This window comes from Triturus cristatus, chromosome 10 (assembly GCF_964204655.1).
Source record: "Triturus cristatus chromosome 10, aTriCri1.1, whole genome shotgun sequence".
In the NCBI taxonomy this organism is placed as follows: domain Eukaryota; kingdom Metazoa; phylum Chordata; class Amphibia; order Caudata; family Salamandridae; genus Triturus; species Triturus cristatus.
This window is the reverse complement of record NC_140593.1, coordinates 824,275,571-824,347,659: the sequence shown is the minus strand read 5'-3', so window position 1 is coordinate 824,347,659 and position 72,089 is coordinate 824,275,571.

The window sequence follows — 72,089 nt, the reverse complement described above, 5'->3', positions numbered from 1 at the left end:
AGAGGAAGTTATCCGGTTTGAAACAGTAAGGACATACAGTATGCCAGCTTACATTGCGTAGCAGTCCATGTTATTAAGAAGCAGATAACTGCTGTTAGAAAGCTGTTGGTCTGATTGTAGGAGTTGGCGTGCTTTTAAGAAAGCACGCAAGATTGGGGGCTGTAAGCTGAGAAGCGTTGTGCAGTTGGACATTCTTGCATAGTAGTGAATGACTGCCATTGTGGTCCCACTTTTCACCTGTGAGAGAAACTTTGGTATCCTCTTTAAGACAGCAATATGTAAATGGGTGAAACCACTGCTCGTAAATAAATGTGCTACCTTATATAATCACATACAACATGACAAACAACATGTACACCTAGCAGACACAATGACACTACGCACTGTGGAAACCGTGGCTAGCCATGTACACAAACCAAACATAGCACCTCTGCCACACAATGCATAATGCGGGGAGAGATGGGAGCAAAGTATGTGCGAAGGTGGCAAGTCATTCTTGATTATAAAAGTATACAATGCAAAGTGTTGAAGGGATGTGTTGGAGAGACTTGAGTATGAAGAGCACAGACATGTACATGTGAAGGTACACTGATGGTCTAATGATTGAAGTGGACAGTGGACGCAACCATGATAGTACAGTCAGTAGGGAAGATTACGAAAACATAGTGCATACGTGCCCCCTCCCCCCCAAATCTTTAGCATAGTGGGCTGGCTCGGTGTACGCAAGGCTAGCGTAGGGGTGTGAATAAAAGGCACGTTTCCCTGGGTGTGGTTTTCTTCCGGAATGGTGAACATGTCTGTCAGGTCTGCGCAGCTTACACCGCAACGAGGCTGACGCTGTGAGCGAAGGTGGCTGCGGGAATAATGCTCTCAGCCTGCTGGTACCCAGAAACTGTCCTAGCCGCTGCGACACACATTTGCCCCACAGTTCACCTTTCTACACCGCCGTATGTGAAAGAGGGCCGACCACGTGCCGGTGGAAGCTCCTGGGCTGAGGTCTGCGAGCTGGGAAGGCTCCTGAGATCAACTCTGGCCACCGCGACACAGGCAGACAACGCCCAACCTGAAGCCCAGCACCGTGTAGTGCTCTGTATACTACTAACACAGTAGTCCAACAGGTACCAACAGTGGAACAGTGTCTTGATCCCACAATGGATGATGTTAGAACTGCATCTGAGAGTGCAGATGAAGGTACTCCTTACAACCAGCTGTAACAAACTGTAGGTCCCAACAGTGGAACGGTGTCTTTACCTGCTGCTGGGTTTCCAGAGAACTCCCTCCATTGAGGTGCATCAGACTCTGTGCTTCCGTAGCTAAGTGTTGCAAATGATCATTGGGCTTGGCTGACTGCAGTGGGTGGAGTACACCATGGTACAGCAGGTCTAAACAGTGGAACGGGGTCTTGATCCCAGAATGGACGATGTTAGAATTGCATCTGAGAGTGCAGATGAAGGTACTCCCTTCTACCAGGTGTAACCAACTCTAGGTCCCAACAGTGGAACGGTGTCTTGATCCCACAATGGACGATGTTAGAACTACATCTGAGAGTGGAGATGAAGGTACTCCTTTCGACCAGGTGCAAGCAACTCTAGGTCCCACCAGTGGAACGGTGTCTTGATCCCAGAATGGACGATGTCCGATATTACCTGCTGCTGGGTTTCCAGAGAACTCCCTCCATTGAGGTGCATCAGACTCTGTGCTTCCGTAGCTAAGTGTTGCAAATGATCATTGGGCTTGGCTGACTGCAGTGGGTGGAGTACACCATGGTACAGCAGGTCGAAACAGTGGAACGGGGTCTTGATCCCAGAATGGACGATGTTAGAATTGCATCTGAGAGTGCAGATGAAGGTACTCCCTTCTACCAGGTGTAACCAACTCTAGGTCCCAACAGTGGAACGGTGTCTTGATCCCACAATGGACGATGTTAGAACTACATCTGAGAGTGGAGATGAAGGTACTCCCTTCGACCAGGTGCAAGCAACTCTAGGTCCCACTAGTGGAACGGTGTCTTGATCCCAGAATGGACGATGTCCGATATTACCTGCTGCTGGGTTTCCAGAGAACTCCCTCCATTGAGGTGCATCAGACTCTGTGCTTCCGTAGCTAAGTGCTGCACATGATTATTGGGGTTGACTGACTGCAGTCGGTGGAGTACACCACGGTACAGCAGGTCGGAACAGTGAAATGGGGTCTTGATTCTGTGATTGAGGATGTCAGAAGTTAAAGTTTGTGATGATTTGTATGTACCCCCTCTGATCAGGTGCAACCAACTCCGTGCTTCCGAATCCAATGGCACTTGGTTGTGAGGCGTTAATGACCACTGCCTCTGGCCTACACTGCGGTCAGCAGGGCTCACAATTCAGATCGAATGATGATTGCTTAATTACAGAATCCAGTAGGCAACTAACTACAACATCTATTGAAATATACACAATAGCCTTTTAGTATCCTTGGTTGAAGAAGTTTTTAAAAATGACTTATAGGTCTAGTACTTCTTGGTAGTGGTAAAGAACACTGAATAACAGTGTACACAGTGGACAGCAGAGATCGCAATTCAAATTGTTTTGATTTATTTATTGCAGAGTTTTGTGTAATTTATGTTGTTGTATTTTGTGAAGAGGAAGTGAGAAAAAGTATTCATGGAAGACTATGCTCACTACTGCCTTCAATTTACACTGCAGACAGCAATGTTCACAATTCAGATCGAGTCTCTATTGTAGATGACGCAATCCTGTAGGCAAAAGACATTGCTCCAGTGCACTCTGTCCGCACCACTCATACGCATCATCGCAGGGTCTGCACACGTTTTTTCTTGCTTCGCGTACTGCAAACAGGAAAGCTCAAGTCAATGCCACATGGCTGTGGGCCCTTGCTGCCCGCTCTCTGGCCTACACTGCAGACAGCAGTGTTTACAATTCAGATCGAGTCGCTGTTGTAGATGACGCAGTCCTGTAGGCTAAAGACATTGCTCCAGTGTGCTCTGTCCACGCCATACATACTCATCCTCACAGTGTCCGCACACGGATTTTGTTGCTTCGCGAACGGCAAACAGGACAGCTTAAATCAACGCCACGTGGCTGTGGGCCCTTGCTGACCGCTCTCTGGTCTTCACTGCAGACAGCAGTGTTTACAATTCAGATCGAGTCGCTATTGCAGATGATGTAGTGTTGTAGGCAACAGACATTGCTCCTAGTATGGCCCGCCCGCAGCACGCATTATCGCTGGCTGTGCACATGTGAATGCTTTAGATGTGGCTATCTGAGTGCACTAGACCTGATGGACCCTTTATGATACAATCTTTTGGTGTATTATTTCAGATCTACTGACTGTATCTCACTATATCACAAGTTATGGTTCTTTTGCAATAGAATCTTTTCTGTATTATTTCACATCTACTGTCCTTACCTTACTGCAGCACAAACTATTGACCCTTTTATTATTGAATCTCTGTGTGTGATCCAATGATTACCGTTTTAGTTGATGCTAGCAGCAACCATTCCCTGAGGGCTGGTTTACACTCACCCCACACGCATTCGGCACATACATCACTGGATATGTGACCCTGGTAATAAAAAGGAGTTGAGCGCACGTGCCCGTACCCACTTCCACTATCTATCTGTGTCCGTGTGTTCATTATCTATGCATGATATTACCCCTGGGCCGTACCACATTTCATTGTCTGTGGAGAGCATATGTAACCATGTTACCTCTGACAGTGGGGAAAAGTTCTGTCATGTAGCTTTTGCATGCATGACTATCACAGGTGGAAGGCTACTTTACAGAGCATGAACATTGATGAAGATGATGGTTGCATGTTGTGTGTAGTGTCAGATATGTGTATATAGCAAAAAGTTTTCAAAAAAGCTCTGTATTCAGAAAAGGAGTCTCTTATCAAATGCTGTAGAGAGAATGACTAAAATGGGTGGGGTCCTCCAACTGTTACAATAGGAAATGTTATGAACCAATGAAATGCTTTTCTTTAAGGTCACATGGCAATCACGCACCGAGCGTGTAAGGAGGCCGCACCCGACGCGATTTTGAGAAAATATATTTACCATAATATAAGTTTATTACAGTTAGAAATATATGAATGTTTGAAATATTTTAATTATCGCTTGTTCTCATATACACTTTAAACTTATTTAGATATAGTTTTGAGATGAAAAAAAATGAGGGAATGGCATTCCCGGCGCGACACCATACATCTATGATGTAACACAGGGCCTGGCAGCGTGCAGTTGGCGCATACGCAATGCGCAGCGGGCGTGACCCCATACGTACGTGACGTAAGGCGCGGCTTGGTACTGCGTACCCGTCGCATACCAAAGGAGCAGCTGGCGTGACCACATACGTATATGATGTTACACAGGACACGGTGCCACAAACCCGTTGGATACAAAATGCTTATCCTTTATGAGTTTAGCAATATGGTGGATAGGATTCGCGGGCTGATGGAGCTTGGTACACTACCGGTACGGGACTTCAGTTTTCTCAACAACAAAAAGAACTGATATACATACTTTTTTTTGAAGATATAAAACATTACATATTTTTCAAATAAAAAAAAAGGATATTAGAGTTCCAAAATCTTACAAAAAAAATAGAAAAAATATAGGTTTAAAAATATTAAAATATGAAATTAACATTTAAAAAACCTTTGAAATTCACAAAAAAACCCATAGGTTTTACAGACGTTATAGTTAGGAATTAGCATTTAAAAAAACCTTAGAAATTCACTGAAAAAACCATAGGTTTCAGGGACGTATAGTTAGTTGAACATTTGACTCATATAAAACCAGAGAAATTTGCCCGTTATAGTTAGTTGAGCTAACTATAACTCGAGCACCCGGTATGCACTGGTGATGTTATGTTATATTATGTTATGTTATAACAATTTATATAGCACAACAGCTGCCCCAACAAAGGGGCGTCCCGGCGCTCCTGACAAGGACTAAGCCCTCAAGGCACCTTCCAACACAGATTAGACTTTGGGGAAGAGATGAGTCTTAAGGGCCTTCCTGAAAGGCAGATAATCCCTTAGACCACGAATAAATGCTGGGAGAGAATTCCACAGCCTGGCTGCCTTATACCTAAAAGATCTACCGCCTGCCCTGGTTTTCTTAACCCGTGGCACCTTCAACAGGTTTTGGCTAGAAGATCGAAGTTGGCGCGTAGGCTCATAAGGCTGAATCAAGTCTGTTAATATCTGTGGAGAGGCCAGCTTCCATGCCTTGAAGACCACACAAAGTGCCTTGAACTCTATACGTCTTTCCATAGGCAACCAGTGTAGTCTTCGAATTGCATCCGAGGCAGAGCTAGATCTACGTAGACCCAGCAACATTCTAGCCGCAGCGGTCTGGACTCTCTGTAACCTATGGACCTCAACCTTATTGGCCCCCAAATAGAGAGTCGAATCATAGTCTAGCTGTGACAGGATTGTGGCTTGAATAATCAGCTGTCTAGTGGGGGCATCAAAGAACTTAAAAATAGACTTAAAGCTCCTAAGCAGCCCAAAACATGTGCCAGCCACCTTCTTAGTCTGGGTTTGGTAGTTAAGATTGCTATCTACCCAAACACAGAGGTTTTTCACCACCGTCTTTGGAGGGGGTGCATGACCAAGGCTCTGGGGCCACCAATCATTACTCCAAAGACCCTGGTCTTTCCCCGTCAGCAGAATTTCCGTTTTCTCTGCGTTTAGCTGCAAACAGTTGATGGTAAGCCAATCCGCCACTGCTGCCAAATTGGTGCAGAAGCGGGCGGCGTCTAGGCTATTACCCCTGACGGTATTGCTAGACAGGGCTACCACCAACTGTGTATCGTCAGCATAAGAGACAAGGGTCAAAGCACGGCTCTTCGCGAGAAGAGCCAGTGGCAGCACGTAGATGTTAAAAAGCAAAGGGCTCAAAGATGAGCCCTGAGGTACACCTTGTCTCACCCTGAAAGTCCCTGAGGAAAATGGGGGCACAGAAACCTCGAAAGTCCTATCCTCTAGGAAGGATGCCAGCCAGCGTAAAGCCAAGCCATTGATCCCAACCTCCTCTAACCATCTCAGCAAAATGGCATGGGACACGGTGTCAAATGCGGCACTCAAGTCTAGCAGGATTAATGCCGCAGTGTGCCCATTATCCAAAGATGCCCAAAGATGTTCTGTCACGGCCAACAGTGCTGACTCAGTGCTGTGACCAGGGCAAAAGCCATTTTGCGAGGGATCCAAGATGTTATTAGAGGACAGGAAGTTGGAGAGCATGGCATTGACATATGTCTCCAGAATCTTCGATGCCCAAGGTAGGCGGGAGATAGGCCTATAGTTTTCAGGACGTTCTGGATCTAAGTTGGATTTCTTTAATAAAGGCAGGACTTTGGCTATCTTCCAAGCAGTGGGCACGATTCCTGTGATCAATGAAGCATTTAAGATGTCACACAGAGGGCCCTGAATTGTAGGAATAAGCTTAAGAAAATGACCTGGCCTAAGCGGATCAAGGGGAGAACCAGATTTTATTTTAAAACAGAGTGCCTCCAGCTGGGCGGGCATGATCAGCGGGAACTTATCCAATGAGCAGGCCGTTGCCTCTACCGAATCAGTAGATTGTATTGGCGCGGGAAATTGTTTATAAATCCTTTCCACTTTGGAAATGAAATATGCCGCTAAATCATCACATTGCTTGTTGGATGAAACAAAAGGCTCCATAGGAGCTGTCGTTAATGAGGCAACGAAGGAAAATATACATTTAGCCTTATTCCCACTGCCTGCAAGTTGAGACGCATAGAAAGTGGCTCGGACCACCTGGATCCTTTTTTGGTAGTTCTTAATGGCCAAACGATATTTTTCTTTAGCCATCAAGTCATAGTCCCTTCTCCAAGTGCGTTCAAGTTTTTTACAGTCCTTTCGCAGTACGGCAAGTTCTTCGTTATACCAGGGGCTGTAGCTAGATTTGCGGGATGGTTGCCATTTTTCCGGGACTAGCTCGTCCAAGGGCTGTCTGATCCAGGTAGAAAAGGCAGTATATGCCATGTTAGGGTCCGCATTAGACATGGGGCAGGAGGTCCCCAATTTTTCAGCGTAATTATCCCAGTCGAGCTTATGCCATGCTCTCTTGCATGTGAGGTGGCAGCAATCCTTAATTGTAGCCCCTTTGATTGACAGATACATCATGATCAAATAATGATCAGTCCATAGCAATTTTAATGGGGCCGCTACAGACAAGAAGTTCAAGTTGGTAAACACTGGGTCTAGAAGATGACCCGGCGTGTGAGTAGAACCTTGCACCAACTGAACCAATTGACAGGCCCAAAGGTCTGCTATAAAATTAGCTATATCGGGATCTTCTATATTATCTAGGTGGAGATTTAATTCACCCACAATGGTGATGACGTCGGATATTACATCACTCATGACATGGTCAGTGACATCACTCATGATATCACTGATGGCATCTCAAATGACATCACTGATGACATCATCCACCTGATAATCTGATGCACATACTAATGGCCTAAAATAAACTTTGATGCACACACTCTAAAATACAGACTACTATTTTTGAAACCATACACACAACAATGCCAGATACTACATACCACCCACTATACCTTAGGTCTACACTCACGTCTACTCACTTTTACATGCAGTTAATCATCAATACAGTACTATAATATGCACTCATATACCTATACATACAGCCACACTCCGCCACTCATCCATAGAGTTACTCACACACCTAGTCAGTCATGCAAAGAATCAATGACATACCCATTTACTCATGTATACAGTTATACACACCAACTGCGTTATTTATACACACACCATATCACTTATTTATGCAGATACTAACATACTTACTGTCTTATACAATCACTGATCCAAGTAGACACTCTTTTATACACCCACTCTTCAAATAACTTACTCTCAGGTATAGTCATTTATATATTCCAACACTCACATATACTGCCTTAAAACATATGTAGTTACTCACACATATACCAGTGAAACATTCATTCACTCAACTACACACCCATACACACACTAACTCACCCATACAGCCCTTCCCAGGTATACTTTTGAATCCACACAACCAGTGAATCACCCACTCAGACATGTATGCACAGAGTCATAAACCCCCCCACCCACAGAGACACTCAGGCACTCAAACAGATACTCAGACTACAAATCAATAACCCATATAGACAGTCATGTAGCTACTCACCAACCCATGCAGCCGCTTATACACCAATCGAGACACTAATACAGACTTTGGTGGTTAGTCTAAATATCGAGTTTTAAATGTCGACCTACAAGTATATCGAGTTGTTAATATCGTAGGTAAAGAATATAGAAGTCAAGAATATCGATGGACAGAATATCGACCCCAAGGTAAGTATTATCGAAGTTAATAATATCGAAGTCATTAATATAGATGTAAGTAATATCGTAATGAAAAATTTCGATGTTAATAATATCGATATTTTATTAGTGTAATGTATTTTAATATGTATATTTCTTTTTTTTTAAGTTTTCAAAAACCTTAATTCAGCAGATAGTGTCGATACACGGCTCAGTGCCTACAACCTCGTCAGGCCGGCAGCGTAGCATATTAGTCAGAAGAGTGTAGGTATACACAGCGGTTCACCAACAACCCTAAAGGGCCGGCCGCGTCATAGTATATATGTGTTACATTTCCTTGTTGTGTGCGAGGTCATTATAATGGAACATTATCACAGCGTACATTGTGCAGCAGAGGAGGGAAGAGCAAAGAAAAACAAATGGGTAGGCCGTCACCGACATTGCGAACATTAGGGACCAATCAAAGAAGTGAAGCAATAGTTGCTCAAAAACGAGGCATCAAGGAAGTACACGTCGAGTGGGACCACTCCGCTCTCCATCCGTCCGTCCACCCCACTCCCTTTCTCATTCATACAGGAATCGTTTTGCACGGGGGGGGAACACACCTATCCTCCACAGTCAGCAGCCCGGCGGGCTCCCCCGTAGGCCAATGCGAGGGGGGGGCCCAGCACCGTGCAATCCACCCTACTCCGGCACCCCATCAGGTGTATCAGGCGTTGTAGCCGCTAGGTAGCACCGCAGCGGAGCCCATATGTCCGCGGGACGGGACGTTGTTGGCAACAATTCAGAATAAGTGCTAATCTGCTCTTGACAGTAGGCAAGGTCACGAATCCAGTCCTTGAACTTCGGGGCTCTACCCCTACCCCATCGACAAGCAACCCGTCTTTTAGCAATGAGGAAGGCAAGCGCGACAAATTTACGGTACCCCGCGTGTATGGGCTCCACATACCCCAGCAGAGCAAGGAGGGGGGAGGGCTCCACTACGGAGTCGACCATTTTGGAAAGTGCTTCACATACTTGACAGCAGAAACGGTGTACTGCTGCGCATTCCCATGCAAGGTGCAAAAAATCCGCCCCGGGGGCCTGGCATCTTTCACATCGGTCATTATCCCGAAGCCGAAAGCGGCAAAGGCGCGCCGGGGTACAATACAGTCTGTGGACATATTTGTAATGTATTATCCTGAATCGACTGCTAGCGGAGATGCGTTCCGTCTGCAACAGACAGAATTCCCACTGTTTGTCCGTGAGCGGGTCCGGTAGCTCTTGGTCCCATTTAACACGTGCTGCCAGTGAAGGCGCCGGCATGGAGGAGTGCACCGAACGGTATATTTTAGAAACGAGTTTGGTCGGGACGTCGTCGCGCAGGATGCGGTTCAACGGTTCCATGGATGAAGGTTCCTGTGGAAAGTCAGGCATAAGCGCCCTCATCCCTTGTCGGAGCCGGAGGTACAGGAAGACGTCGAGTGGAGAGGGCTGTATGCCTGCATACAAATCGTCCATCGATCGAAAGGTGCCATTATGGAACAGCTCCCCCATGTCGAGACGTGAATGTTGTGCAGTAACTTGTGGAAACCCGCTTCCTGCAGTAAGGGCATACTGGGGTGATAAGCCAAGGGCAAGAGTCGTGCATATAGGAAATCCAGTCCTACCTTAGCAGTCAAGTGCGTCCACGCGGACACCGTACTGAGCAGAGCTGAGGGCGTTTTATCTCTACTTGTCACCGGGATAAACAATGCGCCCTCTATGGGGACCGGGTGTGCCAGCCAATGTTCAGCCACAAGTTGGGGCATATATCTGGGCTGTCTTATCCAGAAGAAAGCGAAATGCGCCTGAGCTGCATAATAGTACAGTTCAAAGTCGGGGATGCCAAAACCTCCCTGATTGTACGGCTTTATTAGAGTCTCCCATCTCAACCGAGGCGCCCTGCCACCCCACACGAGTCTAATAAGTTCAGTGCGCAAATGCCGAAAAAAAAAGGCGCCCGGATGAAAGGGAATATTCAGGAATAGATACAGCAATTGTGGCAGTATCACCATTTTGACCAAGGGTGATCTGCCCGCCATAGAAAGAGGAAGGGAGTTCCAGCGCGTCACATGCTCTGCAATGCGCATAATCGCCGTACCGTAATTAGCCCGCATGAGTTCCTCCAACGCGTATGCCCAGGTATTTAAAGTCGCCCTCACACCAGGTGAGGGGGAAATCCATTTCGAAACGCTCGGTAGAAGGCGTTAATGGGAACAGACAAGACTTGCCCCAATTTATCTTGACCCCAGAAATCTCACCAAAACGGATAAACTCCCTGAGGATCGTATTGAGATTGGCCACAGGGTCCCGTATATAGAGGGTGATATCGTCTGCATACATAGACACCAATATCTGTCTCTGAAAGCATCGTAACCCCTTGTCTTTATGGTGTTGCCGCAATCTCGCTGCCAGAGGTTCCATAGCGAGAGCAAACAGCAGAGGCGATAGTGGGCACCCCTGCCTGGTGCCTCTGGATATGGAAAAGGGAGCAGATAGCCGACCATTCACCAACACCTTGGCTTTAGGGCCAGTGTATAGTAGTTTAATCCAGGAAATGAATATCCTGGGGAACCCCATTCGCTCTAGCACTTGGAACGTATAATCCCATTCCAGGGAGTCGAAGGCCTTGGTGGCATCAAGGAAGACCGCGGCCATAGGAAGGTCATCATGCACCGAGTTCAGAATGGAAAAGAACGTGCGCAGGTTATGGGACGTCGCCCGGCCGGGCACAAAACCAGCTTGGTCAGGCAAGATCAAGTTGGGGAGTAAGAGATTAATGCGAGTTGCTATGAGCTTAGCTAGTATTTTCACGTCACAATTTAGCAGAGAGAGAGGCCGGTAAGAATCAACGTCATTAGCCGCTTTGCCTGGTTTAAGCAGGGACGTGAAGAGGGCCATACGCATGGATGGGGGCAGGGAGCCGACCTCCAGAGCATCTTCATAAACTTCTCTCAGGACAGGCGCCATAAAGTCGATATAGGTCTTATAAAATTCAATGGGTATCCCGTCAAGCCCTGCAGTCTTACCCGACCGCATGTGCATGATAGCCTCCCGCACCTCGTCCAGTTGGAAAGGGGTGCTAAGAAACTCCTGTTGCGTAGGGCTGAGCCAGCCAAGCGAGACATCCCCTAAGTATTCCTGCAAGTGGAGATCTCCGGCTCAGGCAGACGAGTAAAGCCGGTGGTGGTGCGCGACGAACCTATTAAGAATCTGTGTGGTGTCTCTGTACAGCACGCCATCCTCCCCCAAGAGCTCCACGATGGTATTAGAAGGCCGCATCAGTCGCACTGTCACCACCAAAGCTTTACCCGGCCTCTCACCTTCGCCATAGCGGCGAGCAACCCAGTGCTTGCCTCTGAATTTCACCTCTCTAGCGGCTTCATCCGCGTACTCAGTAATCTTCTCGCGGATGCTCGCAAGCGTGGCATCATCGGGATTGGCCGCCAGCGATGTCTCAAGCGTCCCCAAGCCCACCTCCAAGAGGCGAAGACGCGCCAGCAAGCTCTTCAGTACACCCGACCCTTTGGCCATGCACATGCCCCGTAGCGTTACCTTAAATGCATCCCAGATGGTTGCGACATCTGCCACCGAAACTTTATTGCGACGGAAAAAGTCAAGACATTCTTCGCGCAGTTCTTCCTGAAACAGTTCGTCCAACAGCATCGTGGGCTGTAGACGCCAGGCCGTCCCTGGAGGGCCAAGGTCAGGAGCCCGCAGAGTGACTCTGACCGGCGCGTGGTCAGAGAAGGTGCGGGGGAGGTGAGCCGCCCGGACGAGTGCCGCCAGAAAGCGTGGGGCCAAGAGGATATAGTCGAGCCGCGCCCGCGATTTCGCCTGAGCCGTGGTGTGCGTACCCTCTTGTGCAGCATAATATGTATTTTATTTGTATGTTAAAGATTATTGTAATGTATTTTAATACATTTAAAAATAAATGTTTAGAGATTAATAATTATTTAAAATATAATTTAGCGTTTTAGTATCAGAGCGGGTTGTGGGTTTATAGGGGAATAGGGTGGGAAGTAATTTAATTATAATTAATCAATTAATATGTATTGTTTAATTGGTATTTATGATTAATTAATTGTTAATTAATTACTAATGGTAAATTAAATATATTAATTGATTAATTAATTGTTAATTAATTATTAATTGTAAATTAATTTTATTAATTGGTTAATTATATAAGTTATAATTAGTTTAATATTAATATTTATTTATTGGTATTGTTAATTAATTAATTGTTAATTACTAATTAATTGGTGATTTAATTTTATTAAGTGATTAATTGATGATTAAATTAATTATGTGAATTTTTATGTGCAGTGGGTTGTGGGTTTATAGGGGAATAGGGTGGGATGTAATTAAATTCAAATAATTACTGATCATTTTTATTTACTTGTAATTAATAATAATTAATTGTTAATTAATTATTAATTGGTAATTAATTGGTATTAGTACGTTAAATATAGTAAATATAAATAATTTATTATTTCATGTTATTTGTTGTTATTGCTAATTAATGTATTGTTAATTAATAATTAATTTATGAATAATTGTAATTTGGTAGTTAATATGTATAAATTAGTAAATAATAAGTATATTAATTATAAAGAATGTATTATTAATTGTAAATAATAGATAAACTGATATTTAAATGTATTGTGTATTTTGTATGTGTAGTGTGTTGTGTGTTAAAGGGGGAATAGTGTGGGGTGTAATTTAAAGTTATTTATATAAATATTTTTTTTAATAATTGGTATTTAAGAATAAATATTTTGTAAATTAATTATTAATATGCTTTTTTTTTATAACTAATTATTTAATTGGTTATTATGTTTATAGAATCCCTATGCTATCCAGTGCTTTCCCAACTGTTTTACTATCTGGAGTAGGAATAGTAATTTTTACCCCTACGCTATCCAGCGCTTTTCCTACTGTTGCACTCTCTGGAGTTGGAATAGTAATTTTTACCCCTACGCTATCCAGCGTTTTCACTACTGTTGCACTCTCTGGAGTGGGAATAGTAATTTTTACCCCTACGCTATCCAACGCTTTCCCTACTGTTGGACTCACTGGAGTGGGAATAGTCATTTTTACTCCTACGCTATCCAACGTTTTCGCTACTATTGCACTCTCTGGAGTTGGAATAGTAATTTTTTCCCTACGTTATCCAACACCTTCCCTACTGTTGCACTCTCTGGAGTGGGAATAGTAATTTTTACCCTTACGCTATCCAACGCTTTCCCTACTATTGCACTCTCGGGAGTTGGAATGGTAATTTTTACCCCTACGCTATCCAACGCTTTCCCTACTGTTGCACTCTTTGGAGTTGGAATAGTAATTTTTACCCCTACGCTGTCCAACATTTTCCCTACTGTTGCACTCTCTGGAGTGGGAATAGTAATTTTTACCTTTACGCTATCCAACGCTTTCCCTACTATTGCACTCTCTGGAGTTGGAATAGTAATTTTAACCCTATGCTATCCAACGCTTTCCCTACTGTTGCACTCTTTGGAGTTGGAATAGTAATTTTTACCCCTACGGTATCCAACAATTTCCTTACTGTTGTTTTTGTTGGAGTTGGACTAGTAGTTTTATTGTGTCTGATATTTAATATGTTTTGTATTATTTTTGCTATTGTAATATATCATTATTAATAAAAAATATTCACATTAAAAATATTGATTATTATTTGCTATATGTAATTATTAAATATTTATTAATGTTATTGTTTTATGTGTTTAGATGTATTGGTAATTTTTAAAAACATTTAATAATTTATACGTTACAGAAATTATTATTAAAATTAATTATTAAGTAAGTATATATATTATATATTATATGTATATGTTTAATTAAAGTTGTATTAAATTATATTTATTAATTATACATTTTAAATATTATACAATATATTTAATTATGTTTATTTAATTTCTATGTATAATTTGGTTTATTTTACATATATTTTTAAAGTAAAAGAAAAACGATATTTTTAATAACGATATTTTTGACATCGATATTTAATTTTCGATATTTTTGTACTTACCATGTTGTAGATAGGATGTCGATATTCTTGACATCGATATTTTTGTTGCAATATATTTGTAGGTCGATTTTCTGTCTGTCGAAATTATGTCATAGAACCACAGACTTTCACACAGTTTAGTCACTAACCCATACATTCAGTAACACATGTTCAATTACTCACTTATATAGTCAGTCACGCACCCACTAAATAATCCATTCAGGGACTTGTAAATTCACTCTTTCTTCAATACACCTTGGCATAGATATATATGAAAAATATTTAACCTTAACAGAAACACACATTCACTGGATGATGTCATCAGTGATGTCATCAGTGATGTCATTTGAGATGTCAGCAGTGATGTCAGCAGTGATGTCACTGACCATGTCATGAGTGATGTAATATGTGACATCATCACCAGTGCATTGCGGCCACGCGATTTATAGTTAGCTCAACTAACTATAACGTGCGAATTTCTCTGGTTTTATATGAGTCAAATGTCCAACTAACTATAACTTCCCTGAAACCTATGGTTTTTTCAGTGATTTCCTAAGGTTTTTTAAATGCTAAGTCCTAACTATAACGTCTGTAAAACCTATGTTTTTTCAGTGAATAGATATATATATGTCCACCGCAAAAAGTCTCCTTCCGGATTGTCGGGACCCGTGGAGAGTGGCATGCACACCGGCGGAGTACCGGTAATTAATCACAAACAATCAAAGAATCAGCATGCTCTCAGTAAAGAAGGGAGCTGTTCTCGTAAGTTTAGACACCAAGTGTTTATTTCACACTGCATTTCGATTTCTGATGAAACCTTGTTCACGTGAAACATGCAAAACACAACCAGTGAAAGAAATACTCGTAGTGAACACAAACAAAGGACATTCTCACATAATGTTATTGGCAGACATGTTGGAGTGGTGGATGCCTGAAGTGTTATAAACGTTACACCATTTTGTACATAAGTATATGTAATCATTGGCATGGGGATTGCCGTCTGCGGCGCGCTTGAGGGCCGGCCGCTCAGCCTCATCTCCCTCTATGCGCCGCCTTCCGGGCTGTCCCAAGCCTTGTCGCAGGCCTCATCTCTGCTTGCGACTCTGCCGCCGGGTACTGTTGTTCTTGGGGGAGACTTCAACGCCGTCATGGCCCCACAACTCGACTCCTCGGGTATGGTTTCGGCGCCCCGAACTGCGCGGGTGAGGCAGCTGGCGGGCTGGGCGGAGGCTCAGGGTTTATGCGATGCTTGGCGGACCTGGCATCCACGCGCACAGCAGTACACTCATACCTCGGCCGCCCACCACACCCACGCGTGCATTGATGCGATCTTTGTCCCCCCCACTGATTGTGTGAGTATTCAGGACGTCCGCATCCTCCCTAGGGGAATATCCGATCACTCTCCAGTCTTTCTCGGCCTGGGACCCCCGCCCCGAGTGGCTCGTCAGATGTGGCGCTTCAACGCTTGGTTCCTCCAAGACAAGACGCTCCGTAAGGAGGTGGGGTCCGCGTTGGCGCACTACTTCAGCGACAACGATGGTTCGGTCTCCTCTGCGGGCACCCTTTGGGAGGCCTGCAAAGCCACCATTCGGGGGGCAGCCAAAGCCCATGTGGTATGGCACCGGCAGAAGCAACTCCAGTGCCTCACCGCTTGTGAGGCCCGAGCGCTGCGACTTGAGCGCTCTCACTCTGAGTCCGACGACCCGGCTGGGACCCGGCAACTGCGACTTCTGCGTGAAGAGATTAGGCAACGGTCGCTTGATGCTGCTAAGCTCCTTTGGCAGTCCTCGGTGGCGAGGGTGTATGGGTGGGGCGATAAGAATGGGGCGCTGCTGCATCGGCTGGCTACTTACCCCAGAACATCGTGCATCATCCCGGCGGTGGCCGACTCGGCCGGAGTGCTTCACTTCTCTTCTGTGGCAATAGCGGACGCTTTCGCGCAGTATTATTCGCAGCTTTATCGGGCTCGGGCGCCGGGTCTCTCCCTGGCCTCCTTGCTTGCCGCTAGTGACCTGCAGCTCCCCCGCCTTCGGTCGGACGAGTGGGAGAGTCTGGAGGTGCCCATTTCTCCCGAGAAGATTGGGGAAGCGATAGGGCGTACGTCCGCCGGGAAGACCCCGGGACCGGACGGCTTCCCCCAGGAGTTTTACGCCACCTACAGAGAGCACCTGGTCCCGCGGCTGGGTGCTCTCTACGCGGAGGCGGTCGCCAAGGGTTCCTTCCCTCCGGAAGCCGACATAGCCACTATTGTGGTCCTGCCTAAGTCTACGCCGCCTCCGTGTGATCGGTCGGCCTATCGACCGATCTCCCTTATCAACACTGACATCAAGCTTTACGCAGCGGTCCTGGCCCAGAGGCTCCGGCCCCTCTTGTCGTCCCTGGTGCATCCGGACCAATGCGGCTTTATGCCAGACCGGAGCACTCGTCATTGCCTCCGTCACCTTCACGTCGCCCTGGCCCATCGTCAGTGTATATCTCCCTATCTTACCCTTCTGCTCGCCGATTTTGAGAAAGCGTTCGACTCGGTTGGGTATCCCTGCTTGTTTGATGTCCTGGCTCACATGGGTTTCGGCCCCAAGTTTGTGGGAATGATACGGGTCCTTTACGCGCACCCCCGCGCCAGAGTGCTTGTTAACGGGGCATTGTCGAGACCGTTTCAGATCGGCAGAGGAACACGGCAGGGGTGTCCGCTTTCGCCCCTCCTCTTTGCACTTGCAATGGAGCCCCTTGCCACCTTGATCCGAGCGGACCCTCTCCTCCGGGGCTGGGAATGACCGGGTCTGGAGCCGGACAGAATAGCCCTCTACGCGGATGATGTTCTGCTGTATCTCAGTGATCCGGCGAGCTCGGGACCGCGCGCACTCCAAATCTTGGGCCGCTTTGGCCTCGCGTCTGGTCTCTACTTAAACCCACGTAAATCGGTCCTTGTACCTTTGCACCCCTCCCGGGAGTGTTTTGACTGGCAGGACTCTATTCCCCTCTGCCGGTTGTCCTTCAGGTACCTGGGCATCTGGGTTTCTCTTCTCCCGGAACTGAGCTGGGCTCTCAATGTGACCCCCCTGGTCAAGAAAGCCAAGATAGATCTGGCGCGATGGCAATCACTCCCGCTCAATCCGCTGGGGCAGGTGGCGTTATACAAAATGATGATTCTCCCCCGGTTCCTTTATGTGTTGCAGAATGTCCCCGTTTCCTTCCCGCGGCCTTGGTTTCATGAGCTCGATAGGTTGGCGACCAGATTTCTTTGGGGTGGCGGGAGACCGCTGCTAGCCCTGTCGGTCTGTCGCATGCCTACCTTTGATGGAGGGCTAGGCATGACCGATCTTTACCTCTACTACCTGGCCACCCGCCTCCTGGTCGTCCATGACTGGTTCGGGGGGGATGGTCCGATCCGGCCTACAGAGTGGAGTTGGATGCCCTGGGTTTTTCCCGTCTACAAGACCGCCTGTACGGCGCCCCTATCCCCACCTCCTGCCCCGACATCACTAAGGCGGTCTTTCTGGCTTGGCGAGTGGCGCTCCGCCATACCCGATGGACCGGGAGGCTGACCCGCGCCACCCCGCTCTGGCATGGGGCGTGGATGCGGGAGGTCGCGGAGCTGGAGGGTTTTAAACCTTGGGATTTACTCGGCATCTCCCAGCTGGGAGATTTCTGGTGGGGAAGGCGCATGTGCTAATTTTCGGAGCTACAGGCACGCTTCTCCCTCCACTCGTCTCAATTTTACAGATACCTGCAACTGCGACACGCTATACGCACCTACACCCCACTGGACGTTAGATTGCCGGACCATAGCCCCCCGGAGGCACAGGTCCTGCTGGGCAACCTGGGGAGGGGGGGTATCTCCAGGATACACCGTTCCCTTGTCAACAATACCCCCATGCCCCGGGAAGGCCTGAGGGAAATCTGGGAGGAGTGGGTGGGTCCCCTGGACGAGGTCGACTGGCGAGACGCCCTCATGGCCCCCAGGCTGGTCACGGCCTCGGCTAAACTGAGGCTCATTCAAATCTATTACCTCCACACTGCATATCTCACACCGGCTCGTCTGCACCGAGCGGGCCTCTCAGTTGACGCAGCTTGCCCCCGTTGCGGCTTCGCCCCGGCGGACTTTATCCATATGGTGTGGTCTTGCCCGGACTTGGGGGGCTATTGGAGTGGCATAGAGGCTGACCTCACGGACGTTTTGGGGTGGGTGGTGCCACATAACCCCCGTCACAGCCTACTGGGTATCACGGATGGCCTAGACGGCACGCGCGCAGAGAAATTGTTTCTTATGACGGCACTCATGGTGGCGAAGCGAGACATTGCAGCAGCCTGGAAGAGCCCACAGCTGCCTAGCTTGGCCAAATGGAGTGCTGGAGTGGACAGGTGCGCGGCGCAAGAACGGGCTCTCTACCAGGCGAGGGGCTGTCTTAAGAAGTATCGTAGGGTCTGGGGGAAATGGCTGGGCAATGTATTATGATCATGCTGTTCGGGGGAGGCGGGGGGAGTGCTCGGGGAGTGGGGGAGGAGAAGGAGTAGACTTGGGCTGTGTGGTTGTACGCTGGTGGTTCGACAGGCTCACTGTGGTTTTTTCTGTTGTATCAATCAAAACAATAAAACTTGTTTATCAAAAAAAGTATATGTAATCAGCTGGCTGCGCAATGTAATACATAACTGGGTTCTTAGTGTGGCACACGACGCGTGTGAAACATATGTGATATAAAATGTATTCATCATAGGAAATGTATAATACAAAGCAATAAGTGCCTCAATATCATTGAGAAATGCCGAGATATGTCCCAAGAGTAGAATGCCGCGTGACTACCCTCACATGGAGCGAACAGGCAATGTTGAAAACGTGCTGCAGTGTATGGAGGTGATTGTGTACGACAGTAGCATACTTGCCTACGTGAGGGACTCACGTTTGGAGTTTACCTCTCTGTGACGAAGTGGAGGGCTGGTACGAGCGGCACTTGTGGAACAATACCTGTGTCCCTGATTGGTGATTAAAAGACCCTTCAGCCCTGACGAAATTGCCTTAAATTAAGATTGGCAATGAAACATGTCGGCCTAAACGTTTGCAACAATGCAGCCAATTTTTAATTTGAATAAGTGCACACGTGAATAATAAAATTGGTGATTGTGCTACTTATTTCAATTTTAAAATAACGGGGTCTTGATTTATAAACACCACACTTGGTATAATTCTTTGCACATTTTTTTTGGGACACACCTTTTATTATTTGAGGCAAGATGGTTACCAATGATGAGAAAAGTGGGAATAGCTGGTGAGTACCAATCAGTAAGCTCCATTGGTGGTGGGCACATGAGGTGCCATCTTGTCCTTTTTTCACATAAGAATTTTTTCAGGTCTACATACAGATTGATATAACCTTTCTCTGACTTGGTATTAAGTAGACATCCCTATGTGTATAGGGTATATGGAGACACAGTGACTGTCATGTGAGAAAGTTTTTAGCAAATATAGATAATCTAGGCAGTAGAGGGTGATGACACAACCTCGAATGAAAGTGAGGAGTGTTTTGGAAAAAAGTGTGACAGAACTCCTTCCTCCACTTATACAACTAGCCTCCAGATGAGGAGTCTATAATCAACAGGTCTTTTGTATATATATAGCGTATTGAGTGGAGGGCGACCTGTTTGTTTTTTCCCTCTGTAGCTCCTTGTTGATTGAATGTTGAAAACATGCCAGCTTGAACGTGAACAGGCTGGATGAGATAACGGGCAGGGTGTCAGAGAGTCGGATACAATTAAAGTAACAATAGCGGGCAAGTGCCCAAAGCTGACATGGACGTCGCCACATAGTGTGAAGGAGTCTGCCAGTAGATAACTGTTACATCAGAGATCAGACAGCCAATGCAGGGCCACAATCCTCTGAAGTAAATACTGGCAAGGGCCCGTAAGTCAGTGATGCTCTCCGAGGGGTGTCACTATAGTGACACCCCTCGGAGAGCATAACTGACTTATGGGCACTTGCCAGTATTTACTTCAGAGGATTGTTGCTTGGTGATGGCGTTTCCCCTTGACACTGACCAGGTCTATTCTACATTGGCTGTCTGATCTCTGATGTAACAGTTATCTACTGGAAGACTCCTTCGCACTATGTGGCGACGTCCGTGTCAGCTTTGGGCACTTGCCCGCTATTGTTACTTTAATTGTCTCCGACTCTCTGACACCCTGCCCGTTATGTCATCCAGCCTGGTCACGTTCAAGCTGGCATGTTTTTAACGTTGCCTGTTCACACCATGTGCGGGTAGTTACGCGGCATTCTACTCTTGGGACATGTCTCAGCATTTCTCAATGATATTGTGGCACTTATTGGTTTGTATTATACATTACCTTTCTTTTTTTTCATTTCAGCTTGATGAGAACATAACAAGGCAAGTAATTAAACAGTCATGGCAATCAATACAGAAAATGAGTAGACTATGCAGATTAAGCTACAACGGCAGAATTAGATAAGTCAAACACAGCAGGGGAAACCTTGTGAGGGGGAGAAAAAACAGAAAGGGTAAAGGAAAAAAAAAATAGATTGTTAGTTGTTCAGCCAATCCGTAAAAGGCACCCATATCTTGAGCCCCCTCTCACGCTGTTAGGATTCTAAAACTTGTAACTTTTTAATTGCACGGGAGCAGGACGGCGATAGGTCACAATACCCTCCTCAGAATACTTCCTGTATGGTCCTTAAGTTCCGTTCCAGGTAAGTTCCAAGGGGAAAAAGGGGTTGGGACAGAGAAGAGACAGCTCCAAGATCTGCCTGTAGCTTTGTTAACTTTTTCTCTTCATCTTACAGGTCTGCCAACAGTTACATCAAGGTTAGAACTTACTTTAAACTTGTCTACGGTTCTTACTCCTTTAATCTACATTAGTTCCTTATCTAACCAGATTGTCTTGGATGCTTGCTACTCTTCTTACTTCTCTAATTCCATCTATGCAAGCATGAGAAGTCTTTACTCAACGCTCTTCTTTGGTTTTAGGGTCGTGCTGCTCAGGATTTATTCTGTTATCCCTTACGCAAGGAAGAAAATATCGTTAGTGTAAGCATGCCTTTAATATTTTACCGTAGATGTGCCTTTCCTGTCTCCCTATAACTTACTGGGTAGAGTCGTGAGTGAGGTGATGTACCGGGTTACTGGTTATGGCGAAATATGGCCTGGATTCTTTTCATTCCAGAATTATGTAAAGAGAGAATTTAATTCTTTGTTTAGGAATAGGCTGATTCTCTCTCTCTCAAGTTTTTTCTTGTTTAGTAATGAAAATAATTCCTCCACAATGGTTTTTATTTTTGAGCTCTTTCTGGAACCTTTTAAAGTCTTTTGGGTTTTACTTTTATTTTGGTAAACAGAGCCTTTCTATCTTAAGTTCTGCAAGTAGTGATGGGTTAACGCTGTGCTGTAAGGAAAGCTAACCCGCGTTTTAGCCTTCGCATCTAAATCAAGGAGAATGGTTTCTCACTGACGAGATGCAAAGGAACCTCTATCACTCAAGTGAGGAACCTCTGAGTCCTTCCAATGATTCCACCCCGCTTGACTCTTTATGCGACTCGGAAGGAGCTAGCTCTGTCTTCACTCCTAATATCTGTGCCCGGGAAATGGTTTAAAATCTCTATGGTAGACGCGACGCGACGCTTGCGTGAATGCGTCCGCGTCGGCCACTGAGACTCGAGTAATGCCCAATACAAATCTTTTAACTACACAACGCGTGAAGAAACGCGCTTGCGTTCTTTAACTATCCGGAATTCTATTAAAGTCGAGAGATATTCCGGCAGCCTTTTAAGGTCGCAGCGCTTAAATGAATGCGCTTGTGTCTGAAGCCGCCCAGAACACTGTTTACTCAGAGAGATATTCCGGTAGCAATTTCCGACGCAGCGCTCGAATGAAAGCGCCCACGTCAGAACCTTTCCTTTACACTCTGACTGGGTTAATACACTCTTCTTCAGCTGACTGAAAATTAATTGATATTTCAGATACAATACTTCTATGTTTTCCTATTTACTGAGAGACAGGAATTTTATTTAACAACTTTGACTGATTAATTTTATGCTCTGAGGAATTTGTACTTTGAAAAAAAGACTTTTACACACTAACCTGAATCTGAAGGGAAATATTAAATAACGGCTAAACTAACCCCGCACATACGCAAGCTACCCTAGCTGACTAACACGATGCAGGAATTCTGATGCTCTTCTCTCAGCTTCTTCAGTGAAGTGCGCAGTAGAATGTTGGAGCACTCTTCACCAGCTGTCCTGAATCCTAAAAGACTAGATTGCTGACAGCAGAGTGCTGTAGCGGTATGTGCATGTTGGCAGCCATCTTGGAGTTCCACCGATGCCAACATGCACTCCAGCTTAATGGATTAGATGACTTTTGATATTCTTGCGAAAGGGAGATAATAGCCAGAAAAGCGTTACAGGGAGGAAACCTCTTGTGGGTCCTGACAGTACCCCCTCCCAACGGGGTTTCCTCCAGACGCGGTTTGGTAGTAAATTTTGTATGAAAAGCTTTGATTAAACAGGGAGCATGGATATTAGTACTCTTTTCCCAAGAACGTTCATCAGGTCCATAACCCTGCCAATCAATGAGGTAGAAAAGTTCATCACGTACGATTTTTGAATCTAAAATTCGTTTAGCTAGATACTCTGCCTCACCATTAACACTCAAAGGATCAGGAGGGGAGGTCCTGCGCAAACCTGGGTGAATTGGTTTGAGGAGAGAAACATGAAAGACTGGATGGATTTTGGTAGTGTTAGGAAGAGATAGTTGGTAGGTGACTGGATTTATAACTTTCACGATTGGATAAGGGACCATAAAACGAGGCTGAAATTTACGGGGACCTTTAAGTCTAAGATTTTTGGTGCTCAACCAGACCAAACCCCCTACATGAAGTTCAGGTTCTTTTTTGCGTTTACGATCAGCGAAGTGTTTGTAACGATCCTTCGCAATCGACAGGTTCTGAGTTACTGAGTGATGGATCATAGTTAATTGACGTGCGATATCCTGAGCAGCAGAAACCTCAACTTCATCAAAATTAGCATGAGAATTAGGATGTCTGCCTGAGTTTGTGAAGAAAGGGTAATGACCAGTGGATACATTTATAGCATTATTGTGAGCATATTCTGCAGTCCACAAATGGTCGGGCCAGTCACCCTCCTCGTCTAACAAATAAAGTCTGAGGTGTTGTTCTAAATCTTGGTTAATGCGTTCAGTTTGGCCATCGGTTTCTGGATGGAAACTTGTGGAATACCGATGGTCAATATTAAGGCCCTTGACGTAAGCTTGCCAGAAGCGAGATAGGAACTGGGAACCCCTGTCGGAAATGAGCACCCTAGGAATTCCATGAAGGCGAATAACATGTTGGTTGAAGAGTTGGGATAATTGTTTAGCAGAAGGAGTAAGTTTTGAATGGTATATAATGGGCGATTTTACTAAAAGTGTCAACAACCACAAGAATGGTATCATACCCTTGGGAAGAAGGTAGATCAGCAATTAAGTCTAAAGATACTGTGTGCCAAGGGTATGGGGGAATTGGCAGAGGCTGCAAGAGACCTTTGGGAGCCTGCCTGTCGGATTTTTCCCGTTCACAATCGTCACATCTCAGCACATATTGGCGGATGTCACAACACATGTGTGGCCACCAAAAACATTGTTTGAGTAATTCTTCAGTTTTTAAGATACCCTTGTGTCCAGCCAACGGGTTGTCGTGACATTACTGCAGAGCCTTAAGTTGAAGTTCTTTAGTGGGTAAATACAAGGTGGTGCCCACATAAGGAAGGCCATTGCGATTAAGGCATTGTGAGTCTTCTGCAGCCCAGTTCTCCATTTCAAGGTCAGTCAATGATCGTCGAACATGCTGCTCAAAGGGTGCTAAGGAAATAGTGCCAATGAATTTTCCATCTGGAATAATTTGATGATTTTCCACGACCGCAGTTTGATTGTCTGTGTCAAGTCGAGAGAGGGCGTCAGCTTTCCCATTCTTTGATCCGGGACGAAAAGTGATGACAAAATCAAAATCCGCGAAGTAGAGAGACCAGCGAAGTTGACGTGGTGTGAGTGTTCGAGCAGACCTTAGAAATTTTAAGTTGTGATGGTCCGTAAACACCGTCACAGTGTGTTTTGCCCCCAAAAAATAATGCCTCCAGTATTTGAATGCATCTTTGATCGCAAGGAGTTCTTTTTCCGTAATGGTATAGTTGCATTCCGCATGATTAAGCTTGCGGGACCGATAGGCCACAGGATACAGTTGTCCCGTGTCCTTGTGCCGCTGAGAGAGTATTCCTCCAATGGCGAGGTCAGATGCGTCTGTCTCGAGATAGAAGGGTTCGGAGGGATCTGCATGCAGCAATACAGGTGCTGTGGTGAAACTACTCTTCATTAACTGAAAGGCCGCTTCCGCTTCTTCGGACCAGTGGAATGGGACTCCTTTCTTCAGAAGACGCGTCAGGGGAAGTATCTTATGGGAAAATCCATGAATGAAACGTCTGTAAAAATTAGAGAAACCAATGAAGCTTTGGACTTCTTTAATGCAGGTAGGGCATTTCCAGTCCGTGATTGCTTTTACTTTGTGCTCATCCATTCGGACTCTAACAGGGGATAACACGAAACCCAGGAATTCCACTGTATACGTGTTGAAAAGGCATTTCTCTAATTTTACATATAAAGAGTTCTCCCGTAATCGTTGCAAAATGGCTCTGACCTGGTTTTGATGTTCTTCTACCGTGTGGGAATAAATCAAGATGTCATCTATGTAGATGATAGCACAGTGGTCAATAAAATCACTTAAGACATCGTTGATGAAATACTGGAAGGCCGCTGGTGCATTACAGAGACCATAAGGCATCACCAAACACTCATAAAGGCCAAATTTGGTCCTAAACGCGGTCTTCCACTCTGCGCCTTCCTGAAGTCTAATCAAATGGTACGCTCCTCGTAAATCAAGGCGAGTGTATATCTTGGCTTCCTTAACTTGATCAATTAATACCGAGATAGGAGGCAATGGAGAACGATTCTTGACAGTTATTCTATTAATTGCTCTAAAGTCGATACAAGTCCTGAGATCACCATCTTTTTTCAGCACGAAAAAAGTGGGGAAGAGACGGGGGACTGTGATGGTCGGATAAATCCATTTTCCAAATTTTTTGCTAGGTATTCTTTCAAATTGGCATTTTCCTTTTCGGTCAAGGCGTAAACATTGCTGCCCCTGGTTCTAAATCAATTTTGCAGTCATAGGGCCTGTGGGGGGGTAAGGTTTCTGCCTTGACTTCATCAAAAACATCCGCAAAGTCCTTGTATTCTTCTGGTATTGTAGTAATTTGAATCACACACACCGAAACTCCACTATCACACAGTGGAGTGGCTGCACCGGTTATTGATGAATGCGTGGAACCATCAAAACAGTGTCTTGTGCAATATTCTAAATTCAATTGAATTGTTCGGGCTCCCCAATCAATTAAAGGATTATGTTCCGTAAGCCATGGTAACCCTAAAATCAATTGGAATTGAGGGGCGTCAATTAAGTTAAAGTGCAGAGTCTCTTGGTGTCCTTCAACAGTGGTCATGTGTACTAATTCTGTATGACTGGTTATTGGCCCAGAAGTTAGGTCTGTCCCATCCACTGCTCTAACTCTCTCACTTTTTTCCTTCTTGATGGCTTGTAGACCAATCAAATTAGCAAACTTGTGGTCACAGAAATTACCAGTTGCCCCTGAATCCACCATCACTGTTATTCCTGTCAAAATGTTACTTCTGAACCTTAAGGTCACGGTCATAATTAAATGGGGAGAGGAGACTTGTAGCGTCTTTGCCAATTGATGATTTATTGGAGTCATTTTCACATTCACATCCACAGGTTCAACTCCACTAACCTGTGGTGCCTCTAGTTTCCCTTCTCCTTAGCTGGCAACTTAGGTCTCTTTAAACAGTTTTTGACATAATGACCGCTTCCTCCGCAGTAGAGGCACAATTTGTTCAGCCGTCTTTTCTCTTTTTCTTCTTTAGATAGTGGACCTCTAACCAAACCAATCTGCAAAGGTTCTATTCCAGAAGAAGTCTCAACTGCTCATGTGGGTTCAGTCTTGACACGGTCAAGACGAGGAACACTTGGTCTAAACTCCTTCCTCCGTTCTCCTTTCCGTTCGCTCTGTCGATAGTCAATCTCTAAGGTTAAATCCTCTAAGGCCGAGATGTCCGTGGGACGATTTGGGATCTGAGAGAGCGCGTCCTTTAGTTCCTCTCACAACCCTCTGTAAAATACTGCCTCTCTTTTGTCTTCGGGCCAATTGGTCTCGACCACCAACTTGTTAAATTGGGCCTGAAAGGCCACAAGTTCTCTATTCCCCTGTTTTAATTCCAATAATTCGTTATCGGAGGCTTGAGATGCTGTTCTCCTGTAAAAAATTCGGAGGAATTCTTTCTTGAAGTCATCTAGACTGTATAAGATCGGATCATCCTTGGTTACCAACGGCATAGACCAGGAGGCAACATCACCACTAAGGTATGACAGGATGAATGCCACCCGAGATTGTGCATCGGGAAAAATCGTTGGGCGGCACATAAAGTGTAAAGAGCATTGTGTTAAAAAAAAATTGTGCCTTTTGGGGGTCTCCATTGAATCGCTGAGTAGGGGCTAAGGGTATTATAATGAATGGATTACTTGTGTTGGGGTAAAGGGCGAAGAACTGGAGTTTTGACTCTGACTTCCGAAGGACCTAGTTGGTTGGTTGGACCCAAATGTTGGTGTTCCAGTTTTAAAGGTAATTATTTCTTGTCTCAGAATTTTATTTTCCTCTCTGACTGCCTCCAAATCCATCTGTATACTACTCAAAACATTCCGTCATTCTGCTCATGTGCTTGTACCAACGTGGGCACTTCACTCTGTCAGGGTTCTAAAACTTGTAACTTTTGAATTGCACGGGAGCAGGACGGCGATAGGTCCCAATGCCCTCCTCAGAACACTTCCTGTATGGTTCTTAAGTTCCGTTCCAGGTAAGTTCCAAGGGGGAAAGGGGTTGGGACAGAGAAGAGACAGCTCCAAGATCTGCCTGTAGCTTCGTTAACTTCTTCTCTTCTTCTTACAGGTCTGCCAACAGTAATATCAAGGTTAGAACTTACTTTAAACTTGTCTACGGTTCTTACTCCTTTAATCTACATTAGTTCCTTATCTTACCAGAATGTCTTGGATGCTTGCTACTCTTCTTACTTCTCTAATTCCATCTTTGCAAGGATGAGAAGTCTTCACTCAACGCTCTTCTTTGGTTTTAGGGTCGTGCTGCTCAGGATTTATTATTTTATCCCTTACGCAAGGAAGAAAATATTGTTAATGTAAGCATGCCTTTAATATTTTACCGTAGGTGTGCCTTCCCTGTCTCACTATAACTTACTGGGTAGAGTCGTGAGTGAGGTGATGTACTGGGTTTCTGGTTATGGCGAAATATGGCCTGGATTCTTTTCATTCCAGAATTATGTAGAGAGAGTATTTAATTATTTGATTAGGAATAGGCTGATTCTCTCTCTCTCAAGTTTTTTCTTGTTTAGAAATTAAAATAATTCCTCCACAATGGTTTTTATTTTTGAGCACTTTCTGGAACCTTTTAAAGTCTTTTGGGTTTTACTTTTATTTTGGTGAACAGAACCTTTCTATCTTAAGTTCTGCAAGTAGTGATGGGTTAACGCTGTGCTGTAAGGAAAGCTAACCCGCGTTTTAGCCTTCGCATCTAAATCAAGGAGAATGCTTTCTCACTGACGAGATGCGAAGGAACCTCTAACACTCAAGTGAGGAGCCTCTGAGTCCTTCCAATGATTCCACCCCGCTTGACTTTATATGCGACTCGGAAGGAGCTAGCGCTGTCTTCACTCCTAATATCTGTGCCCGGGAAATGATTTAAAATCTCTATGGTAGACGCGACGCTTGGGTGAATGCGTCCGCGTCGGCCACTGAGACTCGAGTAATGCCCAATACAAATCTTTTAACTACGCAACGCGTGAAGAAACGGGCTCGCGTTCTTTAACTATCCGGAATTCTATTAAAGTCGAGAGATATTCCGGCAGCCTTTTAAGGTCGCAGCGCTAAATGAATGCACTCGCATCTGAAGCTGCCCGGAACACTGTTTACTCAGAAAGATATTCCGGTAGCAATTTCAGACTCAGCGCTCGAATGAAATCCCCCACGTCAGAACCTTTCCTTTACACTCTGACTGGGTTAATACACTCTTCTTCAGCTGACTGAAAATTAATTGATATTTCAGATACAATACTTCTATGTTTTCCTATTTACTGAGAGACAGGAATTTTATTTAACAACTTTGACTGATTCATTTTATGCTCTGAGGAATTTGTACTTTGAAAAAAAAATACTTTTACACACTAACCTGAATTTGAAGGGAAATATTACATACCGGCGAAACTAACCCCACACATACGCAAGCTACCCTAGCTGACTAACATGACGAAGGAATTCTGATGCTCTTCTCTCAGCTTCTTCAGTGAAGTGCGCAGTAGAATGTTAGAGCACACTTCACCAGCTGTCCTGAATCCTAAAAGACTAGACTGCTGACAGCAGAGTGCTGTAGCAGTATGTACATGTTGGCAGCCATCTTGGAGTTCCACTGAAGCCAACATGCACCCCAGCTTAATGGATTAGATGACTTTTGATAATCTTGTGAAAGGGAGATAGTAACCAGAAAAGCGTTACAGGGTGGGTCCTGACACACGCCTCCTCCGACCACTTCTTAAAAACACAGCTGATTCCAAATTATGGAGAGCGAGAATTCTTGCTCTCCAATTCAGAAAGGTTGAAGGTAATGAGTTAATCCAATTAGAGGTTATACACAAACGAATTAGAGACATTGCGATACAAAGAAGGGCAGACTCGGAAAAGGGTCTGTCTAAACATGAGTCAGTTTCACAACCCAGTTATTACTAACTCAGGAGAAAATGCCACCTGAATGTTAAGGGAGCTATTAATAAACAATTGGATATCTTGGAGAAATGTAAATAATTTGACACAAGAAAAAAACATGTGTTTATCATTGGTTGCCGACCGCCACATCTTGGACAACCCTGAACACCACTGCCTCCCCATTTTGAAATTTTGGCGGGGGTAAAATACAAATCAAACAAAGCTGTGTAGCTTTGGGATCGTAAGCTCCCAGAAATCAATACAGCATTAGAAAGATCAATGCATGAGTAATATCTATACCAACCGTACCGAACTTGACTTCTAATTTCACATTCTGAGAAAAGAGATCGTCGGGAAGGCATGATAATAAATTTTGGTAAAGGGCCCCTATTCGAGCCCTCCTTAAAATCAAATCCATAAGTGTATTTTTAGTAAATGCGATAGGGGTATTATTGAGACGAGTGCCTATATAGCTGCGTAACTGCAGGTACTTAAAGAAATCATGTGAATCCAATCCATACTTGTCTTTTAAAAATGCAAAAGAGTCCATATTGCCCTCATAAAGTAGGTCCCCCATTATAAGAATACTGTGGGATCTCCACATAATTGTAACCGAGTCTTGAAAAATTGAGGATATCAGCCTAGTGGCAGCCAAAGGTGTGTAAAAGCTAATTTTGGGGATCAACCATTTCCAGCGTACCTTTCTCCAGACTGAGAGCATAGCTGCGATAACCTTGAACTTAGTCTTTTTGTAGTAACTGAGTTCGAGGACCGACAGGAGAGACCCCTTAGCCTCATGTCCTAAGCCAGTCTCAAAGATAGAAGGACTACATGGTGGTGGAAGTGAAGCTCGTGAGCCAAAAAGTGGGAAAGCCAGATGTTGAAGTAAGGCGGCCCAATTATATAACAAAAGACTAAGGACTGACCACCCACCTCTGTCCAATGGTAAATACATCCATTTGGCAGCCCTGCGGGGCAAACGATAATTCCACAAAAACCTATTACAGCAACTTTCTGCACTGCTTAGACTAGATTGGGAAAATTCAAGGGGGATAGTCCTAAAAATATACAAAAATTTAGGCAAAATCAACATCTTTAATACATTCCTCCTACCAAATAAGGAAAGATGTAGGTTGTCTAGCCTGCGCAAAGTAGAGTTGGCGATATCTATCATAGGTAAAATATTCATTTCAGGTAGCAGTTCTATTGAGAGATTTTAACCCCCAAATACATTGCGCTTTGCACGACAGGTGCCTCCGAGGGTGCCATAGTGGACGATTGGATAATCTGGGTTTTCTGAACATTAAGTTTATACCCTGCGAGTCGACCAAAAGAATGCGCCAAGGTCTTCATGGCCAAAAATGAAGAAGACACATTGCTGGTTAGAACAATAATGTCATCGGCATCTGCCAGCGCTTTGAAGTCGACCACATTAATCTTAACAGGCACAATATTGCTAGAAAGCTCTCATTTATTTATAACAGGATCAATATAAAGAGCGAATAAAAGGGGCGGAGGCAAGATGGCGGCCAGTCCTCTGGCCGAGTGAGCCGGTACTAGCGTCTTCTCCCCCCATCAGGAGCTGCCAATCTTTACGCTCTACAGCGTGAAGCTCTTACCTGACGGATGTTGCTTTGGGGGCTTTGTTGTTTACGCCACGATCTCCAGTCCCGGATTTCGGTGCGGCGCTTTCCCGGTGACAGCCTGCTCGCGTACTACTTTGAGCAGTGCCCCCAGTTCCATTGGCCTGCTCTGTCTTCTGCGATGCCTCCGAAAAATCATTTGCGGGTCCTTGCTTAGGCCACAGCGAAGTCTACTGCAGGGGATCAGGCGCCTGGTTTGGCTCACCCTTCACCACCAGCGTCAGCGCCAGCACCAGATATCTCTAAAAAGACCCAGGCGCCTACTAGTACAGCCAGCAGAATCTCTAAGCCTTCGGTCCCGGTTCCGGCAATGTTCAAGCTACGGGTGAGATCAACCGGCAAAGGCAATCCGAGCCCTGCTGCTGTGAGATCTTCTGGTCTTCCTCCTGTTCCCCCTGCGGCCGGTCCTCCAGCTGTGGATACGGATGCTGCTTCTCCCTCTCCTTCCCCGTTGTGGTTTGTGGTGGCGTTGAAGAGGGCATATCTTCAGCCGCGGTTTTCCAAAGCGATGCGGTGCAGCCTGTTGACACTCTGGTGGCGGTGGTTCTCTGTTCAGAGGCTGTCCTGGGTCCGGGTCTGGACTTATCATCACAGGGGATGCTGGGAGATGTAGTTCCATTAGCCCTCGCACCTATCTCACAAACAGCAGATTCCCATGTCCCTCACACTGTTTTGTTGCAGATTCCTGTTCCCTCTGCAGGTGCTGATGTTGATATAGATGGTGACAATTTTTTCTCGCTATCTGAACATACGGGCTCCTCGGTTGAGGACATCGGATTGGACAAAGACTGGACCGAGGATGAGGGCAGCGATATGGGAGACTGGTGCACCAACGATGCCTTGAATTCCATTGGCATCTGTAGAGGTCCCCCCACAGTTTGTAAGGCTTCTTTAGATCCTGGTTCAAATATTGGTTCACTGGCTTGGGACTATTCCTTTCTGTTCAGTCAGTACCCCATGGCACTTCTCAAGACTCAGCACCCCATCCTCTGGCATCCAAATCTGGCTCCCCTCCCGGCAAAATGTCATTGGCAATAATCTATCAAACAATAATGGCCCACCGCAAGGAGACGCGACAGGAGAGTGCCCGCGTGCAAGGGGCATGTCGCAGGGTCCAAAACTCTCTGTGCAGAGTAATTAAGATCTGTACGGATATTGCATCCAGGGTCACGGAAGCAGAAACTCGGATTTCCATGCTTGAAGATGATCTAGTGACTCACAAATCCACCATAGATGTAATTCAGTCGCAGAGGGTTGACATTCAAGGGAAACTGGTCGACATGGAGAAACGGGCACGAAGAAAGAATCTAAGAATTCTGGGGGTTCCCGAGGGCACGGAAGGTTCGGACACCCGCCAGTTTGTCATCGACTTATTCACGGAAGCATTTCCAGAGGTGAAGGAATGGGACTGGTGGCTAGAGATCCAGCGTGCCCGTTTCCCCTTCAAGCTAAAGGATCGTTTGGGCCAGACTGACATTAGACCTCACACCATTTTAATCTGTCTGCATATTTTTTTACCCAGAGAAAGGATTTATGATCTAGCCAGGCCTGACAGGCAAAGGTTTGGAAAAGGCTGTCAGTTTTTTGTTAGACCGGACTTTTGTCCAACCACGGTAGAAAGGAGGTGGCAGCTCCACCAGCTGATTGCTCCTTTTCTGTCTAAGGGGGCAAGAGTCTTTTTGCTTTTTCCTTCTAAACTTAAAATAACCTTCCAAGGCCAGACTAGATTTTTTGAGTCTGAAATCCAAGCAAAAGCATTCTTGGCCACATTACAATGAATGTACAATGTAATTGTATGTAACGTTAAGTTCACAACAATATATTTTCTTTCTTTCTCTCTGTAGCTATTAGACGTGATTTTTTTTTTGTGGAATTGGCAGCGACTCCTGGGGGGGGGTCCTTGCTCATACCAGCTTCTCCATCACAGGGATCACGATCCCTGCCTTGTTTGGGGGGTTGTGTGGGCATGGGCGGGGGTGGTTCAGCAGGGGTGGGGGGTGGTTGGGTGTGTGGGTACAGGGCACATTCAAAAAGATAAGCTTGAAATAGATTTTTTTTATCATGGTAATCATGGATTAAATCAGCGAATTATTAAAAATTTGATGTTTATCCTTAAAATTCTCAATGACAATGGGTAAAATCTCTATTGCTTCATGGAATGTTTGCGGTCTGAATAATGGGAAGAAGCGAGCCTTATTTGTACGGGTTATTCATGCTCTCCATTTAGGGGTACTTCGTTTGCAGGAAACTCACGTTCCCTGGAACAATAAAGAATGTCTTAAAATTCCTGGGTTTGACCTAATAGTGTGCTCTCACCAGACCTCTATGATAAGGGGGGTGGCTATTTTAATGAAACGTGGGGTAGGTTCATGCTTAAGATCTAGCCAAGATGCCGGGGGCCAATGGGCAATTGCGGAACTCTTGATTAATGGCTCAACTTTGACAGTCTGCACCGTGTATAATTCAAATCTGGAAGACCCTGCACTCTTAGATTTCCTAAATGTTGAATTGGCTTTATAGCCCCAACCTATCAGTCTCTGTGGGGTCTTTAACATTAATTTGTCAGCCAATTTCAACATAACTGGAGGGCAGACCTATGTGGGCCAAAAACCTAGAGTTTATAGAGCTTTGCAAGCACTTGTCCAAGAACATTTTACGATTGATTTATGGTTTCGTTATTGTAAAGATAAAGACGGCTCTACATACTTTTCTGCTCCCCATAAGAAAATGGTCCGATTGGATTATTTTTTTGTGTCTGATCAATTGGCAGATACCTCATCAATTGCAATTTTCCCCAGAATCATGTCGGACCACAATCTTTTGGTTATTAAATGCACTATAACAGGTGTTGTAAGAATCCCTAGACCCTGGACTTTTGAGAGAAAATTGCTACTTGACTCAAATTATTTAGACCATTTGAGGCCTTTGGCAATTTAATTCTTGAATATTAATAGAGGCTCTGCCCCCAGTAACATAGTTTGGGACTCATTTAAGGCCGCTATCCGCAGGGAGACCAAAAACTTCTAATTTTTGCGCCAGAAGCAAATACAGGATCAAGCTAAGGCTCGGATCGAGGAATTACGTAGCGCGGAGGTTCTGCTTACCAGCACGATTAGGGATGGTGGGGATATACTTCCTATTCAGACGCAGGTTGCACGAATCAAAGCCTCCTTGCTTGAGTTCTTTGGCCACGACCTTGCGGCTAAATATCTGCAGTACCGCTCGACTATGTTCGAGTATGGTGAGAAATCTGAGCGGGTACTCGCTAAGCAGCTTCAGCAGCGTGGTTTAGCTAACCGTATTAATAGGATTCAGGATCCTTTGGGGGCCATCCATGATACCCCTGAGGGGGTCTTGTCAGTTTTCTCTGAATTTTATCGCTCCTTATATACTGAGGAAGTCACCTCCCATACTATAGATTTCGAATTTAGTACTTTTATTGACGAACACAATACAGTAAAATTTTCAGATTATCAAAATACGGTTCTCGCCGCACCAATTGTATGGGATGAAGTGGAAATAGCATTAAATTCATTGGCCAGTGGCAAAGCAGCGGGTCCCGACTCTATCCTGTCGGAATTCTACAGCACATTTCGTTCAGCGATTCAGGAGGACCTTTTAATGACTATTAGAGACGCCCAGCTTGGTAGAATTCCAGATTCTTGGTGTTTTACAACTATCATTTTGCTAAAAAAAAAGGCAAGCCCGAGCTGGATCCCGCTTCGTTTCGTCCTATCTCTTTGATAAATACGGACAGCAAAATCTTTTCTAAGATCCTGGCGGTCAGATTAGCTTCGGTCATATCCCCACTAGTTTCTATTCGGCAACACGGATTTATTCCCGGAAGGGACACGGCGGACCATGTCCGCCGTGTTATAGCTCTTCTGGATTGGGCCCAAGCCACGCGCTCTCCCCTCGGAGCAATCCTGTTGGACGCCGAAAAGGCGTTCAATAGGGTTGCCTGGGGTTTTCTGTGGAGGGTTCTTCAGTGGAAGGGGTTTTCCCCTAATTTTATACATGCCATACATTCACTCTATATCGCCCCTCAAGCAACTTTGTCAATTTCAGTGACGCTCTCAAGGTCGTTTGACATTAATAGGGGCAATAGACAGGGCTGTCCCTGCTCGCCCCTTTTATTCGCTCTTTATATTGATCCTTTTATAAATGTATTATACATTTCCTATGATGATTGCATTTTATATCACATATGTTTAACATGCATCATGTGCCACACTGAGAACCCAGTTATGTATTACATTGCGCAGCCAGTTGATTACATATACTTATGTACAAAATGATATAACATTTATAACACTTCAGGCATCCATCACTCCAACATGTCTGCCGATAACATTATGTGAGAATGTCCTTTGTTTGTGTTCACTATGAGTATGTCTTTCACTGGTTGTGTTTTGCACGTTTCACGTGAACAAGGTTTCGTAAGAAATCGAAACGCGTTGTTGAATAAACACTTGGTGTCTAAACTTACGAGAACGGATCCCTTCTTTACTGAGAGCGTGCTGATTCTTGGATTGTTTGTGATAGAGCTATATCTATATTCACTGAAAAAACCATCGGTTTCACACACGTTATAGTTAGGAATAAGCATTAAAAAAACCTTGCAAATTCACTGAAAAAACCATAGGTTTCCCACACGTTATAGTTAGCTGGACATTACACTCGTACAAAACCATTGCAATTCCCCCTTATAGTTAGTTCAGCTAACTATAACTCGCGCGCCCGCAATCCACTGCTGATGACGTCACATATTACATCACTCATGACATGGTCAGTGACATCACTGATGACATCACTGATGACATCTCAAATGACATCACTGATGACATCACTGATGACATAATCCATTGACTATGTGTTTCTGAACAGTTTTAATATGTTTAATATTTATAGGGAAAGGCATGTTGAAGAATGAGTGTATGTACAAGTTTGTGAATGGATGATTTTCTAGGTGCGTAACTGACTCTATATGTGAGTCATTAAATGTATCTTACTGCATACTAGTGACTAAACTGTGTGAATCTCTGTATGTGTCTGTGTGTTTGTGTATAAGTGGCTGCATGGTTTTGTGAATAGCTATATGAGTATCTATATGGGTTATTTATTTGTTGTCTGAGTATCTGTATGGGTTCCTGAGTGTATTAGTGGGTGAGGTGTGTGTGCATAGATGTATGAGTGGGTGATTCTATAGGCGCATGGTTTTTAGAGTACATCTGTGTTGAACTGTATGGTTGACTGAGTGTATGTATGGGTGTGTTAGGGATTGAATGTATATCTCAGTTGTAGATGTGACAGTAACTACATATATGAAACACAGTGTATATGTGTGTAAGAGTATATAACTATCTATATCTGAGAGTGTGTGATTGCGGGACTGGCTGTATGGATGAGTGTGTGCTTATACTAGAAATTGAGTAAGAGTGTCAAAATGTTTTATTATATTTATGAGTAAGTGAACTTGAGTGTGTTTAACAGTATAGGTGAGTTAATTGGACTGTGTTTATTTATGTGCACAACTGACTAGGTGTGTCAGTACCTCGATGGATGATTGGTAGTGTGTGAGTGTCTATATATGTGTATAAATGCATATGATAGTCTTGTACGGAATGACTGTAAGTATAAGTGACTGTACAGGTGAGTGAGTGGAGGTGCATGTAGATCTAAGAGTCAATGCGTGGGTATGGAGTTATTGGTATTGGAGTATCTATGGTTTTCAAATTGGCCGTCTGAAAGTTTGAGTTGGTGTTTCTAAATTTATATTAGGGTGGGAGAAGATGTACTATTTTATCACATATATGACGTCACCATTGATGTCATCAGTGATGTCATTTGAGATGTCATCAGTGATGTCATGAGTGATGTCACTGACCATGTCATGAGTGATGTAATATGTGACGTCATCAGCAGTGGATTTCAGGCGCGCGACTTATAGTTAGCTGAACAAACTATAACGGTGGAATTTCATTGTTTTTTTACGAGTGAAATGTCCAGCTAACTATAACATGTGTGAAACCTATGGTTTTTTCAGTGAATTTGCAAGGTTTTTTAAATGACAATTCCTAACTCTAACTTGTGTGAAACCTATGGTTTTTTCAGTGAATTTCAAAGGTTTTTTAAATGCTAATTTATGAATTTTTTATTAGATTTTTTATATATTTCTTTTACAAAAAGTTACCTATGTACATATTTATAGATTATCTGTATCCTTTAATTTGGTATGGCTCATTTTTTTTTATTTGAATTTGGATAAAGTTGAACAGCATAGTTAATATCTTCTATTAACTTATATACAGTTTAATTCATTATTTTTTTTTTCAATAATTTTTACCATGCGGGCTCGGAGCGCGCACCCAGTACGCATGCGTACGTTATCTACGTACGCATACGTATGTCATAGTGCGCGCTCGCTGCGTGCACTCAGTACGCATGCGTACGTACTTTGTGTGCGCATGCGTACGTTCTCCACGTATGCATGCGTGAGTCGTGCGTGCTCCGCGAGCTACGCTCACGCACGCGCGCGGAGTACGCGCGCTAAGTTCGCGCATGCGCGCGGAGTACGCGCGCTGAGTTTGCGCATGCGTGCGTAGTACGTTTGCGCATGCACGCGTGCTGCATATGCGCGCTACGTACGTTCGTAATACTTATGCGCATACGCGCGTACTCGTTCGCACATGCGTACTTGCTCCGTGCGAGCTCCGTGCTTGCTCCGAGCGCGCACCTCAAGTCGTGTGATTAAAAAAACAACACTTTTTATTGGTTCATACTAGTTTCAGTTTCTGATTCTTCCAATACCACACCCACTCCCCTCATGGCAAGTCATGTGATCAAGAAAGATCACTTTTCATTGGTTCAAAGTACTTTCAGTTCCAGATTCTTCCAACACCACACGCACTCCCCTCATTTTTAGTTCTGATTCCCTGGGAGAGGGAGCTAATCTGTTTTTGTGAGACAATGGCAGAGCAGCAGCCATCTTCTGAGAGTGAACAGGACACTCTTGTGAGACAGAGGCAGAGGAAGCAGAAAGACTCCTTCAAATGGCAGTTTTTCACTTTTCCTGAGGGGCAAAAGAAGGTGAATGCACCAAAAGTCACCTGCACTCTTTGTCACCGGACCTTATCACGTGGAAATCCTAATAATAAATACTCTTTTAATATTCACACAATGTTAAGGCACGTTGAAAAAGTGGATCCTGCTACTTTTGCTCGAGCTTCTGGAGCAAACCCTCCAGCTGCTCAGCCGAGCACATCTGCAGCAGCTCAGCCGAACACATCTTCGGCAGCTCAGCCGAGCACTTCTTCTGCGGTGGTGCCTTCACCTTCTTCAGCAACTCTGGATATACGCCCTTCTTTTCGGAGGCTGTATACATGGTGCATGGACTGCAATGCTCTCATTTCTATGGGTGAGACCATTATTGATCTCATCGAGAGGAAGTTAGAGCAGCACACATGCACCAGGCCATAGTTTTTTTCATTTTTCCGTTTTTCTGTTCCTCTGTCCCTGCATTAACACAAGGGCTCTTTTTAGAGCCACCTAAAATCTAAACACAAAAACTTGTTTTTTAAATCTATTTGTCAATTTTTTTTAAGGATGCGCGCATGGAGCGCGCACCCTATGATTTTTTTTTTTTAAATAATCGTTTTTTTCAACCTTAATGAACCTTCAGGGACTCCCTGACAAAGACTAGGGGGTCAGGAAGTCCCCTTTCCATGTTCTTCACCTTTCTTTTAAATGGAAACACATTTCTATTGCTTGCAAATTTCAACCCTTTCCAAATGATTCCTACTTCTTACATGACTTCTACCTGTTAGCATAGCAACATATTATGGAATACTGGTGTGGCCAGAGAGGTCAGAACTTCAGCACACAATGGGGCAGATTTACAAGCCCCTTGCACCACCTTTGCATCACTTTTAACATGGAAAAAGAGGCGCAAAAGTGGCTCAAGGGGCTTGTAAATATGCCCAAATATTTATAATCCAAAGAGCAAGAGTGCTTAACTTTTCAAACCTAACAGCAAATCCAAAGTAATGTTCAGTGGGAACACATTTTTCTGAACCAATACAAAACATGCTTTTAAAAATGTAAACATACAGCCTAGTTTTTAGTGTAGAATGGTCTGAAACAGCCAATGATTTTTTTTTAACGTATGTAAGCCTCCATTTTACAACTATCTTTCATTTCATATTGACATTCTATTGAAAGACACCTTCTGACTGCATCCAGGTCTCTTCCTCACTCCCTGACGTAGTCTGCTGTTGTGCCATTTTCAAATAAAATTGATATCTTTTCAGCTCCTTGTCCCAGGAAATAAGAAGAAATAGTGAGGGGAGTGGCAAAGCATTTATAAAAGAGACGGTGTACATTTCACAGATGAAGGGAACAGAGTCTTCCTCTTAAACTTTAAACTCTGCATCGCTACTTACTTATAGATACCCTAAACCTGTCAAAAAAGATAACCGTTCGTTTTAGAGACAACCACCATCAAAACAGTTAAATTTGATTTTTTATTCTTTTTTTTTAAAAAAGGGCATGAGGATTAAAAAAGGGGGTAAGGGAAAGTGAGAAATGGAGAGTGAGGGGATGGAGGGATTTAGGAAAATGGAGTGAGAGAAAGGGAGTCAAGATGTCAATTAGCAAAGCAGAGTGAAGGAGATTGAAGGAAAGAATGCAAAAAAGAGAAGGGGTGTGAGATACATACAGAAGGAAGTGAAGTAGGAGAATAGGAAAGGAAGCATGAAAGGGAAGGAGTGAGAAATACAGATATTTTAAACTTACCTGACCATCAAAATAACTTAATTAGAAATAAATGTTTTTTAATAATTGCAAGTAAAATGAATTACATTTCCTACATTTTCTTTCAAGATCTGAAAAAAAGAAAAAAGTATTAATATTCAACAATACATTTTATTAAACAGTACATGTTTTTTCATATTTAACATAGCAATTTTTTGCCCTTTTTTTGCTGTTTTCAGAATGTATTGAATTTCACTGAAAATAGTGAATTCAATTGTATTCATCATTTAACAGCGGGCAAAAAAAAAACAATCTGAAAGATTGTTTAAAAAAGCCCCGAATGTATCCTCACTAAAACTTTCCTTGATAGAAGTGTCACATATATATTAAAAATACCTTCTAATAACAATAACAATTTTCAAGATATAACGTCTGTAAACCTTGTTGCATAAGAACATATGCCAAAATAATATCTGTCAAAGAAGTCCACAATTGTTTCTTTTACCTTTCCATGAGGCCAAATGGTAATTTTAAATTCCTTTTTCAGTGAAATATTCAATTTTAATCCTTTAAAATTGAAATAATGGTTTCTTCAGATGCTGAAATTAGTATCTAAAATTTTGGTTTCAGAAAAATTAAGTGACAATTTGGTAAATCAGAAGGCAAAAACTGTGTAATGACCAGAAGTTATAGAAGGACCATCATGAAAAATGATTGCAACTGCAACAAAAGTTTTTCCAGAAATAGATAATTGGTTACCAACAAACTTCTTTAGTAAAGTTTCCATTTTGGTTCCATCTGTTCTACAACGTTGTAGCATTAAAATTACATACTGTCCATATTTCTTAAAAAATAACGTTGACAACATGTCAGATTTACATTGAGAACATTCCATGCTGTGATTAGCATCTTTAACTAATTTACTAAGAGTCACTGATTTACTCTCTGGTAATGTTAAATATATGAACCTTTCAGAATCAACATTACTGCTGCATGTGTTCATACAGTTTTCACAACAATGTTCCCATTTATAAGAGACACCAAATATATTTTCTGCTTCTACCCCTTCATCTTCCAGTACCATAAACATATACTTTAAAAATTCCTGTGCATCTTCCTGGACATTTTCTTTAAACTGTGTACATCCTGAACATACATCTAAAAGATTTCTAACATCAGAAGCACTTTCTGTTTTAGTTTTATCATTACTCAGCTTCTCATAAAGGAGACTCAGCAGAGAACAGAATCTTTTTCCATTATTTACTATTATCTGCTCTAGCAAAAAAGATAAAATACAACATTCAGCACTACATTTGCGTAGCAGTTGACACCAGAGCTATTTTCAAAATGACAACCAACAACCTCTTCAATACTGTCCTTTTTCTTTTTGCCTGCAATCACATCACTCTCTTTTTGTTTTCTCTTCTGTACATCCTCATTACAGATATTCTCATTTCTCCTTTTCCGACAAACAACACGTTTTTCAAACACAGGATACTGACCTAAATGAGGAGCTTAGCTTCGTCTTAATCTATTATACTCCTTTACACAGTTTGCATCAGCACTAACTTTTGAGTCATCAAAGTCTATCATAAGTAAACCAGATAATTTTTTCACGCGTGACAAAGCAACATGTGCCATACCTTCTTTAAATACACTATGTCAAATGTTTACGAAAGCACTATCTACAGTTAATCCTTGAGACTTGTAAATAGTTACAGCATATGCTAGAGAAAACGGAAACTGCTTCCTACGTACATATAAGACTTTCACTAGCAAACAACGAACTGAACAACGACTAATGTCTTTAACCTCTTCAATCTGATAAAATTTTATTTTAAAAAATTCAATTCCATCTTTTTTCTGGTACTTTACAAAACCCACAACTTTACCCATAGCTCCATTCACTAAACCTTTTTCTACATCCAAATTACGTCTTAAAATTACTCTACAGTTCATACATACATAAAGATTCTTTTCCAAACCAGCTGTTTTCAAAATGTTTTTCTCTAGAGAATCCAATTTAGTTATTCCTTCATGGTGAATTTTATCCACAGCTTCCAGTTTTATGATCACTTCATTTTCCAATTTCAAAAGTTCTTGATTGAATATAGAGCATTCATGTAGTGTTGGCATTAAGCAGATTACAGTATTTTTTTCAGCAATTTTCTTGTATATTTTCTCTGGAACTAATTGTTCTGTTGTAAACAAATTACTCAGCAATCGACTCTGTAATGCTTTTCTGCCATGTTCTGTGAGTAGTCCAATTCTTATATCTTTCAGAATACTTGCATAATCCTCATCATTAGCTTGCCTCATATTGGTAATGAGTTCTTTATACTCAAAGTATGTCCAAATATTCACATTACCTATACTTCCTAACAACTTTTTCATGTCTTCATGTGTAAGTGTATGGAATACCGGTTGTCCTTTAACTGGAGTAAGTTGCAAAAGATCCCCAAAAACTATGACGTGTTTTCCTCCAAATAACACGTCATAGTCTGTCTTTAGTATTTGCTGCATTCTTAAATGCACAAAGGCAAGCATTAAGTTTGATACCATGCTTACCTCATCAATAATGAGTACTTTCATTTTCTTCAATACTCTTGACACTTCAAAGCATGCTTCTCCTGTTAGCTTGTGGTATTGTATTTTGTTCTCATGCTCTACTGGTAACATTAGCAAACGATGTAAGGTAACTCCTTTTATGTTATACGCTGCTAACCCAGTTGGAGCAGTAACAACACAAGACAAAGTTGAATCCGTTTTGTTCTGTAGGTAGCTTCTAATTACATTAATTAAGAAACTTTTTCCAGTTCCTGCTTGTCCACTCACATACATTCTCATTGGTTCAAAAGATGTGCATGAGCACTCTTTATTTTCATGTAGTAATCCGTGATCAATTTTTTTCCTGACTTCCTCATAAATTTGTTGTTGTTCATCATTCAGTTGTTGTTCCAAATTCGGTAAGTTTATTAAATCTTCCTGAGCTTGATTCATAGCTGTTTCCACTTCAGTGGCTATTGCTGCTTCATTTTCTACGATTGGTTGTCCTAGAGGATCTTGACTGAACGTCCCAGAACTTTGACTGTCTTGAGAACTGTCTCTAGCTACTTCAGCTGCAATTGTTGCTTCTTGTTCAATTTCTTCATTTAACATTTGAACATAAGTTGTGAAAGTACTGCATTCTATGCTGTCTTTGCTGGCATTAAAGGAATCTGCATAACTCTGGAATTCTCCAAGTAGTTCGTCCTCTGAACGCCATGGTTTAAACAGCTGCAAAAGTGCCAAGTAGTAAAATTCCTTTTTTTCAGTAGTGTCGCAACTCAGCTTCTGGTGATTTATCAAACTTCCTTTTGTTTTCTTCACCAAACATCCTTCCTCACCAGTGACTTTATATTTTCCATTGTTGATGTCTTCTGTGGCATTCTGTTTAAAAATGTAGTTCTGCAGCACTTCATAGAGACACGTTCTCAAGATGATGACTTCTGTATGGATAATATGTGTCCAACATGTTTGTTTTCAAAATGTCTGTACTTTCTGGTTCGTACTCAGCTAAATATTCAATTTCTCGAATAGATTTCAGTACCCGATTTCGCATTCCTGCAAGGCCTAAACTTACCCAAATTATTCTTCTGGATTTGGAGTACAGACTTGCAGATGATAACCTATCTGAACATTCGTATGATCCAATTTCTAGATGCGATAACATCTTTAAACTGAAACTGTATAGCTTTTTACTGACAGTCTTCTCGTGAGAAATCTCTTCCCACATTTCTTTCAATTCCGTTTTCTCAGATTTTGTGATGTAAGATGTGACATACCGAGCAACAGCAATAGAATTGTCAGCTACATATTGAATATCCATGTTCGCATTCCACATGGTTAAAATGACTGGATTGTAGTCATTTATGTATTTCAACTCTTCTTTTCTTCTTAGGTTGTAGGTATTTTTCGGCGATTTTCTTGTAATAGTATGTCGCACAGCTGACATAAAACTGTTTACTCTTCCTTTTGAAAGGACAGGTCGTGGAAATCCAAATCGACATTTTGTGTAGAATTTTTCTTTACTCTTGTACTTTTGTCGACAGTATTTTCCACACCAATGACTTTGGAAATGTAAAACTTGCTCTTTTAAGTTTTTATCTTCTGTGCTTTTAGGTATAGTACATGTTGCATATTCTTCAATGAAAGATAAAACTGCTTCATCAATATCTGTTCCAAATGTTGGGGCATCCTTGATCCACAACAGCATATGAATATGAGGAGCACCTCTTGCTTGGTACTCTTTTCTCCAAAAGAAATCCACAACTTCTCCAAGAGGTGGAATTTTTTTTATTGCAGATGAAGGACATCATAGCCTCAAATCTATGATTGAAATATCTGCAAACATTAACCAGATCCAATGAGCACAATTCTCCTGCTGTCTTGTATTGGATGTTTTTAATGTTTGAATTTGCCTCTCGAAGAAAATCCAGTAAATCATCCCAAGCGTACTCAGCACAGCTTAGGGTAAGGAACCATGTAGGAGTTCCTAAATTCCGTAACATACATTTCAATTCTCCATGGCGTCGGTACCAATATTCATTAGTTCCACGCTGACAAGCCATCAGATTGATCAATTGAGATTCCAAATGATCATCTCGCTGTTGCACTTTGTTGATAAAATCCTTTGCTGACACATTATGTAGATGTACTCCAGTCTTTAAAATGTGATTTACTGCATAAGATAGTGCAGACAAGTCACTTTCAAATAAAAGATGGAACAAATAAGGAATACTTTGACGAAATCTTGGATCTTCTGCATATAATCTTGTAGTCTGATACTCAGAAGCAGGAATCTGTACTGGACATTCATCATATCGTCCACCTTTTCCTGTAGGAAACAGCTGGGGAAAACAACGAGCTTCCAAGCTCTCCTCCCATACACTCACGGGAGTTCCTTTTGCTTTTTTCATCTGAAACAAATCAATAGCGTTTCCCATAACTTCTTTAGAATGAAGAGGATGTATGCTGAAATGTTCATGAATTTCTTCTTCTTTTGACTTATCCACTTTTTCAATTTGCCCAGTTGGTATTCCTGTGTCTTCTAGTAAAACTTCTTCATCTTCATCCATATAAATTGCTTCATACCATTTATTATTTCTTTTCCAATATCAATTTGCTCTTTGTACTTTTCTTACATCTACCAGCTCCTGCCAAATTTTCTTATTCTTTATAGGTACACCATTAACCAGAATAACTAATGGTTCAGTTTCCAAAGTATCTGCATCAATTGTTTCCATATTTTTTTTCAAATCCAATGGCAACTAGACAACTCTTCCTTTTAAACCTCTTTGTAAATCTGAAGGAGGTAATTTACCTGTTTTGGGCTCCATACGCACTATGGTCTGAAACGGATGGACACATTGAATGAGTATAGCGTCATACGTATTTAAATCAGAAAGTTCTGGAGGAATATCAACCAATTCTAAATTATTATGTACAGCTCTAGCTGGCATTCTATTTTCTTCTAACTTGTTATAACAGTATTTACAAATACGCTGATCTTCACCCAAATCAAAATAATTTTCCAGAAATATGTATGTTGCAAAATCCTTCCTCTTATAATTATCTTCATTTTCACTTTTTTTATAGAGATCAACATTCCTTGTTTGAATTTTATAATGGCTTCTCCGGCAACAAATACAAGTAATATTTGGTCTTTCATTAGAGATGATAGTAAATTTTGTCATTTCATCTTCAAAATTTTTACTAACAGTGGGTTCTACATTCTCTTCCACATTTTCCTCAATAACTGTGTCATTTCCTGCACTTTCTTGTTCTGGACCAAAGTAACAAAACTGAATTTCATCAGTAACCTTCACTACATCTGATACAGATCCACGGAACAGAGCATTATTCAACTCATTTAACTTTAGTGCTGGACTTTTAGCCAAATACAATGTTCTCACAAACTTTCTCAATTCACTATGATGTACTGCCAGCATCCTAAAATGGTGAAAAACACTTTGACAAATTTTCCTAGATAGACAAGCCAGAGAATGTCCTTGCAAACCAGTATTCTCTCTCACTCTGCATGGATCTAGTCTTTGGAACACCTTAATCTTCTGTTTAACACTCTTTTTACTATATTCTCTTAGAAAGTCACATAATTTATCAATTGATTCCTGTTGCACAGTACAAATACTACTACAATTCCAAGTGTACACTGGGGCTTTAGGACGTCTCCCCATAACCTCAGCAGCCATCACTTCTTCCTCATTTATTGGAACCATTTTCTCCTTTTCCATTACATAACCATCTTTAACTTCATAAGCTCTACCATTGGTGTCAACTGCATGCAACAAACTATTACTTTGAAGATAACTCTCTGTATTAAAAAATGGTTCAGTACTTGAACTATGCTTCCATTCTCCTAAGAACACTTTACAAAAGTTTTTTTTTTTCACTACTCTTTTCCTTTTACTTTGTGACTTCATTGCATTGACTAATTTATCTAATCTACGCATCCTGTTCAAAATTAAAATGAATAGTTTCCAAAGCCTTCGTAACAATGGTTTCAATAAAATAAAGTTCTTATAAAATTTGTTTTTCTTCTTATATTTTTTCACATCCTTTAGCAAATTTAACATCACTCTTCTCTGAAACATTTTTCGACGAATGTTTTTAAAATCTATTTTTCGTGTTAAGTCACTCTTTCTTACTTCTGATTCTACATTAGCTTTTTGTTTTTGCTGTCGACTCTGTTGTTGTTTTGTAGTTGAAACACTATTTGCATTGGATATATTTTTTATCATTTTTTCTTTTTTTGAAGATATTTTAAAAAAAATCCTTAGTCTGCTTACCAGAAGACTTTTTCTTTTTTCCAACATGAGGTTCTCCAACTAAATTTTTTTTAACAGATGTCTTCAAATATAGTTGTTGTTGCTTTTCTTTTGTCTTTTTTGACTTTATAGGCATCTTTGCATTTTTTTCACTGTTGCTCAGCAATACCTGCAAGAAACTAAAAAAAAAAATACCTTTATGTAATTTTAATTCATTACAATTTTTTTGAGCTTTTCAAATCCTATCATATGAGCTGACCCTTTCCTACGAGTCCAAGTCTTACAAAACAAGAGCAACATGAATTAAATCTCTGACAACAATTCCTGTGTGCAGACAGACTCATGGTGTGATTCTAGGCAGAAAACGATATTTGATTGGCAATGTCAAAGCACATTTACTACTGTGGTTGAGCAAGTGATAATTAATGTGACAGCCTGACACATTTTCCTTATAGTTTACAGAGGCACAAAAGAGCACATGTCCTAACAGCTACTTGAGACCTTGAGCATGTGTTACAAGGTGAGTGATTAGACTAGAGCAAAGGAAATGAGCCTTGGTGATGTTGAATGTGTTTGCGTTACACACTGCTATCTGAAACACCCAACAGAGCTGAGAAGTACGCATGGGAGTGTAGGAGAAGCTGCTGCGTGTGTGCAAAGAGTGTGTTTCTGGAGACTGTGTATTGTCAGGTGCAAGAGAGATCTGCATGGAGACTTGCACAACTGCATGAAGACTGCAGAGATGTATGTAAGAGTACATGTGTGGTAAGGGTTAATTGGAGTTTTGAACATGTAGGAACTACCCCACCCATTGGAAGATTGGAAGGAAAATCGACCCTGTTGATTTCAAATGTGTTAGCATTTGCCTCTCATTTGTGAGATAGTGATTTCTGCTGAGTGCTAACCATCACAGTTGAAGAAAACAAACAGCCCCTTTCCTGCAAGTGCTAGTCTTTCAGAACAACAGCAACACAAATTAAATCTCTGACAACAATTCCTGTGTGCACACAGACTCATGGTGTGATTCTAGTCAGAAAACGATATTTTCTTTGGCAAATTAAATGCACATTTACTACTGTGGTGGAGCAAGTGATAATTACTGTGACAGCCTGACACATTTTCCTTATATTTTAGAGAAGCAGAAGAGAGCACATGTCCTAACAGCTACTTGAGACCATGAGCATGTGTTACAGGGTGAGTGATTAGACCAGAGCAAAGGAAATGAGCTTTGGTGACGTTGAATGTGTTCGCGTTACACACTGCTATCTGAAACACCACACAGAGCTGAGCAGTACGCATGGGAGTGTAGGAGAAGCTGCTGCATGTGTGCAAAGAGTGTGTTTCTGGAGACTGTGTATTGTCAGGTGCAAGAGAGATCTGCATGGAGACTTGCACAACTGCATGAAGACTGCAGAGATGTATGTAAGAGTACATGTGTGGCAATGGGTTAATTGGAGTTTTGAACATGTAGGAACTACCTCACCCACTGCAAGATTGGAAGGAAAATCGACCCTGTTGATTTCAAATGTGTTAGCATTTGCCTCTCATTTGTGAGATAGTGATTTCTGCTGAGTGCTAACCATCACAGTTGAAGAAAACAAACAGCCCCTTTCCTGCAAGTGCAAGTCTTTCAGAACAACAGCAACACAAATTAAATCTCTGACAACAATTCCTGTGTGCACACAGACTCATGGTGTGATTCTAGGCAGAAAACAATATTTTCTTTGGCAATTTCAATGCACATGTACTACTGTGGTGGAGCAAGTGATAATTACTGTGACAGCCTGACACATTTTCCTTATATTTTAGAGAAGCAGAAAAGAGCACATGTCCTAACAGCTACTTGAGACCATGAGCATATGTTACAGGGTGAGTGATTAGACTAGAGCAAAGGAAATGAGCCTTGTTGACGTTGAATGTGTTTGCGTTACACACTGCTATCTGAAACACCACACAGAGCTGAGTAGTACGCATGGGAGTGTAGGAGAAGCTGCTGCGTGTGTGCAAAGAGTGTCTTTCTGGAGACTGTGTATTGTCAGGTGCAAGAGAGATCTGCATGGAGACTTGCACAACTGCATGACGACTGCAGAGATGTATGTAAGAGTACATGTGTGGTAGGGGTTAGTTGGAGTTTTGAACATGTAGGAACTACCTCACCCATTGCAAGATTGGAAGGAAAATCGACCCTGTTGATTTCAAATGTGTTAGCATTTGCCTCTCATTTGTGAGATAGTGATTTCTGCTGAGTGCTAACCATCACAGTTGAAGAAAACAAACAGCCCCTTTCCTGCAAGTGCAAGTCTTTCAGAACAACGAAAACACAAATTAAATCTCTGACAACAATTCCTGTGTGCACACAGACTCATGGTGTGATTCTAGGCAGAAAATGATATTTTCTTTGGCAATTTTAATGCAAATTTACAACAGTGGTGGAGCAAGTGATAATTACTGTGACAGCCTGACAAATTTTCCTTATATTTTAGAGAAGCAGAAAAGAGCACATGTCCTAACAGCTACTTGAGACCATGAGCATGTGTTACAGGGTGAGTGATTAGACTAGAGCAAAGGAAATGAGCCTTGGTGACGTTGAATGTGTTTGCGTTACACACTGCTATCTGAAACACCACACAGAGCTGAGCAGTAAGCATGGGAGTGTAGGAGAAGCTGCTGCATGTGTGCAAAGAGTGTGTTTCTGGAGACTGTGTATTGTCAGGTGCAAGAGAGATCTGCATGGAGACTTGCACAACTGCATGATGACTGGAGAGATGTATGTAAGAGTTCATGTGTGGTAAGGGTTAATTGGAGTTTTGAACATGTAGGAACTACCTCACCCATTGCAAGATTGGAAGGAAAATCGACCCTGTTGATTTCAAATGTGTTAGCATTTGCCTCTCATTTGTGAGATAGTGATTTCTGCTGAGTGCTAACCATCACAGTTGAAGAAAACAAACAGCCCCTTTCCTGCAAGTGCAAGTCTTTCAGAACAACAGCAACACAAATTAAATCTCTGACAACAATTCCTGTGTGCACACAGACTCATGGTGTGATTCTAGGCAGAAAACGATATTTTCTTTGGCAATTTCAATGCACATTTACTACTGTGGTGGAGCAAGTGATAATTACTGTGACAGCCTGACACATTTTCCTTATATTTTAGAGAAGCAGAAAAGAGCACATGTCCTAACAGCTACTTGAGACCATGAGCATGTATTACAGGGTGAGTGATTAGACTAGAGCAAAGGAAATGAGCCTTGGTGACGTTGAATGTGTTTGCGTTACACACTGCTATCTGAATCACCACACAGAGCTGAGTAGTACGCATGGGAGTATAGGAGAAGCTGCTGCGTGTGTGCCAAGAGTGTGTTTCTGGAGACTGTGTATTGTCAGGTGCAAGAGAGATCTGCATGGAGACTTGCACAACTGCATGAAGACTGCAGAGATGTATGTAAGAGTACACGTGTGGTAAGGGTTAATTGGAGTTTTTAACATGTAGGAACTACCTCACCCATTGCAAGATTGAAAGGAAAATCGACCCTGTTGATTTCAAATGTGTTAGCATTTGCCTCTCATTTGTGAGATAGTGATTTCTGCTGAGTGCTAACCATCACAGTTGAAGAAAACAAACAGCCCCTTTCCTGCAAGTGCAAGTCTTTCAGAACAACAGCAACACAAATTAAATCTCTGACAACAATTCCTGTGTGCACAGAGACTCATGGTGTGATTCTAGTCAGAAAACAATATTTTCTTTGGCAATTTCAATGCACATTTACTACTGTGGTGGAGCAAGTGATAATTACTGTGACAGCCTGACACAGTTTCCTTATATTTTAGAGAAGCAGAAGAGAGCACATGTCCTAACAGCTACTTGAGATCATGAGCATGTGTTACAGGGTGAGTGATTAGACTAGAGCAAAGGAAATGAGCCTTGGTGACGTTGAATGTGTTTGCGTTACACACTGCTATCTGAAACACAGAGCTGAGTAGTACGCATGGGAGTGTGGGAGAAGCTGCTGCATGTGTGCAAAGAGTGTGTTTCTGGAGACTGTGTATTGTCAGGTGCAAGAGAGATCTGCATGGAGACTTGCACAACTGCATGAAGACTGCAGAGATGTATATAAAAGTACATGTGTGGTAACGGTTAATTGGAGTTTTGAACATGTACAAAAATACCTCACCCTTTCCAGTTGTAGAATGTAAATCTACCATGTTGATTTAAAACGTGTTAGCATTTGCCTCTCATTTGTGAAATACTGATTTCTGCTTAATGCTATCCATCACAGTTGAAGAAAATAAGCTGCCCCTTTCCTGCAAGTGCAAGTCTTTCAGAACAACAGCAACACAAATTAAATCTCTGACAACAATTCCTGTGTGCACACAGACTCATGGTGTGATTCTAGGCAGAAAACGATATTTTCTTTGGCAATTTCAATGCACATTTACTACTGTGGTGGAGCAAGTGATAATTACTGTGACAGCCTGACACATTTTCCTTATATTTTAGAGAAGCAGAAAAGAGCACATGTCCTAACAGCTACTTGAGACCATGAGCATGTGTTACAGGGTGAGTGATTAGACTAGAGCAAAGGAAATGAGCCTTGTTGACGTTGAATGTGTGTGTGTTACACACTGCTATCTGAAACACCACACAGAGCTGAGTAGTACGCATGGGAGTGTAGGAGAAGCTGCTGCGTGTGTGCAAAGAGTGTGTTTCTGGAGACTGTGTATTGTCAGGTGCAAGAGAGATCTGCATGGAGACTTGCACAACTGCATGAAGACTGCAGAGATGTATGTAAGAGTACATGTGTGGTAAGGGTTAATTGGAGTTTTGAACATGTAGGAACTACCTCACCCATTGCAAGATTGGAAGGAAAACCGACCCTGTTGATTTCAAATGTGTTAGCATTTGCCTCTCATTTGTGAGAAAGTGATTTCTGCTGAGTGCTAACCATCACAGTTGTAGAAAACAAACAGCCCCTTTCCTGCAAGTGCAAGTCTTTCAGAACAACAGCAACACAAATTAAATCTCTGACAACAATTCCTGTGTGCACACAGACTCATGGTGTGATTCTAGGCAGAAAACAATATTTTCTTTGGCAATTTCAATGCACATTTACTACTGTGGTGGAGCAAGTGATAATTACTGTGACAGCCTGACACATTTTCCTTATATTTTAGAGAAGCAGAAAAGAGCACATGTCCTAACAGCTACTTGAGACCATGAGCATGTGTTACAGGGTGAGTGATTTGACTAAAGCAAAGGAAATGAGCCTTGGTGACGTTGAATGTGTTTGCGTTACACACTGCTATCTGAAACACCACACAGAGCTGAGCAGTACGCATGGGAGTGTAGGAGAAGCTGCTGCATGTGTGCAAAGAGTGTGTTTCTGGAGACTGCGTATTGTCAGGTGCAAGAGAGATCTGAATGGAGACTTGCACAACTGCATGACGACTGCAGAGATGTATGTAAGAGTACATGTGTGGCAATGGGTTAATTGGAGTTTTGAACATGTAGGAACTACCTCACCCACTGCAAGATTGGAAGGAAAATCGACCCTGTCGATTTCAAATGTGTTAGCATTTGCCTCTCATTTGTGAGATAGTGATTTCTGCTGAGTGCTAACCATCAAAGCTGAAGAAAACAAACAGCCCCTTTCCTGCAAGTGCAAGTCTTTCAGAACAACAGCAACACAAATTAAATCTCTGACAACAATTCCTGTGTGCACACAGACTCATGGTGTGATTCTAGGCAGAAAACAATATTTTCTTTGGCAATTTCAATGCACATGTACTACTGTGGTGGAGCAAGTGATAATTACTGTGACAGCCTGACTCATTTTCCTTATATTTTAGAGAAGCAGAAAAGAGCACATGTCCTAACAGCTACTTGAGACCATGAGCATATGTTACAGGGTGAGTGATTAGACTAGAGCAAAGGAAATGAGCCTTGTTGACGTTGAATGTGTTTGCGTTACACACTGCTATCTGAAACACCACACAGAGCTGAGTAGTACGCATGGGAGTGTAGGAGAAGCTGCTGCGTGTGTGCAAAGAGTGTCTTTCTGGAGACTGTGTATTGTCAGGTGCAAGAGAGATCTGCATGGAGACTTGCACAACTGCATGACGACTGCAGAGATGTATGTAAGAGTACATGTGTGGTAGGGGTTAGTTGGAGTTTTGAACATGTAGGAACTACCTCACCCATTGCAAGATTGGAAGGAAAATCGACCCTGTTGATTTCAAATGTGTTAGCATTTGCCTCTCATTTGTGAGATAGTGATTTCTGCTGAGTGCTAACCATCACAGTTGAAGAAAACAAACAGCCCCTTTCCTGCAAGTGCAAGTCTTTCAGAACAACGAAAACACAAATTAAATCTCTGACAACAATTCCTGTGTGCACACATACTCATGGTGTGATTCTAGGCAGAAAATGATATTTTCTTTGGCAATTTCAATGCACATTTACAACAGTGGTGGAGCAAGTGATAATTACTGTGACAGCCTGACAAATTTTCCTTATATTTTAGAGAAGCAGAAAAGAGCACATGTCCTAACAGCTACTTGAGACCATGAGCATGTGTTACAGGGTGAGTGATTAGACTAGAGCAAAGGAAATGAGCCTTGGTGACGTTGAATGTGTTTGCGTTACACACAGCTATCTGAAACACCACACAGAGCTGAGCAGTACGCATGGGAGTGTAGGAGAAGCTGCTGCATGTGTGCAAAGAGTGTGTTTCTGGAGACTGTGTATTGTCAGGTGCAAGAGAGATCTGCATGGAGACTTGCACAACTGCATGAAGACTGGAGAGATGTCTGTAAGAGTTCATGTGTGGTAAGGGTTAATTGGAGTTTTGAACATGTAGGAACTACCTCTCCCATTGCAAAATTGGAAGGAAAATCGACCCTGTTGATTTCAAATGTGTTAGCATTTGCCTCTCATTTGTGAGATAGTGATTTCTGCTGAGTGCTAACCATCACAGTTGAAGAAAACAAACAGCCCCTTTCCTGCAAGTGCAAGTCTTTCAGAACAACAGCAACACAAATTAAATCTCTGACAACAATTCCTGTGTGCACACAGACTCATGGTGTGATTCTAGGCAGAAAACAATATTTTCTTTGGCAATTTCAATGCACATTTACTACTGTGGTGGAGCAAGTGATAATTACTGTGACAGCCTGACACATTTTCCTTATATTTTAGAGAAGCAGAAAAGAGCACATGTCTTAACAGCTACTTGAGACCATGAGCATGTATTACAGGGTGAGTGATGAGACTAGAGCAAAGGAAATGAGCCTTGGTGACGTTGAATGTGTTTGCGTTACACACTGCTATCTGAATCACCACACAGAGCTGAGTAGTACGCATGGGAGTATAGGAGAAGCTGCTGCGTGTGTGCCAAGAGTGTGTTTCTGGAGACTGTGTATTGTCAGGTGCAAGAGAGATCTGCATGGAGACTTGCACAACTGCATGAAGACTGCAGAGATGTACGTAAGAGTACATGTGTGGTAAGGGTTAATTGGAGTTTTGAACATGTAAGAACTACCTCACCCATTGCAGGAGTGAAAGGAAAATCTACCATGTTGATTTCAAATGTGTTAGCATTTGCCTCTCATTTGTGAGATAGTGATTTCTGCTGAGTGCTAACCATCACAGTTGAAGAAAACAAACAGCCCCTTTTCTGCAAGTGCAAGTCTTTCAGAAAAACAGCAACACAAATTAAATCTCTGACAACAATTCCTGTGAACACACAGACTCATGGTGTGATTCTATGCACAAAACAGTGTTCCTGGGTAATACCAGTACACCTTAAATTATGCTGAAGACATACTCCATAATATCTTACAAGTTCAAGGCAGATAAATATCTTCCACAACATAAAATGTAATACACAACTTTAAAAGTAGAATGAAAATCTACCATGATAATTTCAAATGTGTTTGCATTTGCCTCTCATTTGTGAGATAGTGATTTCTGCTAAATGCTAACCATCACAGTTCAAGAATGATTTCTACTGAATGCTAACCATCACAGTTGAAAAGAAGCTGTTCCTTCCCTACAACTGCAAGTCTTACAGATCAACAGCAACACAAATTAAATCTCTGACAACAATTTCTGTGTGCACACAAACTCATGGTGTGATTCTAGGCACAAAGCAGTATTCCTAGATGATACCAGTACACCTTAACTTATGGCGAAGACATACTCCATAATATCTTACAAGTTCAAGGCAGTTAAATATCTTCAAAAACATAAAATGTAGAACACAACTTTAAAAGAAGAATCACATTTCTATTACTTATATCAAAATGCAACATATACATCCCCTCTCAAATTCATAACTCACCTTTAAAATTAGTTAGTTGAGAAAGAAATGTGGCAGTCACACAGCAGTTTATCAGAGCCAGAACCTCTGAACTGTACTCCTCTCACCAGAACCAGTAAATGGCACAGTTTCCCTCTCTTTTTTCACACATATACATGTTAACTTCAAATCACATTGCTTCCCACATTTTTTCAAATGGAAACACACATTTTTATTGGTTGAACAAATCAACCCTTTCCAAATGATCCCTACCCTCAACATGACTTCTACCTCCTAGCATAGCAACAGGTCATGGAACACTGGTGTGAGCAGAGAGGTCAGAAGTTCAGCACACAATGTTTCAAATCCAAAGAGCAAGAGTGCTTGACTTTTCAAACCTAACAGGAAATCCAAACCAATGTTCTCTGGGAACACATTTTTCAGAACCAATACAAAATATGCTTTTAAAAATGTAAACATAGAGCCTAGTTTTTAGTGTAGAATGGTTTGAAATATCCAATGAGTTCTTTTTATTTTAAAAAGTATGTATGCCTCCATTTTACAACTATCTTTCATTTCATATTGCCATTCTACTGAAAGACACCTTCTGAGTGCATCCAGATCTCCTTGGAAGATGTTCACAGTGTGGATTATAGGTCACAGCTATGTCTTCTGGAGTGAACATTATGCAGAAAAGAGAGGTATTGTGAGAGACATTGCTTTGCCAAATGTAGACATTAAATGGATTGGTCAGAGAGGGTTAAAGTGGCACCAATTATTGCCTTTGGTGAAATCCTTTCTACATCTCCCACAGTCTAACCTTATTATTGTGCACTGTGGTGGAAATGACCTAGGCACTTTAACCGGGGTAGGTCTGGAAATGCTTGTAAAGGACACCTTTGTGCAATTGATGTCACTTTTTCCACAAACTGCCTTTGTATATTCTAATATATGCCAAAGGCAAAAGTGGAACTGGTCCAACCAACATTGTCCACAGATTGACAAAGCAAGAAAGCACGTCAATAAGTCTGTTTCTGCTTTCCTCAGAGATATGGTATGGGTTCTATATACCACAACAACTTGCGTTACAACATGCAAGACATTTATAGAGGAGACGGTGTACATTTCAATGATGAAGGGAACAGAGTCTTCCTCTTGAACTTTAGAATCTGCTTCGGTACTTACTTGTAGGTACCGAAAAACACTCAATAAACACAACGGCTCTTTTTAGAGCCACCTAATATCTAAACACTTAAACTTGATTTTTAATTCTATTTTTTTAAAGTTTTTTTTTTTAGCGTGCGCGCACGGAGCGCGCACGGAGAGCGCACCCCGCGATTTAAAAAAAAAAATTAAAATCTTTTTTTTGGTCCTTCGTGGTCCTACTGTGACCCCCTGACAATGGCTAGGGGGTCAGGAACTCCCCACTCTGCCCCCTGTTCACGTTCTCCACCTTTCCTTTTCAGTGCGACAGACAAAATAGCGGCCGACACTTCCTGATTTTGACCGATTCGAATGTTTACTGATATCTATCCACCAATCAGAATTACGCTCGCGCACGGCACCGTGCGCGCACGGAGCTTGCACAGTGCGCGCACGGTGCGCGCGTATAGATATTGATATGCTTTTAAATGCTATTTTCTCAGGAAATACTGAACAGATTTACACCAGACCTGCAAAAGGCACTTCCTTGACCTTATGGCTACCTCTCTGCCAAATTTCACGTAATTCTGTTCAGCCATTCGGGCTGTACGTTCGACTAAAGGTCCTATGGAAAAATGCATGGGGAAAATGTGTTTTGGGACCCCCCCTTTTTCTCGGCCCCCGCTTGAAGCTGAACAGAGCGCCCCATTTGTTTTGAAAATTTCACGAGGATTCGTCAACCGGCGCCAAAGTTATTCAAAATAGAATTTTGAGATTTCCTATGGAAACTCGGTCCAAACTATAACTATCTACTGGCGACCGCCAGTAGATAATATATATATATCTATATCTATATATATATATATTTATATATATATATGTTTATATATACATATATACACATACTTATGTATATACTTATATATATATATGTTATGATGGGCTGCTCCGAGCCCATTGTCCAGAGGCCGCCCTGAAGGGTCGGGGGCTCCAGAATCGGGGCATGCTGTTGTGGATTCAATTGAGGAGCATGACCCACTAATATGCCCTAACCTACAAAGGAATGCTAATTAGCGAAAAATGTGCACGTGCTGGAAGGTATTCGCGTTGGAATACATCCTTTGCGAACTTGCTGGGGAATGAGGTTTTGTTCAGGACCATGTGTAAAATCGATAGGATGATGCAAGAATTACCATTTTACCTGACTGTTCTGATCCAAAGGACCCACACTAACAACAGTGCTATTGTCCAAGCAAGAACTTTCCACAATGGCGATGTAAATAAGAACTTCCAGATCGTACATTTTAATGATGTTGCAATGGACTGTGGGACTTGTATTTTGAATAACCAGTCATGTGATTCACAATTTAAAAAGCACGTATGAGCGCACTATGCAAATTAAGTGTCTTTGCTTCCACCCGTGATCAAGGCTAAGGAATGCCGAAATGTTGGGAAATTGAAACGGAAATATGCTCTGCGGCTGGTTGCCTGATTAAATGCCTAATTTTCAGTATTGGGCCTCTGTCTGTGTTTTACACTTGGTGGTGTTATGATGGGCTGCTCCGAGCCCATTGTCCAGAGGCCGCCCTGAAGGGTCGGAAGCTCCAAAATCGGGGCATGCTGTTGTGGTTTCAATTGAGGAACATGACCCACTCACACGCCCTAACCTACAAAGGAATGTTAATTAGCGAAAAATGTGCACTTGCTGGAAGGGATTCGCGTTGGAATACATCCTTTGCGATCTTGCTGGAGAATGAGGTTTTGTTCAGGACCATGTGTAAAATCGATAGAATGATGCAAGAATTACCATTTTACCAGACTGTTCTGATCCGAAGGACCCACACTAACAACAGTGCTATTGTCCAAGTAAGAACTTTCCACAATGGTGATGTAAATAAGGACTTCCAGATCGTACATTTTAATGATGTTGCAATGCACTGTGGGACTTTTATTTTGAATAACCAGTCATGTGATTCACAATTTAAAAAGCACGTGCGAGCGCACTATGCAAATTAAGTGTCTTTGCTTCCACCCGTGATCAAGGCTAAGGAATGGCGAAACGTTGGGAAATGGAAACGGAAATATGCTCTGCGGCTGGTTGCCTGATTAAATGCCTCATTTTCAGTATTGCGTCTTCTCCCTCCAAGCTACCAATCTTTAGGCTCTACAGCGCGAAGCTCTTACCTGAATGGATTGTTGCTTTGGCGGCTTTGTTGTTTACGCCGCGATCTCCATTCCCGGATTTCGACGCAGCGCTTTCCCGGTGACAGCCTGCTCGCGTTCTACTTTGAGCAGTGCCCCCAGTTCCATTGGCCTGCTCTGTCTCCTGCGATGCCTCCGAAAAATCATTTGCGGGTCCTTGCTCGGGCCACAGCGAAGTCTACTGCAGGGGCTCAGGCACCAGGTTTGGCTCACCCTTCACCACCAGCGTCAGCGCCAGCACCAGATGTCTTTAAAAAAACCCAGGCGCGCTACTAGTACAGCCAGCAGAATTTCTAAGCCTTCGGTCCCGGTTCCGGCAATGTTCAAACTACGGGTGAGCTCAACCGGCAAAGGCAATCCGAGCCCTGCTGCTGCGAGATCTTCTGGTCTTCCTCCTGTTCCCCCTGCGGCCGGTCCTCCAGCTGCGGATACGGATGCGCTTCTCCCTCTCCTTCTCCCGTTGTGGTTTGTGGTGGTGTTGAAGGGGGCATATCTTCAGCCGCGGTTTTCCAAAGCGATGCGGTGCAGCCTGTTGACACTCTGGTGGCGGTGGTTCCCTGTTGAGAGGCTGTCCTGGGTCCGGGTCTGGACTTATCATCACAGGGGATGCTGGGAGATGTAGTTCCATTAGCCCTCGCACCTAGCTCACAAACGGCAGATTCCCATGTGCCTCACACTGTTTTGTTGCAGATTTCTGTTCCCTCTGCAGGTGCTGATGTTGATATAGATGGTGACAATTTTTTCTCGCTGTCTGAACATACGGGCTCCTCGGTTGAGGACATCGGATTGGATAAAACTGGACCGAGGATGAGGGCAGCGATATGGGAGACTGGCGCACCAACGATGCCTTGAATTCCATTGGCATCTGTAGAGGTCCCCCCACAGTTTGTAAGGCTTCTTTAAATCCTGGTTCAAATATTGGTTCACTGGCTTGGGACTATTCCTTTCTGTTCAGTCAGTACCCCATGGCACTTCTCAAGACTCAGCGCCCCATCCTCTGGAATCCAAATCTGGCTCCCCTCCCGGCAAAATGTAATTGGCTATAATCTATCAAACAATAATGGCCCCCCGCGAGGAGACGCGACAGGAGAATGCCCGCACGCAAGGGGCATGTTGCAGGGTCCAAAACTCTCTGCGCAGAGTAATTAAGACCTGTACGGATATTGCATCCAGGGTCACAGAAGCAGAAACTCGGATTTCCATGCTTGAAGATGATCTAGTGACTCACAAATCCACCATAGATGCAATTCAGTCGCAGAGGGTTGACATTCAAGGGAAACTGGTCGACATGGAGAACCGGGCACGAAGAAACAATCTAAGAATTCTGGGGGTTCCCGAGGGCACGGAAGGTTCGGACACCCGCCAGTTTGTCATCGACTTATTCACGGAAGCATTTCCAGAGGTAAAGGAATGGGACTGGCGGCTGGAGATCCAGCGTGCCCACCGTTTCCCCTTCAAGCTAAAGCATCATTTGGGCCAGACTGACAATAGACCTCGCACCATTTTAATCTGTCTGCATAATTTTTTAGCCAGAGAAACGATTTATGATCTAGCCAGGCCTGACAGGCAAAGGTTTGGAAAAGGCTGTCAGTTTTTTGTTAGACCGGACTTTTGTCCAGCCACGGTAGAGAGGAGGTGGCAGCTCCGCCAGCTGATTGCTCCTTTTCAGTCTAAGGGGGCACGAGTTTTTTTGCTTTTTCCTTCTAAACTTAAAATTACCTTCCAAGGCCAGACTAGATTTTTTGAGTCTGAAATCCAAGCAAAAGCATTCTTGGTCACATTACAATGAATGTACAGTGTAATTGTATGTAACGTTAAGTTCACAACAATACATTTTCTTTCTTTCTCTCTGTAGCTATTAGACAGAATTTTTTTTTTGTGGAATTGGCAAGCGACTCCTGGGGGGGGGTTCTTGCTCATACCAGCTTCTCCATCATATATTCAGACGCAGGTTGCACGAATAAAAGCCTCCTTGCTTGAGTTATTTGGCCACGACCTTGCGGCTAAATATCTGCAGTACCGCTCAAATATGTTCGAGTATGGTGAGAAATCTAAACGGGTACTCGCTAAGCAGCTTCAGCAGCGTGGTTTAGCTAACCATATTACTAGGATTCAGGATCCTTTGGGGGCCATCCATGATACCCCTGAGGGGGTCTTGTCAGTTTTCTCTGAATTTTATCGCTCCTTATATACTGAGGAATTCGCCTCCCATACTATAGATTTCGAATTTAGTACTTTTATTGACGAACTCAATACAGTAAAAATTTCGGATCAAAATACGGTTCTCGCCGCACCCATTGTATGGGATGAAGTAGAAATAGCATTAAATTCATTGGCCAGTGGCAACGCAGCGGGTCCCGACTCTATCCCGTCGCAATTCTACAGCACATTTCGTTCAGAGATTCAGGAGGACCTTTTAACGACCATTAGAGACGCCCAGCTTGGTAGAATTCCAGATTCTTGGCGTTTTACAACTATCATTTTGTTAAAAAAAAAAGGCAAACCCGAGCTGGATCCCGCCTCGTTTCGTCCTATCTCTTTGATAAATACGGACAGCAAAATCTTTTCAAAGATCCTGGCGGTCAGATTAGCTTTGGTCATATCCCCACTAGTTTCTATTCGGCAACACGGATTTATTCCCGGAAGGGACACGGCGGACCATGTCCGCCGTTTTATAGCTCTTCTGGATTGGGCCCAAGCCACGCGCTCTCCCCTCGGAGCAATCCTGTTGGATGCCGAAAAGGCGTTCAGCAGGGTTGCCTGGGGTTTTCTGTGGAGGGTTCTTCAGTGGAAGGGGTTTTCCCCTAATTTTATACATGCCTTACATTCACTCTATATCACCCCTCAAGCAACTTTGTCAATTTCAGGGACGCTCTCAAGGTCGTTTGAGATTAATAGGGGCAATAGACAGGGCTGTCCCTGCTCGCCCCTTTTTTTTGCTCTTTATATTGATCCTTTTATAAATGTATTATACATTTCCTATGATGATTGCATTTTATATCACACATGTTTAACATGCGTCATGTGCCACACTGAGAACCCAGTTATGTATTACATTGCGCAGCCAGTTGATTACATATACTTATGTACAAAATGATATAACATTTATAACACTTCAGGCATCCATCACTCCAACATGTCTGCCGATAACATTATGTGAGATTGTCCTTTGTTTGTGTTCACTATGAGTATATCTTTCACTGGTTGTGTTTTGCACGTTTCACGTGAACAAGGTTTCGTAAGAAATCGAAACGCATTGTTGAATAAACACTTGGTGTCTAAACTTACGAGAACGGATCCCTTCTTTACTGAGAGCGTGCTGATTCTTGGATTGTTTGTGATATATCTATATCTATATTCACTGAAAAAACCAAAGGTTTCAGGGGCGTTATAGTTAGGAATTGCATTTAAAAAACCTTAGAAATTCACTGAAAACACCATAGGTTTCAGGGGCGTTATAGTTAGCTGGACATTTCCCTCGTACAAAACCCTAGAAATTCCCCCGTTATAGTTAGTTCAGCTAACTATAACTCGCGCCCACGCAATGCACTGCTGATGACGTCACATATTACATCACTCATGACATGGTCAGTGACATCACTGATGACATATGTATATATATTATCTACTGGCGGTAGCCAGTAGGTAGTTATAGTTAGGACCTATTATCCATAGGAAATTCTTAACACTCATTATCCAATAACTTAGGCAACGGATGACGCAACTTTGTGAAATAGTCAGAACAGCTGAAGCACTCTGGTCAGCTCCTATCCTGAAAGTTTGGGGGTGATTCGTCAAGCGGGGGCTGAGAAAAAAGGGGGGTCCCAAAACGCATTTTCTCCATGTTATTTCCCATAGGAAATTTTGGAACAGGTTACAGCCCGAACTGCTGAACGGAATTACACCAATTTTTGCAAAACGGTAGCCCTTGGTTCAGAAAGCGACCTTTATTGAAATGGTGTAAATCCGTTCAGTAGTTCCCGAGAAATTCATAAAATAGAGGTCAAAAAATCAATTTATCATAGGAAACTTTAGACACAGTTACAGCAAAAACTTCTGAACGGAATTACACCAAAAGGTACTGCTTGGCTCAGAAAGCGACCTTTTAAAAAATGGTGTAAATCCGTTCAGTAGTTTTTGAGAAATTTAGAAATAAAGATAGTGATATCTGTGGCCGTGGAGAATCCGCACACCCTTCCGATCACAAGCTTCATGCTAATTGGCTGTCAACACTACAAACCAGGAAGTGTTGGCAGCCTTCTTGTGCCTCGGTAGAACCGAGGCACAAGAAAACAGAAAAACAAATGCGCAAAACAGTAAAAGGGAGCAGAGTACAAACACCCTGACCCTCCCAGAGCCCCTCATTTTTTTTTTTTAAATTGCGGGATGCACGGAGGATCCGCAGATCTGGCCAAAAAATGAAGCGCGGGCTCCCACGCTTCATTATTAATTAGCCCCCGGGTGGGCCAAGTCCCTGGGGCACTGCGAAAAAAAATTGCGGGGGCCCAGGGGGACCCCTGCAGCCCCAGGGACCACCACCCCCGGGGCTTTGTATAAATGTTTGCAGGGGGACACAGCCCTCCCCGCAGCCCTGGGAATCGCCACCCCCTGGGGCTTTTTACAAAAAAAATAATAGGCCAGTGTGGGGGGTGGGTCGAGCCACCCCACATGCCGCGGGGACCACCCCCTCCCCTGGGCACTAAGATTTAAATGCGGGGGTCCGTAATGCACCCCCGGCCCCGGGGACCTCCACCTCCCTGCGGCATTGCAATTGTTGGGAGGGGGTCGCGCAGCCCCCCTCCTGGAGCCTTTCATGGCTCTGGGGACCGCCACCCCCCAGGGCCAGCTCCTGCAGTGTCCCGGGGTGCCCACCCCGGGACACTGCTGTTTGCAATGACAGGGCAGGAACCTTGCGGCTCCCGCCCTGTCATTGTAAACTGCTTTGCTTCATTGAAGGGAGAGCAGGGAAACCGGCTCTCGCTTCAATGAAGCAAAGCAGATTGCTTTTCCTCATGGGGAGCTGCATGTTAGCAGCTCCCCATGTGGAAAAGCAATGCCGGCTCCCGTAGGACGCGGGGAGCCGGCATGGACCATGGGGGCATTGTGGCTCCCCCACTGTCCCAAATATATCAGATAGGCCCCGGGGGATGGGGTCCCTGGGGCGAATAGTAATTAATGGTAGGAGCCGGTGTTTTTTTTACGGAAAAATAAGGAGTGGCTTAACTAGCATGGCGCTCAGCGCAGCCCCTAGTGTGCACGCGAGTGGAACGCGACTCCTAGCGCGAAAAGCTATGCCGACTCCCGAAGGTCGCGGGGAGCCGGCGGGACCGTGGGGGCACTGGGGCTCCCCCCATGGTCCCCATCGTATCAGATAGGCCCAGGGGATAGTAACTAATGGTAGGAGCCATTTTTTCCCAGAAAAAAAGTAGTCGCGTGTCTAGTGCGGCGCTCAGCACAACCCGCTAGTGTGCACGCGAGGGGTACGCGACTCCTAGCGTGTAAAGCTATGCCAGCTCCCAAAGGTCACAGGGAGCCGGCTGGACCGTGGGGCTCCCCCCACGGTCCCAAACATATCAGATAGGTCCTGGGGAAAGGAGTTCCTGGGGCGAATAGTAATTAATGGTACGAGCCGGGTTTTTTTATGGAAAGATAAGGAGTCGCGTACCTAGCTCGGCGCTCAGCGCGGCCCCCTAGTGTGCATGCGAGGGGTAGGCAACTCCAATTCGCGCTTGGTACGCGACGCCAAGCAAAAATATATTTTTTTAATTTAATAAAATCCTAGTTTATATGTTAGGATATTGGGTGGCTCTATGAAGAGCCCTTGTGTTTATTGGGAGATTTTTGTAGCTACATGTAAGTGCCAATGCAGAGTCTTAAGTTGTTGAGAAGGACTCTGTTTCCCTTATCTGTGAAATGTACACCATCACTCCTGTAGATGCCATCCATATTAAAACACAGATTATTGTTGTATATGGACCCCATAATATGGTCTCTGAGATAAGCAGAAACAGCTTTATTGACATTATTTCTATCTTTCTCAATCTGTGGACAAAATTGATTGGACCGGTTCCATTTCTGTCTTTGGCATATGTTAGAGTACACAACGGCAGTTTGGGGAAAAAGCAACATCAATTCTGCAAAGGTGTCCTTCATTAGCATTTCCAGAGCTAACCCAGTCAATGTGCTTAGGTCATTGCCGCCACAGTGCACAATCATGAGGTCAGGTGGTTGGAGATGCAAAACGGATGTAACCAATGGCATCAATTGGTGCCACTTTAATCCTCTCTGTCCAATCCATTTAATGTCTACATTTTGCAAAGCTAGATCTTTGTCAATACCTCTGCTTTCAGCATACCTTTTGCAACAGAAAATATAGCTGTGTCCAATAATCCACACAGAAAGCATCTTGAAGGGATTTCTGTAGGTAATCAGAAAATGTCTGCAGCTGAGGTAGGCAGGTGGAAGAATAAAATCTATCTAAAATGGTGGACAAGATGCTGTTTTTAAGAAAGTAGAGATTTGATTGGCTGTTTAACAACACTACATTCAAAAATAGGGTGCAATTCACTTGGTTTAGAAAGCATGTTTCTTATTGGTTATTAACAAATGTTGGAAAAGTACAGCAGAGAGGATAAGGGCAAGCATTGCAAAGCCAACCACACCTGCTGTTGTCATTTGTAACATTGTGTGGTGAACTTGTGACCTGGCAGCTAAGTTGAATGTTGCATGACATGTTGCTATGGAAACTGACATTATGGACAAGGGGTGAAGATGTCAGTTGAAAAGCATTATTCACTATGACCAATGGAAATTCGTTTTTCAATTTGAAAAACACTGGGAACAATGCCAATTGTTGTTTATGTCTATATGTATAGAAACATAGAGGGAAAATTTGCCAATACTGGTTCACCCTTGCAGAGTGTGTTGATCTACCTTCTCTGTGTGAAAAAGGAAATCCTGAGTGAGTGTGTGAGATTTTTCATTCAACAGATTTATTTAAAGGTGATTTACATATTTTGAGGTTAATTTAAAAAAGATTTGACATTTTTATGAAACTGTGTTGTTTGAAATATATTATAAAATGCACAGATGTATATTGGGATTATTTTTATTGTATCTGAAGTTTGCTTAAAAAGCAGTATGTACAGTAATATATTTATTTAAGTGTGTTGGAAGATATAGTTGAATGAAGGCTTTTATTTACTATTCATTGGTTAAATATGTACTAAGAAGGTGTATTTTCTAAAATATTCATATACGGTGTAGTTTATTAGGCATGATTATTTCTTCTGTGTAAAAAGGTATAGTTTAAAAATATTGCATTATTATAGATAGTGTGGTAAAATGAGGTACAATTGTGCTGTTTGCAAGATGATCATATAAGGTGTTAATAATTATGAATCTGTTATTAGTTGGTACAGTTCCTACAGTTTTAAAAATCCTTATTTAAAAAGTGAGGTACAGTTTGATGAAGTTGCACATTTGTAGATTTAAAGGACACTATGTAGCTGCAAAGAAAGTCAGTACATTTTATTCTTTCTGGTATGTAGTAGTTAATATGTTATGAGTCAGGTTTTTGTTTACATTATATTTATATTTGTATAAATTAATGATAGGTATCTAATATATTAGAGAACTGCAAAGGTGGTGAAAATTTGATTTTATAAGTGTATGAGAAGTGATTTAAACCCCTGTAAACTACTGATTTACACCTGCAAAAATACATACACTAGCCATACAGATAAGCAATCACACTGTCATTCCCTGTCCAATCCTCCTATCATCCTGACAGCATCATGTCTGTATCTACTCTCTGTGCTGAAACACAAGCACTTAAAAACTCACCCTTCTGTCAACAGCCACCACTATTACTATCTAGTTACTGTGCATACACCTATATTATGCTTCAGGCATTAAGACACATAGTGTACAGTGAAATATGCACAATGTATGCAGGTTTGTAACCCCCAGCAGACTACTGATTCACTCTTGCAATAAGCCAGGTAGTATTCATGCAGTGCCCCAATCAGTCTATCAGCCTCTGTCTACTCCTGCAATTATAATGACAGAAGCATGTCCTTATCTAATCGCTGTGTCAACACACAAGCACTTAAAAGCTCACCCTCCTTATAACTACCAGCACTCTCAATATCTAGTCACTGTCCATATACCTGTAGAATGCCTCAGGCATTAAGACACATAGTGCTACGGTAAAATGTGTGCAATGTATGCAGGCTCTTAACCCCCTGCAGACTACAGATTCACCCTTGCAATAAGCCAGGTAGTATTTATGTAGTGCCCCAATCAGGCTGTCACTCCTGCAGTCATGCTGACAGAGCCATATCCTTATCTAATGTCTGTGCCAACATACAAGTACTTATAAACTCCCCCTGCAGTCAATGACAAGCAGTGTAACTTTTCAGTCACTATCCATGCACTTGTAGAGCGACTCAGGCACTAAGACAAGCAGTCAAATGTGCGCAATCTATGCAGGCCTCTAAACCCCAGCAGACTACTGATTCACCCTTGGAATGAGCCAGGTAATATTCATGATGTGCCCCAATCAGACTGTCACTCTCTGCCCACTCCTGTAATCATCCTGACAGAAGCATGTCCTTATCTAATTTCTGTGCCAACACACAAGCACTTAAAAACTCACCCTCCTGTCAACTACCACCACTCTTACTATCTAGTCACTGTGTGTCATGAGTCTACACCTGGACTGCAGAAAAGTCCTTAGGCGCAGTACATCACTGCACAGACGTACGTCTGCTGGTGCAAACTCTTCTGCATCCCATAAAAAACCCACGCCTATCCCGTGCATCCAGCACTGCCTAGTGTTGTGTTTAACAATGAATAAGTATAAAACATAATTGCGTGATATTCGTTTTGTGGTTATTCTATATGTATCACCTGATTTGTTATTGCATCCAATATGTAGCACCTGATTTATAATTGCATGTATTGCTATGGAAACACTGTAAATCCTTGTTAGGCTTTTCAAATAATAAGTTGAGGAAGGTTTCATATTTCAGACTCGCTCGAGTTTCAGACTCGCACGCTGAAATACACATGAAGCGGTGAACGGACTTGGGCGATGACACGCGCATGAAGGAAAACTTCCTGCTTTGACTGCACATTGCCTCGTGTTGGAACCCATACGACGTGGCAGTCATTAGGGTGCGGTTCGGATGTGGCAGGGCTATAAAAGCCACACCCGAGCTTCCAGAAGGCGCTTAGCCTTCAGTCTGCAGTCGCGTCTACAGCTGCTCTACTTACCCAAGTTTCCAGATTCCTGGATTCCGACTTCAGCATTTCGACTTCATGCATCATCTGTGATACCTGAAAAAGAAAAAGAAAGCTAAGTGACTTTTCATTTCTTCTGTGCATAAGGCGCCCACCGCGAGACAGCAGCAATAAAAGCGCGCACAAGAAGGACAAATTTTGGACACTCTTTTTGTATTACAAAAAGACAACTTTAAAGCACAGTTGTGTGTTATTGATAAAACGGTTACAACTAGGTTGTTGAAACATTTACAAAAAGAAGGTTTTCTGTGTTTTGGTGTATTTTCTATTTTAAAGGAACAGAAATTGAGTGATGGAGTAGAGGAAACAAGGAAGCATAATACTAAGGAGTAAGTGTATAAAAGCAGAGGCAGGGTGTGTAAAGTTAGATAATTAAGAGTTGGCATCTTATGAATATAGGAATTGAAGAACTAATATATATCTGTTTCTATTTACAAGAAAAGAAGAAGTCATCAAACAACATCTTACGGACACATCTGAGGTGACTCCACTTACAACCTTGGTGACTACACTTACAAAGACTTCCTCCATCACACTACATCACCCAGGACGCTAGGAACATTACTGTGAATCGCAGGAAGGACATTTACACTTCTCACTTCACCTGAATGTTACATGCTACATTAGGGATTGTAGAGCTAATTGAAGACCCATAGGACATTTTCCTTAAAAATATTTCTTGTTGCCTCGCAGGTCGACAACAGGATTTCATCAGCGTCCGAGTCCGGCCCTCCTCCCTAGTTTCTATTCTGTAGCCATAGAGTTTTGCACAAATCTCTGGTTATATTCTAGGGGTTCTGGGAGGTTGGCTCATAGCGTCTCTGCGAAACTCACCAAGCACCTTACAGATAAGAAACAACATCTTGCAGGTAAGAGTGATTGGTAACCTGACACTGCATACACATATAGAATGGTTCAGGCATTAAGACAAGCAGTGGTACAGTGAAATGTGCACAATCTATGCAGGCCTCTAACCCCCAGCAGACTACTGATTCACCCTTAGAATAAGCCAGGCAGTATTCATGCTGTGCCCCAATCAGACTGTAACTCTCTGCCCACTCCTGTTATCATCCCGACAGAAGCATGTCCTTATCTAATTTCTGTGCCAACACACAAGCACTTAAAAACTCACCCTCCTGTCAACTACCACCACTCTTACTATCTAGTCACTGTACATACACCTATAGAATGCTTCAGGCATTACGACACATAGTGCTACAGTGAAATGTGCGCAATGTATGCAAACTCCTAACCCCCTGCAGACTACTGATTCACACTTACAATAAGCCAGGTGGTATTCATGTAGTGCCCCAATCAGCCTGTCAGTCTCTCTCCACTCCTGCATTTATCCTGACAGAAGCATGTCCTTATATAATCGCTGTGCCAACACACAAGCACTTAAAAACTCACCCTCCTGCCAACTACCAGCACTCTCACTCTCTAGTCAGTGTCCATACACCTATAGAATGCGTTGCACATTAAGACACATAGTGCTACAGTGAAATGTGCGCAATGTATGCAGGCCCCTAACCCCCAGCCGAGTACTGATTCACCCTTGGAATAAGCCAGGTAGTATTCAAGTAGTGCCCCAATCAGACTGTCAGTCTCTATCCACTCCTGCAATCATACTGACAGAACCATGTCCTTATACAATCTCTGTGCCAACACACGAGCACTGATAAACTTTCTCTGCAGTCAACTACTAGCAGTTTAAGTATGCAGTCACTATACATGCACTTGCAGAATGACTCAGGTATTTAGACAAGCAGTGTACAATCAAATGTACGCAATCTATGCAGGCCTCTAAGCCCTAGCAGAGTACTGATTCACCCTTGCTATAAGGTAGGTAGTATTCATCGGGTGCCCCTATCAGACTGTCAGTCTCTGTCCACTCCTACAATCATACTGTCAGAAGGATGTCCTTATCTAATCTCTGTGCCAACACACAAGCAGTTATAAAGTCTCTCTGCAATGAAGTACCAGCAGTGTAAGTATCCAGTCACTATCCATGCACTTGTACAGCGATTCAAGCATTAAGACAAGCAGTGCTACAGTCTACTGTGCACAATGTATAGAGGCCCGTAATCTCCAGCACAGTACTGATTCATCCTTGCAATAAGCCAGGTAGTATTCATGCAGTGCCACAATCAAACTATCACTCTCTCTCCACTCCTGCAATCATCCAAACAGAACCATATCTTTCTCTAATCTCTGTGCCAACACGCAAGCACTTACAAACTTACCCTACTGTTAACTAACAGCACTCTAACTATACAGTCTAGGTATCCTCATGTCTATTCCATATACTTCTCCATCACTTATCAACCACTATACATATCCTTTTACTCTGCCAATACCAGCAGTATCTTCTTATCCTATCACTCCGACAATACCTCAGTACTCATAAATTGACCATGTATTCTACTTGCAGCACTGTAATCCTTCCAATTACTAGTAATGTATTTATAGAGTGGCTTAGCTACTAATACAAGTACACCGCATTTTTTCGTCTTTCAATGCATGCTGCATTCCACAGCACACATTGAAGTACAAAAATGCCTTTAGTGACTATTTATGTGCAGGAAGGTGTCCCTTCCTGCACAAAACAATCTCCCCACGACACAGACATCCTTGCACCTTATCTATTCTTTGTGCCAAAACACAAGCACTTATAAACTGACACTCCTGTCAACTATCAGCACTCTCACCATCCAGTCACAGTCCATACACCTGTACAATGCCTCAGGCATTAAGACACACAGCGCTACAGTTAAATGTACAAAATATATGCAGTACCCTAACCCCATGCAGACTACTTATTCACTCTTGCAAAAATCCAGGTAGTACCCATGCAGATCAGCAATCACAGTGTCACAGTCTGTCCACTCCTGCAATCATCCTGACAAAACCATGATCATATCTAATATCTGTGCCAAAACACAAACACTTATAGCTTATAGCTTATGCTCTCCTTGTAAATACGGCCCCTTCACATGCAGCACTTTGTGTTGAAGGGGAGCTCCATGGGTGTTGCTGTGTATGTTCCCACACAACACCCATGGATCAAGACACATCGCAAGATTTACAAGAAACCGTAAATCTGGAGATGCGTGTGAATGCTGCACCACCCTAGACATGGCGTAGCAAGGCGCAACAAGGAGAAATGTTTTCATTTCTCCTCATTTCTTCCTCATTCAATGCTTGCTGCATTGCACAGCACGCATTGAAGGAGGAAAATGCCTTTAGTGATTGTTTTTGTACAGGAAGGTGTCCTGAACAATCTCTCCACGACACAGGCATCTTTGCACCATGGTGCAAGGGTGCCTGCGCCAGCGCACGGCTACAGTTTTTGCGCTAATGCAGAGGGAAGCACAGAGAGGCAACATATTCATATAAATATGTCGCATCCCTGTGCTTCGGAAGTGCCACAGCGCAGCACAGCCAAAGGGCTTGCCGGGCCCAAAAAAAGCATTTTTTTTAAAAACATTTTCGCCAAATTCGCGCTGAGTGTGCGAATCCGGCCAAAATTATAAAAAAATGAAGCGTCGTCTCACGTGCTTTGTTTGTTAAAAAGCACCCAGGTGGGGCAGCTCTAGGGGCAATTCTAAATTAAGGTGTGGAGGCCCGTGGGGGCCCCCACAGCCCTGGGGATCACCACCTCCTTGGGTTAGAAGTAATAATTATTGTGGGGGGCTCGAGCTATCCCACACTACCCCAGGAACCACAACCACCTCGGGGCACTAAATATTCAAATGTGGGGGTCCGTTATGGACCCCCGGGGACCACCAGCTCCCCAGGGCTTTACAAATGATGGGAAGGGGGTCCACATGGCTCCCCTCAAGGAGCCCTTGATGGCCCTTGGGACCGCCATCCCCCAGGGCCGGATCCTGCAATGTCCCAGGGTACCCATCCCTGGGACATTGCTGTTTGCTATGGCAGGGGTGGGAGCCTATGGCAGGACGGGAACACAGCTCCTGCCCTGTCTTAGCAAATTCTGCTTTGGTTTTTGGACGTGAGAGCAGAGACCTGCTTCCAAAAACCAAAGCAGATTGCTTTTGCACAAGGGGAGCTGCATGTCAGCAGCTCCCCTTGTGCAAAAGCAATGCCAGCTCCCGCAGGAAGCGGGGAGCCGTTTGGGACGTGGAGGCATTAGGCTCCCCCATGGTCCGCAACTGTGAGGCCAGGCCCGGGGAATGGGGTCCCTGGAGCCAGAAATGTCCCAGAAGGGGGGCCAATCTGTCCCCCTTCCTTGTAATAAAAAATAATTAAAATAATTAAAAACAGAAAGGCCGGCCCCGGGGGATGGGGTCCTTTGGGCCATAATTGGCCAGAGGAGTGGGGCCACATGGCCCCCTCCCAAAAATACAATAAAAAAAGAAGGCTGGCCAGGCCCTGGGGGATATGGTCCCTGGGGCTATAATTGGCCTCTGAAGGGGGACCACGTGGCCACCTCTTTAAAATTTAAAAATAAAACCTGCCAGGCCCCAGGGGCTGGGGTCCCAGGGCCAAAAGTGGCCCAGGATAGGGGGCCACGTGGCCCACTCCCATAAAATAAAAAATGTAAGAAAAAGAAAAAAGAAACCGGCAACTCGCCGGAGGCCCTGCCCCCTTCCTGCATGACTCTGCAAACGTGCTCCC